Source organism: Coregonus clupeaformis, chromosome 15 (assembly GCF_020615455.1).
Source record: "Coregonus clupeaformis isolate EN_2021a chromosome 15, ASM2061545v1, whole genome shotgun sequence".
NCBI lineage: Eukaryota > Metazoa > Chordata > Actinopteri > Salmoniformes > Salmonidae > Coregonus > Coregonus clupeaformis.
Genome location: NC_059206.1, coordinates 12,728,455 through 12,800,543, shown reverse-complemented (window position 1 = coordinate 12,800,543; position 72,089 = coordinate 12,728,455). Strand labels below are relative to the sequence as shown.

General features: G+C 45.9%; 2 protein-coding genes across 2 annotated transcripts in view; both read right to left on the bottom strand.

Moving 5' to 3' along the window:
• LOC121583631 (dnaJ homolog subfamily C member 25) overlaps positions 1-1,876 on the bottom strand; it is an 8,657-nt gene extending 6,781 nt beyond the window's left edge. The window contains exon 1 of the mRNA XM_041899785.2: positions 1,551-1,876. Coding sequence (XP_041755719.1) covers positions 1,551-1,847 — 297 coding nt within the window. The 5' untranslated portion in view covers positions 1,848-1,876. The remainder of the gene's footprint in view (positions 1-1,550) is intronic.
• Positions 1,877-12,596: 10,720 nt separating this feature from the next.
• Positions 12,597-69,887, bottom strand: LOC121583632 (YTH domain-containing protein 1). The gene is made up of 15 exons (XM_041899786.2): positions 69,494-69,887; positions 61,945-62,046; positions 60,602-60,930; positions 58,700-59,072; positions 50,498-50,646; positions 48,730-48,838; positions 47,147-47,264; positions 46,664-46,748; positions 44,763-44,932; positions 41,678-41,757; positions 38,759-38,795; positions 17,593-17,635; positions 14,268-14,333; positions 13,644-13,802; positions 12,597-13,513 (listed from the first exon to the last, which is right to left on the bottom strand). Exons 1-15 carry the CDS (start codon positions 69,519-69,521, stop codon positions 13,292-13,294), a joined length of 2,070 nt encoding a protein of 689 aa, XP_041755720.2. The 5' UTR covers positions 69,522-69,887; the 3' UTR covers positions 12,597-13,291.
• Between the last annotated feature and the right edge of the window lie 2,202 nt (positions 69,888-72,089).

Here is a 72,089-nt window from a genome sequence, read left to right as displayed (position 1 = left end):
ACAGAAATGGTAGCATTAGGTGAATGTTGAACATTTGTGCCACACATATCCAGATAATGCTGCCTACCATTTTCCACAATAACACTGTGTGTGTGATCGAGGTCAAACACACACACAAAAAAGTCTGCTACTGTTTTTTTTAAAAGCCGAGACTGTGGATCCGACTTTTCTGGACGCCGCTTTTCAGCGCTGCAAAGTAGGCCATAATTTTAAAATACCTACCACTTCTTTCTGAAAGGACCCTCTCCCATTCCTCACTATTATTTGGAGTGGTAAGCATGAACCCTCCAAACTTATCTGACAAAACACACTTCAGTGTATCCTCTCTTATTACCATGTCAACCTCTCCAGTTACACGCTGCTCCTCTGATTCAGAGCTTACCATGTCAACCTCTCCAGTTACACGCTGCTCCTCTGATTCAGAGCTTACCATGTCAACCTCTCCAGTTACACGCTGCTCCTCTGATTCAGAGCTTACCATGTCAACCTCTCCAGTTACACACTGCTCCTCTGATTCAGAGCTTACCATGTCAACCTCTCCAGTTACACGCTGCTCCTCTGATTCAGAGCTTACCATGTCAACCTCTCCAGTTACACGCTGCTCCTCTGATTCAGAGCTTACCATGTCAACCTCTCCAGTTACACGCTGCTCCTCTGATTCAGAGCTTACCATGTCAACCTCTCCAGTTACATACTGCTCCTCTGATTCAGAGCTTACCATGTCAACCTCTCCAGTTACACGCTGCTCCTCTGATTCAGAGCTTACCATGTCAACCTCTCCAGTTACATACTGCTCCTCTGATTCAGAGCTTACCATGTCAACCTCTCCAGTTACACGCTGCTCCTCTGATTCAGAGCTTACCATGTCAACCTCTCCAGTTACACGCTGCTCCTCTGATTCAGAGCTTACCATGTCAACCTCTCCAGTTACACGCTGCTGATCTGATTCAGAGCTTACCATGTCAACCTCTCCAGTTACACGCTGCTCCTCTGATTCAGAGCTTACCATGTCAACCTCTCCAGTTACACGCTGCTCCTCTGATTCAGAGCTTACCATGTCAACCTCTCCAGTTACACGCTGCTCCTCTGATTCAGAGCTTACCATGTCAACCTCTCCAGTTACATGCTGCTCCTCTGATTCAGAGCTTACCATGTCAACCTCTCCAGTTACACGCTGCTCCTCTGATTCAGAGCTTACCATGTCAACCTCTCCAGTTACATGCTGCTCATCTGATTCAGATGTCATAGAGTTTACGATTTCCTCATCTGATAAACCGCTAACACAATTTTTCCCAATATCTTGGGTGTCTGAGATTTGATTGGGCTGCACCTACTGTCTGTGAAAAAACATCACACTGATAACTTTAACCTGTTCAGGTCTATTCATAACGCAGTAATTGACAGTATTGGTACACTGTAAGACAAAACGATCAAATTGACTGAAGGCCTTTGACGGAGTTGAGAAAAGTGCCACATTGGCATTCAACATAAATTGACGTCAGCATATAGGTTTAGCTGAAACGAATCAAATGTGAGGTTTTTCCACTTACCTTCAGAGTTTCATATGCAGTCGCAACGAGAAGAAATTTTTGATGAGCACTTTCACGAGTCTCGCCTGCAAGACTTGAGAATCTATCCGGGTGATACTTTCTGGCTAGCTGTCTGTAAGCACGACCTATGTCCGATTTGGCCGCTTCTCTCGACACTCCGAGTACATCGTAACAAATCTCGGTGCCACAATAAAGTCCCTCGATAAGCGCCGTGGCCCAGGGTACGAAAACCACCACAATGAATATAATGCCTATCCATTGACCAAAGTGTCGCCCATACTCCGTGAGTGGAGACATTTCACCACTTGATGAGTCGCAGAATTTGATCGTCGTCTCGTCAGCAACACTAAGAAAGTACTTCCGGGTTACGGAATTTCGAACATTGCCCCCAAATAAATTCCCCACAAAATTTCACATTTACATTTTCGTCATTTAGCAGACGCTCTTATCCAGAGCGACTTACAAATTGGTGCATTCACCTTATGATAGCCAGTGGGACAACCACTTTACAATATATATATATATATGTATTTATTTTGGGGGGTGGGGGAGGGGGGTAGAAGGATTACTTTATCCTATCCCAGGTATTCCTTAAAGAGGTGGGGTTTCAAGTGTCTCCGGAAGGTGGTCAGGTGACTCCGCTGTCCTGGCGTCGTGGGGGAGCTGGTTGGTAGAAAAGTATAAATAACCTGTATTTATTGATGATATATGACAAATAATTGTCTACACATGAATAATGATTCTTATTTGTTAATATTTAAGTGACATTTGCATTACATTTGGGTTTTAAAACATGTTCCAATGCAAATCATTGTATATGGAATACATATTGGCTTATAGAGCAATAACTATTCTGGTTGCTGCAAAAGTATTGTAGGGAATACTCAGTAGGGTCTGTAGAATGTATCTATGGTGTCATTTCATGGGGCTCTGAATAATCCGGAGTGTTGCTGGCCTTTTACTGTGGTCCAACAGCTCAAACATAACACCGTACAGGAAAAACGATTATTTGTGCCGATGTAAAAGTGGGGTGGGGAGTACCTAGTAGGGTCTGTAGAATATATATATATATATATATATATATATATATATATTATGGTGTTATTTCATGGGGGACTGAGGTCTATCTGCCCAGCAACACTTTCTACTCCACCCACTCCATTGGTCCCAATGCAATACATACGGCCCATACAGTACATTACATATTGGCTTATAGAAAGAAAACGATTCTATGTGCCAAAGTAAAAGTGGGATGGGGGTACTCAGTAGAGTCTGTAGAATCTATATATGGTGTTATTCCATGGAGTACTTTGGTCTAAATATCCAGCAACACGTTTTACTCCACCCATTGGTCCCAATGCAATACACTGTAGGCCTCATATAGACTCATATAGTAATAACGATTCTATGCACAGAGGTTTAAAGTGTGGTTGGGAGTACTCCGTACAGCAGGGTTCTTCAATTCCGGTCCTGGAGGGCCGAAACACCTGTTTTTCATCCTCTCCTTCTAATCAGGGGCTAATTCAGACCTGGGACACCAGGTGAGTGCAATTAACTACCAGGTAGAATAAAAAACAGAAGAGTTTCGGCCCTCCGTACAGTCTGTAGAAACCAGCTTCAAATGACGCGGTGCTATCCATTGGCCTGAAGTCAAAGCCTCTATACACATTCAATTATCAACACTCAAAAAACAAACACAAGACAAACTTTTTAGTCAAAACGAAAATCTCAATTATTTACCATTTAAAAGTAATGAATATCAACCAGGCTATAGGGACACAGGCACTACAGTCACCAATTTTATAAAATAAAAATTCATGGTTTAACACACTTTATGATACATTCATTCATTGCAATCCCTCATCAAATAAATCCATTAAATAAGTGATGGGCACCGATATGGAAAATATATATACATATCAGTTGCATTTTTCGATTCGATATTGATAATATATCGGTTCGTAGAAAATACATTGCAACTGTGTGAATGTTCACTTTTCTGTGACAACGGCTTTTAATACAATGGAAAGCCCATACACAATTGATGTCCCATCAGCAGGCAATTAAATATGCTAAGCAGCCTGTTTTACTGTTAGTTTTTTATAGTATGCTAAGCAGCCTGTATTGGATATTTACAGCTTGATGACAACCAGTGTTGGGTATTTTTTCAGTGGACCATACAGAGCCATGGTACTGAGTGGTACACAAGGTCAGACCATAGGTTAAACATAGTCAATCTGTCTAGACTATAAAGATTAAAACATAGTGAAATAATAAAGACAAGCATTAGGACTAAGTGGATACGGAGTGGATACGGAGTGTGGTACCGAGTGGATACGGAGTGGATACGGAGTGTGGTACCGAGTGGATACGGAGTGTGGTACCGAGTGGATACGGAGTGTGGTACCGAGTGGATACGGAGTGTGGTACCGAGTGGATACGGAGTGTGGTACCGAGTGGATACGGAGTGGAGTGGATACGGAGTGGATACGGAGTGGAGTGGATACGGAGTGGAGTGGATATGGAGTGGATACGGAGTGGAGTGGATACGGAGTGGATACGGAGTGGAGTGGATACGGAGTGGATACGGAGTGGATACGGAGTGGAGTGGATACGGAGTTGAGTGGATACGGAGTTGAGTGGATACGGAGTTGAGTGGATACGGAGTGGAGTGGATACGGAGTGGAGTGGATACGGAGTGGAGTGGATACGGAGTGGAGTGGATACGGAGTGGATACGGAGTGGAGTGGATACGGAGTGGATACGGAGTGGATACGGAGTGGAGTGGATACGGAGTGGATACGGAGTGGATACGGAGTGTGGTACCGAGTGGATACGGAGTGTGGTACCGAGTGGATACGGAGTGTGGTACCGAGTGGATACGGAGTGTGGTACCGAGTGGATACGGAGTGGATACGGAGTGGATACGGAGTGGATACGGAGTGGAGTGGATACGGAGTGGATACGGAGTGGATACGGAGTGGATACGGAGTGGAGTGGATACGGAGTTGAGTGGATACGGAGTGGAGTGGATACGGAGTGGATACGGAGTGTGGTACCGAGTGGAGTGGATACGGAGTTGAGTGGATACGGAGTGGAGTGGATACGGAGTGGATACGGAGTGTGGTACCGAGTGGAGTGGATACGGAGTGGAGTGGATACGGAGTGGATACGGAGTGGATATGGAGTGTGGTACCGAGTGGATACGGAGTGTGGTACCGAGTGGATACGGAGTGGATACGGAGTGGAGTGGATACGGAGTGGAGTGGATACGGAGTGGAGTGGATACGGAGTGGATACGGAGTGGATACGGAGTGGATACGGAGTGGAGTGGATACGGAGTGGAGTGGATACGGAGTGGAGTGGATACGGAGTGGAGTGGATACGGAGTGGAGTGGATACGGAGTGGAGTGGATACGGAGTGGATACGGAGTGGATACGGAGTGGATACGGAGTGTGGTACCGAGTGGATACGGAGTGGATACGGAGTGGATACGGAGTGTGGTACCGAGTGGATACGGAGTGGATACGGAGTGGATACGGAGTGTGGTACCGAGTGGATACGGAGTGGATACGGAGTGTGGTACCGAGTGGATACGGAGTGGATACGGAGTGTGGTACCGAGTGGATACGGAGTGGATACGGAGTGTGGTACCGAGTGGATACGGAGTGTGGTACCGAGTGGATACGGAGTGGAGTGGATACGGAGTGGATACGGAGTGGATACGGAGTGGAGTGGATACGGAGTGGATACGGAGTGGATACGGAGTGGAGTGGATACGGAGTGGAGTGGATACGGAGTGGAGTGGATACGGAGTGGCGTGGATACGGAGTGGAGTGGATACGGAGTGGAGTGGATACGGAGTGGATACGGAGTGGATACGGAGTGGAGTGGATACGGAGTGGAGTGGATACGGAGTGGAGTGGATACGGAGTTGAGTGGATACGGAGTGGAGTGGATACGGAGTGGATACGGAGTGGATACGGAGTGTGGTACCGAGTGGATACGGAGTGGATACGGAGTGGATACGGAGTGTGGTACCGAGTGGATACGGAGTGTGGTACCGAGTGGATACGGAGTGTGGTACCGAGTGGATACGGAGTGTGGTACCGAGTGGATACGGAGTGGATACGGAGTGGATACGGAGTGGATACGGAGTGGAGTGGATACGGAGTGGATACGGAGTGGAGTGGATACGGAGTGGATACGGAGTGGAGTGGATACGGAGTGGAGTGGATACGGAGTGGATACGGAGTGGATACGGAGTTGAGTGGATACGGAGTGGATACGGAGTGGATACGGAGTTGAGTGGATACGGAGTGTGGTACCGAGTGGATACGGAGTGGATACAGAGTGGATACGGAGTGGATACGGAGTGGAGTGGATACGGAGTGGAGTGGATACGGAGTGGATACGGAGTGGAGTGGATACGGAGTGGAGTGGATACGGAGTGGAGTGGATACGGAGTGGATACGGAGTGGATACGGAGTTGAGTGGATACGGAGTGGATACGGAGTGGATACGGAGTTGAGTGGATACGGAGTGTGGTACCGAGTGGATACGGAGTGGATACAGAGTGGATACGGAGTGGATACGGAGTGGAGTGGATACGGAGTGTGGTACCGAGTGGATACGGAGTGTGGTACCGAGCGGAACGAGAGGGCTGCTGGAGGTACTGAGAAAACAGATACAGTTGAAGTCAGAAGTTTACATACACTTAGGTTGGAGTCATTAAAACTGGCTTTTCAACCACTCCACGAATTTCTTGTTAACAAACTACAGTTTTGGCAAGTCGGTTAGGACATCTACTTTGTGCATGACACAAGTAATTTTTCCAACAATTGTTGACAGACAGATTATTTCACTTATAATTCACTGTATCACAATTCCAGTGGGTCAGAAGTGTACATACACTAAGTTGATTGTGCCTTTAAACAGCTTGGAAAATTCCAGAAAATGATGTCATGGCTTTAGAAGCTTCTGATAGGCTAATTGACATAATTTGAATCATTTGGAGGTGTACCTGTGGATGTATTTCAAGGCCTACCTGCAAACTCAGTGCCTCTGTGCTTGACATCATGGGAAAATGAAAAGAAATCAGCCAAGACGTCAGAAAAAAATTGTGGACCTCCACAAGTCTGCTTCATCCTTGGGAGCAATTCCCAAACGCCTGAAGGTACCACGTTCATCTGTACAAACAATAGTACGCAAGTATAAACACCATGGGACCACGCAGCCGTCATACCGCTCAGGAAGGAGACGCGTTCTGTCTCCTAGAGATTAACGTACTTTGGTGCGAAAAGTGCAAATCAATCCCAGAACAACAGCAAAGGACCTTGTGAAGATACTGGAGGAAACAGGTACAAAAGTATCTATATCCACAGTAAAACAAGTCCTATATCGACATAACCTGAAAGGCCGCTCAGCAAGGAAGAAGCCACTGTTCCAAAACCGCCATAAAAAAGCCAGTTTGCAACTGCACATGGGGACAAAGATTGTACTTTTTGGAGAAATGTCCTCTGGTCTGATGAAACAAAAATAGAACTGTTTGGCCATAATGACCATCGGTATGTTTGGAGGAAAAAGGGGATAACTTGCAAGCCGAAGAACACCATCCGAACCGTGAAGCACGGTGGCAGCATCATGCTGTGGGGGTGCTATGCTGCAGGAGGGACTGGTGCACTTCACAAAATAGATGGCATCACGAGGAAGGAAAATTATGTGGATATATTGAAGCAACATCTCAAGACATCAGTCAGGAAGTTAAAGCTTGGTCACAAATGGGTCTTCCAAATGGACAATGACCCCAAGCATACTTCCAAAGTTGTGGCAAGATGGCTTAAGGACAACAAAGTCAAGGTATTGGAGTGGCCATCACAAAGCCCTGACCTCAATCCTATAGAACATTTGTGGGTAGAACTGTAAAAGCATGTGCGAGCAAGGAGGCCTACAAACCTGACTCAGTTACACCAGCTCTGTCAAGAGGAATTGGCCAAAATTCACCCAACTTATTGTGGGAAGCTTGTGGAAGGCTACCCGAAACGTTTGACCCAAGTTAAACAATTAAAAGGCAATGCTACCAAATACTAATTGAGTGTATGTAAACTTCTGACCCACTGGGAATGTGATGAAATAAATAAAAGCTGAAATAAATCATTCTCTCTATTATTCTGACATTTCACATTCTTAAAATAAAGTGGTGATCGTAACTGACCTAAGACAGGGAATTTTTACTAGGATTACATTTCAGGAATTGTGAAAAACTGAGTTTAAATGTATTTGGCTAAGGTGTATGTAAACTTCCGACTTCAACTGTATATGGTTGAGAATGGGTTATGGACCTGCCATGTTTAAACTATATTTAAGTATTGATTGATATGTTTTGGAATAAACAGAGCAGAGCCAGGATATTTATATGATATATACAGATATCTGATATTTATTACATGAGAAAGCTTGGTTTGGCCACTATTGTTTTCAAACTGAATATATAGGAGGAGAAGTCAGATTTCACCACTATCATAAATAAAGAGAGTGGGCGGAGCGGTCAAAAGATACAAGTTTGGAAACAATAGTGGAGTAACTGAACTGGGAGGGTTTAAGCTAAAAAGTATGTAAAACGAGCAGGAATATAATTGTATATAAACTGAGGGCTGAGTGTTGGGAAAGCAGTTGCTCTGCAGATCAGCTTTGTTTTCACTCAAAATCTCACGATACATGGCCCCATTCATTCTTTCCTTTACACGGATCAGTCGTCCTGGTCCCTTTGCAGAAAAACAGCCCCAAAGCATGATGTTTCCACCCCCATGCTTCACAGTAGGTATGGTGTTCTTTGGATGCAACTCAGCATTCTTTGTCCTCCAAACACGACGAGTTGAGTTTTTACCAAAAAGTTCTATTTTGGTTTCATCTGACCATATGACATTCTCCCAATCCTCTTCTGGATCATCCAAATGCACTCTAGCAAACTTCAGACGGGCTTGGACATGTACTGGCTTAAGCAGGGGGACACGTCTGGCACTGCAGGATTTGAGTCCCTGGCGGCGTAGTGTGTTACTGATGGTAGGCTTTGTTACTTTGGTCCCAGCTCTCTGCAGGTCATTCACTAGGTCCCCCCGTGTGGTTCGGGGATTTTTGCTCACCGTTCTTGTGATCATTTTGACCCCACGGGGTGAGATCTTGCGTGGAGCCCCAGATCGAGGGAGATTATCAGTGGTCTTGTATGTCTTCCATTTCCTAATAATTGCTCCCACAGTTGATTTCTTCAAACCAAGCTGCAGATTCAGTCTTCCCAGCCTGGTGCAGGTCTACAATTTTGTTTCTGGTGTCCTTTGACAGCTCTTTGGTCTTGGCCATAGTGGAGTTTGGAGTGTGACTGTTTGAGGTTGTGGACAGGTGTCTTTTATACTGATAACAAGTTCAAACAGGTGCCATTAATACAGGTAACGAGTGGAGGACAGAGGAGCCTCTTAAAGAAGAAGTTACAGGTCTGTGAGAGCCAGAAATCTTGCTTGTTTGTAGCTGACCAAATACTTATTTTCCACCATAATTTGCAAATAAATTCATTAAAAATCCTACAATGTGATTTTCTGGAAAAAAAAATCTCAATTTGTCTGTCATAGTTGACGTGTACCTATGATGCAAATTACAGGCCTCTCTCTCATCTTTTTAAGTAGGAGAACTTGCACAATTGGTGGCTGACTAAATACTTTTTTTCCCCAATGTATGGCCAATATACCACGGCTAAGGGCTGTGTCCAGGTACTCCGCGTTGCGTCGTGCATAAGAACAGCCCTTAGCCGTGGTATATTGGCCATATACCACACCCCCTCAGGCCTTATTGCTTAAGTATAGAGACCAGCCTAAATATAGGAGGGGGGAGGGGCAGCACATCCACAAACATTTTACTTCGGGACCTAGAATAGTTCTCTCAATAAGCCTGTAGTGTACTGCACTGGGACCAACGGTTGTAAACTGTGTATTTGGAAAAGTGTTCCCAAGTAGAATGGAACCCCCTTTTACTGCGACGCAACGTACGGAGGTGTGAGTTTACAAGATGTGTACAGTGGAAAAATACAGCCCGCCTACAGCGGGGTGGGATTTTTCCTCTGACGTGTGTGTATAAAAATATTGTACGACCATTTTGTTGCAGAGTGCTCTCATGAATAAACAGGCTGACCATTGCAAAAAAGGGGTCTTTGTTTAATTTATTTAAACTACAGATTTACACCTCTGGGAATTATTCAAAGATTTAAGAAGTGTTTGATTTCAACCATTGAGATAACAAAATTCTCGTGACAGCTTTACACCACTCCAGCCGACGCTTGGCATTGTGATCTTAGGCTTGTGTGCGGCTGCTTGGCCATGGAAACCCATTTCATGAAGCTCCCGACGAACATTGTGCTGACGTTGCTTCCAGAGGCAGTTTGGAACTCGGTAGTGAGTTTTGCAACCGAGGACAGACGATTGTTACGCGCTTCAGCACTCGGCGGTCCCGTTCTACGAGCTTGTGTGGCCTACCATTTCGCGGCTGAGCCTTTGTTGCTCCTAGATGTTTCCACTTCACAGTAACAGCACTTACCCTTGACCGGGGGCAGCTTTAGCAGGGCAGAAATTTGACGAACTGAATTGTTGGAAAGGTTGGCATCCTATGACGGTGCCACGTTGAAAGTCACTGAGCTCTTCAGTATGGGCCATTCTACTATCAATGTTTGGAGATTGCGTGGCTGTGTTCTCGATTTTATACACCTGCCAGCAACGGGTTTGGCTGAAATAGCTGAATCCACTAATTTGAAGGGCTTTTGACTCGTGGTGTAGCTTTCTGGGGGTTATGTAGGCTTCTAACCTACTGCGTTCTACTTCAATACAAACAACACTAATATGATCAGGCTGTCTCTTTACAATAAAAACCAAGTTTGTCAGATTTCCATTCATTCCAAAAAATTGAATACCCCTTGATCTTCAAGAATATGACTTGTAAATATAGATTAGTATAATTGTTTTAACTGAACATAACCTAAAAACTAAGGACTTATTAGCCTACTCTGTCATGTATGATTTATTTTTGCCATGGAGGACTGATTGGGCCCATTGCTTCAAAACATGGTTGAAACATAAAATGCTGCTCTCATGGAATGGCATGCTTCGAGCACCTCCACGACCGTAAAGGGCGTTTTACATGTGGAAAGCGAAGGCCACATACTGCGTCTGCTATAGGCCTATTGTTTGTGTTTTGTTGGTGGCACTTTGATATCTGGATTATTTGCAGCTGTTAAAGTCAATCAAAAGTGCGCGAGTTTAAGCATGTCTCCGTTAGGCCCATGGATATCGAATCAGCACAACTTAGAAAGAGTAATAAAAGCCCCACTCGTGGTCTTTTTTACAATAGGTCGAGCACAACACCACGGAGGTTAGAAGAAACTCCCTCAACCTGCTATTCCATAGGCTGGGATCAGCACTACGCAGCTGTTGCAAGAGTGTTTTTTTCACTGGCTGTCCACGGGCCCAAAAACAATGGATTGTTAGGCAGCTTAAGCTTCTTCAATTCAACCATTGGGTTAAAATACACCTATACATTTGTTAACAGCCATCCACAACAACCACAAATCGGTAGAGCGAGAATAATTGAGATAGCATGACGTTCACATCACTGAGAGAGCAGCACGACGTTCACATCACTGAGAGAGCAGCACGACGTTCACATCACTGAGAGAGCAGCACGACGTTCACATCACTGAGAGCAGCATGACGTTCACATCACTGAGAGAGCATGACGTTCACATCACTGAGAGCAGCATGACGTTCACATCACTGAGAGCAGCATGACGTTCACATCACAGAGAGCAGCATGACGTTCACATCACTGAGAGCAGCATGACGTTCACATCACTGAGAGAGCAGCACGACGTTCACATCACTGAGAGCAGCATGACGTTCACATCACTGAGAGAGCATGACGTTCACATCACTGAGAGCAGCATGACGTTCACATCACTGAGAGAGCATGACGTTCACATCACTGAGAGCAGCATGACGTTCACATCACTGAGAGAGCATGACGTTCACATCACTGAGAGCAGCATGACGTTCACATCACTGAGAGAGCAGCATGACGTTCACATCATTACGATGTAGATATCAACAATAGGACTAAAATTGCGTGTCGGCCGTGTCATCCATACCGCCAAGCGTCTATTCAAGTTTGTTGTATCATCTTTGGAACGCCGACAGAAGTCGCATAATTGAAATGCATAGCTTGCACTATTGCCTACAAAAGCATTTGTCGTCAGTCACCCGACTTGGGACTCGCTCAGGTGGCACAAATGTAAACTTTGAATGTAGAGAAAGCAAGGTGGTTTTCATCTTTTACATTTACATTTTAGTCATTTAGCAGACGCTCTTATCCAGAGCGACTTACAGGAGCCTTTTCTCAAACATCCATTCTGAATTTAACAGTAATCAAAGTAGTAATCTAGTTGTTCAAAAGTATCTGTAATCCGATTACAATTGTTTGCTGGTACCATAATGGACTACTGTTAGTTTTTTTGTAATCAATTACATGTAATCCGTTAATCCCCAACCCTATTTACAGTACTGGACTCTTATTCTGAATGAGTCCAAAAATCTGTGCTTAGTTATTCTCGCCTCCTTCACAACAGTCAGAGCTTTCTTAAAGGTCTTTGCAACATCTCATTGGGTCACATCTCACAGGTTTGCGGAAACTCTCTTGCCACCCCAACGCAAATATGACAAAGACTGTTTTAGTATCTATTGAACATAGAACCTCTTTCAAATGTACATTATTTGTATTCCCCAGTCAAAGCATGCAGTCAAATGCATTGGAAACAGCTAATAGGATCACTTTTCAACTAACCATAATGCAAAGTCTGTGACTTGCTGTGTATTGCTATTGTTGATCTTACGGTTAAATATTTCTTCTGAAATATTTTCGCTCAGACCAGCAAAAAGTTCAGAGTAAAACCAGTTGTCTATAAAGTGAATCAATCCAGGCATCTTTTACTTCACTCATAAACTGGACGACAGTAGTAAAATACTCACAGTATTTAATTTTTTGTACAAAAAACAGCCATCCAAGACAAGTGATACCTTATTCCCTCGACAACAAACATTGCAGGTTCTCTAAACGTTAAGCCTTACAGCACTGATTGGAGTCTTGGTTTAAACTTCAGAAAGGAAAGAGATCAATCTAGACATGACAACAATATTGCTTTTTGCTTCCGGATCGGTCAAAACACTAGAAAAAATAAATGGCTTGAAACTAAAAAGGCAAAAAGGGGACTTCGCAATAACACTGCCAGATTCAGTACAATTATACCCCTTTTAGTAGACAGATCTTCAATTGAACCATGTACAATTATGAACAGCACAAAGACAATGTGGCAAGTGCAAAGGTCAATCCCTTCTAAAATACACACAAGACGTTATACATTGAAAATCCAGGACAGTCTAAGGAAGAATAAACAAAAAAACAATCTCCAATAGTTAGATGCTCTTAACCACGTCTCCCCCCCAAAATAAGAAACTAAAATGTGGATTTTTGGTTGTTGCCCCCCCCCCCAGTTAGTTCAGTTACACTGCATGCATGATACACATGAGATGCCTTCACAGCACAATGTAAAAACAGAACAGTTCAGCTTCTTTAAAAAAAAAAAAAAAAAAGAAAAAAACTAGGTAAGAGACACTACCACGGGACTTGCTGTTTGATTTGATTTTGTCCCCGATTATCTCCTGTAGCGCCCCCTCTCCTTCTCCCTCTCCCTCTCCCTGATCCTGTCTCTCTCCCGGTCACGCTCGCGTCCACGGTCTCTGTCACGGTCCCGGCGGGCGTCCCGGGGCCGTTCTCGCTCCCTCTGCCGGTCTCGTTCTCGGGGTCGGCTGCGGCGACCGGTCACCACGGCCTGGGTCCGTCTCAGGAAGTCATCCACCCGCATGTCATAGTCATGCTGCAGAGAGGGAGAGAGAGAGGTGGTGTTCAGGTTACACTCCCTCAGACGGACAAAAGGTAGTGTCCCAAATGCCACCCCCGTTCCCTTTATAGTGCACTACTTTAGACCCGGGCCCAAAGGGCTTTACCAGGCTGGAGCTGAAGGAGCGGACGACTCTCTTCTCCCTGAAGCGGGCGTCGTGTGGTACAGGGTGGTGCCCAGCGTACGGGGGGTGCGCCTGGGGAGGAGGAGGGTGGTGTTGGTAGAACGGGTGGTGAGGCGGCTGCTCCATCCCAGGGTAAGGGGCCTAAAGGGAAGGATATTTATTTTATTGACACTATGAATGAAGTCAGTGGAAAAAAGCCCCTAAATGTTTATTTATTTTTATTTCACCTTTATTTAAATAGCAGGTAGGATCAATTAAAAATACACATTCACTTTAACTATGCTATGAAACTATGGTGTACAAACATTCAAGTGCCATGTATGTAAAATGAGTGTATGTAACAAAACAAAAAAAATCAGCTGTCGTCTTCTGAAGAGGAGGATTGGTATGATTAAGATGAACTTAGAGAACCCAAAATATTGACTAATATACAGGCGGGAGCAGATCAGCCTAACATTACAGCAGGTGGCAGCATACTGCAACGTGTTTCGACCAGACAGGTATTTCTCAGGTAGCGTTTATATGCCTTTTGGACTTCTATATGTAGTATTAAACCATATGATTATTTAGCTCTACAGCTCTATGAACCAAACATCTAGAACATACCATTCCTTGCCAAGGAGGCGGCGGCCCAATGGTGTGGTGGAACTCTCTCATGTAATCGTTGTAGGACTGGAGATAACATTAACCAAATCATGTTAATATTTGGATTTATTATGGATCCCCATTAGCTGCTGCCAAGGCAGCAGCTACTCTTCCTGTGGTCCAGCAAAATTAAGGCAGTCATACAATTTTCAAAACATTACAATACACATTCAGGCCCCTACTCCACCACTACCACATATCTACAGGACAAAATCCATGTGTACGTGTGTGTATAGTGCGTATGTTATCGTGTGTGTGCATGTGTCTGTGCCTGTGTGTTTGTGTTGCTTCACAGTCCCCGCTGTTCCATAAAGTGTATTTTAATTTTTATAACTGATTTTACTGCTTGCATGAGTTACTTGATGTGGAATAGAGTTCTATGTAGTCATGGCTCTATGTAGTACTGTGTGCCTCCCATAGTCTGTTCTGGACTCGGGGACTGTGAAGAGACCTCTGGTGGCATGTCTTGTGGGGTATGCATGGGTGTCCGAGCTGTGTGCCAGCAGTTCAAACAGACAGCTCGGTGCATTCAACAGTCAATACCTCTCACAAATACAAGTAGTGATGAAGTCAATCTCTCCTCCACTTTGAGCCAGGAGAGATTGACATGCATTTTATTAATATTAGCTCTCTGTGTACATCCAAGGGCCAGCCGTGCTGCCCTGTTCTGAGCCAATTGCAATTTTCCTTAGTCCTTTTTTGTGGCACCTGACCACACGACTGAACAGTAGTCCAGGTGTGACAAAACTAGGGCCTGTAGGACCTGCCTTGTTGATAGTGCTGTTAAGAAGGCAGAGCAGCGCTTTATTATGGACAGACTTCTCCCCATCTTAGCTACTGTTGTATCAATATGTTTTGACCATGACAGTTTACAAGCCAGGGTTCCTCCAAGCAGTTTAGTTAACTCAACTTGCTCAATTTCCACATTATTCATTACAAGATGTAGTTGAGGTTTAGGGTTTAGTGAATGATTTGTCCCAAATACAATGCTTTTAGTTTTAGAAATATTTAGGACTAACTTATTCCTTGCTACCCATTCTGAAACTAACTGCAGCTCTTTGTTAAGTGTTGCAGTTATTTTAGTTGCTGTAGTAGCTGACGTGTATAGTGTTGAGTCATCCGCATACATAGACACACTGGCTTTACTCAAAGCCAGTGGCATGTCATTAGAAAAGATGGAAAAAAGCAAGGGGCCTAGACAGCTGCCCTGGGGAATTCCTGATTCTACCTGGATTATGTTGGAGAGGCTTCCATTAAAGAACACCCTCTGTGTTCTGTTAGACAAGTAACTCTGTATCCACAATATATTAGGGGATGTAAAGCCATAACACATACGTTTTTCCAGCAGCAGACTATGATTGATAATGTCAAAAGCCGCTCTGAAGTCTAACAAAACAGCCCCCGCAATCTTTTTATCATCAATTCCTCTCAGCCAATCATCAGTCATTTGTGTAAGTGCTGTGCTTGTTGAATGTCCTTCCCTATAAGCATGCTGAAAGTCTTGTCAATTTATTTACTGTGAAATAGCATTGTATCTGGTCAAACACCATTTTTTCCAGAAGTTTATTAAGGGTTGGTAACAGGCTTATTGGTCGCCTATTTAAGCCAGTAAAGGGGGCTTTACTATTCTTAGGTAGCGGAATGACTTTTGCTTCCCTCCAGGCCTGAGGGCACACACATTCTACTAGGCTTAAATTGAAGATATGGCAAATAGGAGTGGCAATATCGTCCGCTATTATCCTCAGTAATTTTCTATCCAAGTTGTCAGACACCGGTGGCTTGTAATTGTTGATAGACAACAATACCTTTTTCACCTCTTCCACACTCACTTTACGGAATTCAAAATTACTATTCTTGTCTTTCGCAATTTTGTCAGATATACTTGGATGTGTAGTGTTGCTGTCATGTCATGCCTAAATTTGCTAATCTTGCCAATGAAAAAATCATTAAAGTAGTTGGCAATAATATCAAAAGGACTGAATCAAATTAACTGTATGTTAATATCAATGACTCATATACACACACATATACACACACATTATATATACACAAATACACACACAAAAGGTATGTGGACACCCCTTCAAATTAGTGGATTCGGCTATTTCAGCCACAACCGGTGCTGACAGGTGTATAAAATCGAGCACACAGCCATGCAATCTCCATAGACAAACATTGGCAGTAGAATGGCCTTACTGAAGAGCTCAGTGACTTTCAACGTGGCACCGTCATAGGATGCCACCTTTCCAACAAGTCAGTTCGTCAAATTTCTGCCCTGCTAAAGCTGCCCCAGTCAACTGTAAGTGCTGTTATTGTGAAGTGGAAACGTATAGGAGCAACAACGGCTCAGTCGTGAAGTGGTAGGCCACACAAGCTCACAGAACGGGACCGCAGAGTGCTGAAGCGCGTAGATATCGTCTGTCCACTATTGAGTTCCAAACTGCCTCTGGAAGCAATGTCAGCACAAGAACTGTTCGTCGGGAGCTTCATTTCCATGGCCGAGCAGCCGCACACAAGCCTAAGATCACCATGCGCAATGCCAAGCGTCGGCTGGAGTGGTGTAAAGCCCGCCGCCATTGGACTCTGGAGCAGTGGAAACGCGTTCTCTGGAGTGATGAATCACGCTTCACCATCTGGCAGTCTGACGGACATATCTGGGTTTGGCGGATGCCAGGAGAACGCTACCTGCCCGGAAACATAGTGCCAACTGTAAAGTTTGGTGGAGGAGGAATAATGTTGCTGTTTTTCATGGTTCGGGCTAGGCCCCTTAGTTCCAGTGAAGGGAAATCTTAACGCTACAGCATACAATGACATTCTAGACGATTCTGTGCTTCCAACTTTGTGGCAACAGTTTGGGATAGGCCCTTTCCTGTTTCAGAATGACAATGCCCCCGGGCACAAAGCGAGGTCGATACAGAAATGGTTTGTCGAGATTGGTGTGGAACTTGACTGGCCTGCACAGAGCCCTGACCTCAATCCCATCGAACACCTTTGGGAACACTTGGAACGCCGACTGCGAGCCAAGGCCTAATCGCCCAACATCAGTGCCCGACCTCACTAATGCTCTTGTGGCTGAATGGAAGCAAGTCCCCGCAGCAATGTTCCAACATCTAGTGGAAAGCCTTCCCAGAAGAGTGGAGGCTGTTATAGCAGCAAAGGGGGGACCAACTCCATATTAATGCCCATGATTTTGGAATGAAATGTTCGACGAGCAGGTGTCCACATACTTTTGGTCATGTAGTGTATATTTGTTGAAATCAACAAAAAATGTAATTCCTGAACTCACCCCATTGAGAAAAACATCTCTTCTTACTCCAGTGGGGAAGCGCCTGTGGGGAAATTAAGTTATTACTGGTTATTGTTTGGGGAGGGCAAGGGGTTGGTGGAGAGAGGAAGGGCCAGGAAAGGATTGGTGAAAAGAGGAGGGGCCAGGAAAGGATTGGTGGAAAGAGGAGGGGCTAGGGAAGGACTGGTGGAGAGAGGAGGGGCTAGGGAAGGATTGGTGGAGAGAGGAGGGGCTAGGGAAGGATTGGTGGAGAGAGGAGGGGCTAGGGAAGGATTGGTGGAGAGAGGAAAGGCTATTGAAGGATTGGTGGAGAGAGGAGGGGCTAGGGAAGGACTGGTGGAGAGAGGAAGGGCTATGGAAGGATTGGTGGAGAGAGGAAGGACTATGGAAGGATTGGTGGAGAGAGGAAGGGCTAGGGAAGGATTGGTGGAGAGAGGAAGGGCTAGGGAAGGATTGGTGGAGAGAGGAAAGGCTAGGGAAGGATTGGTGGAGAGAGGAAAGGCTAGGGAAGGATTGGTGGAGAGAGGAAAGGGAAGGACTGGTGGAGAGAGGAAGGGCTATGGAAGGACTGGTGGAGAGAGGAAAGGCTAGGGAAGGACTGGTGGAGAGAGGAAGGGCTATGGAAGGATTGGTGGAGAGAGGAAAGGGAAGGACTGGTGGAGAGAGGAAGGGCTAGGGAAGGATTGGTGGAGACAGGAAGGGCTATGGAAGGATTGGTGGAGACAGGAAGGGCTATGGAAGGATTGGTGGAGAGAGGAGGGGCTAGGGAAGGATTGGTGGAGAGAGGAAAGGCTAGGGAAGGATTGGTGGAGAGAGGAAGGGCTATGGAAGGACTGGTGGAGAGAGGAAGGGCTATGGAAGGACTGGTGGAGAGAGGAAGGGCTATGGAAGGACTGGTGGAGAGAGGAAGGGCTATGGAAGGACTGGTGGAGAGAGGAAGGGCTATGGAAGGACTGGTGGAGAGAGGAAGGGCTATGGAAGGATTAGTGGAGAGGGGAAGGGCTATGGAAGGACTGGTGGAGAGAGGAAGGGCTAGGGAAGGACTGGTGTAGAGAGGAAGGGCTATGGAAGGATTGGTGGAGAGAGGAAGGGCTATGGAAGTATTGGTGGAGAGGGGAGGGGCTAGGGAAGGACTGGTGGAGAGAGGAAGGGCTGTGGAAGGACTGGTGGAGAGAGGAGGGGCTGTGGAAGGACTGGTGGAGAGAGGAAGGGCTAGGGAAGGACTGGTGGAGAGAGGAGGGGCTATGGAAGGACTGGTGGAGAGAGGAGGGGCTATGGAAGGACTGGTGGAGAGAGGAAGGGCTAGGGAAGGACTGGTGGAGAGAGGAAGGGCTGTGGAAGGACTGGTGGAGAGAGGAAGGGCTAGGGAAGGACTGGTGGAGAGAGGAAGGGCTGTAGAATGACTGGTGGAGAGGGGAGGGGCTAGCGAAGGACTGGTGGAGAGAGGAAGGGCTAGGGAAGGACTGGTGGAGAGAGGAAGGGCTATGGGAGGATTGGTGGAGAGAGGAAGGGCTAGGGAAGGACTGGTGGAGAGAGGAAGGGCTATGGAAGGATTGGTGGAGAGAGGAAGGGCTATGGAAGGATTGGTGGAGAGAGGAAGGGCTATGGAAGTATTGGTGGAGAGGGGAGGGGCTAGGGAAGGACTGGTGGAGAGAGGAAGGGCTGTGGAAGGACTGGTGGAGAGAGGAGGGGCTGTGGAAGGACTGGTGGAGAGAGGAAGGGCTAGGGAAGGACTGGTGGAGAGAGGAGGGGCTATGGAAGGACTGGTGGAGAGAGGAAGGGCTAGGGAAGGACTGGTGGAGAGAGGAAGGGCTAGGGAAGGACTGGTGGAGAGAGGAAGGGCTAGGGAAGGACTGGTGGAGAGAGGAAGGGCTAGGGAAGGACTGGTGGAGAGAGGAAGGGCTGTAGAATGACTGGTGGAGAGGGGAGGGGCTAGGGAAGGACTGGTGGAGAGAGGAAGGGCTGTGGAAGGACTGGTGGAGAGAGGAAGGGCTGTGGAAGGACTGGTGGAGAGAGGAAGGGCTGTGGAAGGACTGGTGGAGAGAGGAAGGGCTGTGGAAGGACTGGTGGAGAGAGGAAGGGCTAGGGAAGGACTGGTGGAGAGAGGAAGGGCTGTAGAATGACTGGTGGAGAGGGGAGGGGCTAGGGAAGGACTGGTGGAGAGAGGAAGGGCTGTGGAAGGACTGGTGGAGAGAGGAAGGGCTGTGGAAGGACTGGTGGAGAGAGGAAGGGCTGTGGAAGGACTGGTGGAGAGAGGAAGGGCTGTGGAAGGATTGGTGGAGAGAGGAAGGGCTAGGGAAGGACTGGTGGAGAGAGGAAAGGGAAGGACTGGTGGAGAGAGGAAGGGCTAGGGAAGGACTGGTGGAGAGAGGAAGGGCTATGGAAGGACTGGTGGAGAGAGGAAAGGGAAGGGCTGGTGGAGAGAGGAAGGGCAAGGGAAGGATTGGTGGAGAGAGGAAGGGCTATGGAAGGATTGGTGGAGAGAGGAAGGGCTAGGGAAGGATTGGTGGAGAGAGGAAGGGCTATGGAAGGACTGGTGGAGAGAGGAAGGGCTAGGGAAGGACTGGTGGAGAGAGGAAGGGCTAGGGAAGGACTGGTGGAGAGAGGAAGGGCTAGGGAAGGACTGGTGGAGAGAGGAAGGGCTAGGGAAGGATTGGTGGAGAGAGGAAGGGCTAGGGAAGGATTGGTGGAGAGAGGAAGGGCTAGGGGAGGGGCTAGGGGAGGGGCTGTGGCGGTCATTACATTTTGTCAGCCGGTTATTTTCATGCAAATAACTGCTGGTCTCGCAGTAATTGACCGTTAATTAACATAAACACATTTAGCATCTCCTGGCTTCCACGCATAGCCACAAGCCACTGATGCAGACCTTTGGAAACATTTACATTTAAAAAAAGTATATTTATTATACACCATCACAATAAATCCATTATTTTAGGCAGGTCTAAAGAAAACTTTGATTTGAAGAAAATGTATTTCAGAAGAACAGAATATGAGTTGGCCTACTGTATGTTATCTGGCTATGCTCCCATTACATTTGACATTTTAGTCATTTAGCAGACACTCTTATCCAGAGCGACTTACAGTTAGTGAGTGATTACATTATTATTAATTTTTCATACTGGAATCGAACCCACAACCCTGGCGTTGCAAACGCCATGCTCTATCAACTGAGCTACATCCCTGCCGGCCATTCCCTCCCCTACCCTGGACGACGCTGGGCCAATTGTGCGCCGCCCCATGGGTCTCCCGGTCGCGGCCGGCTACGACAGAGCCTGGATGCCATAGGCTGTCGGCTTGTTCATTAAGCAGACAATATATGCTCATAAGTCCCATGCCATTATTTTATATTAAGAATATAATTGAATTTAGCCAAATCAAATAGAAAGGATATTTTTCCCATTCCAGAGCGTGTACGCATATGAAGTGACTATGTTGAGCATAAAAGTGATCATTTGAAACAGGTCTTATAAATTAGATTTAGAGTTATTTGGCAAATTTAGTTTTGAACAATACAAATCAAAATATATTTGGGCTGCATGATGCAACTAGTCTAGACTATTTTAAAAAGTTGCAAAAAAAAGCTTGTGCTCGGTTCCTTGCCTCAGGCAGCACACGCTGTTCTCTCATCAAGTGATCATATGTTCACCCAGCAGACTATTCTCAATTTAATCTTGCCTTTACTAAAACGTCAACGTTTGTTTCGATTTAGAAAAAAGGCCCATTATCAACTGGGGAAAAACATGTCATCCGTATGCACTGGAATAGTGAATGGAGGCCACTTCCCCCCCATTTCGTTGTAAAATCATGCTGATTAGGCTACTCCAGTTTATAGCGGAGCAGGCAATAAATAAATCAAATACATCTAGTAGCAGCTGGGATTCTCCTCTTGTTCGTGGCAACCATCAAAACTCTCCTTTCACACAGGATTGCATTTAGAAATGTCTGGGCTTATAAGAACACTTATTTAACTTTACGCATCAACCACTGTTTGAGGAGCATGCAGCCTCTTGCTGCGTGACAGGTGATATTTCCACCGAAACTCTGTGTGCCACGGGCTCTCCAACCCTGTTCCTCCAGCTACCCAGTACTCTGTATGCCATGGGCTCTCCAACCCTGTTCCTCCAGATACCCAGTACTCTGTATGCCATGGGCTCTCCAACCCTGTTCCCTCCAGCTACCCAGTACTCTGTATGCCATGGGCTCTCCAACCCTGTTCCCTCCAGCTACCCAGTACTCTGTATACCATGGGCTCTCCAACCCTGTTCCTCCAGCTACCCAGTACTCTGTATGCCATGGGCTCTCCAACCCTGTTCCTCCAGATACCCAGTACTCTGTGTGCCATGGGCTCTCCAACCCTGTTCCCTCCAGCTACCCAGTACTCTGTATGCCATGGGCTCTCCAACCCTGTTCCTCCAGCTACCCAGTACTCTGTATGCCATGGGCTCTCCAACCCTGCTCCTCCAGCTACCCAGTACTCTGTGTGCCATGGGCTCTCCAACCCTGTTCCTCCAGCTACCCAGTACTCTGTATGCCATGGGCTCTCCAACCCTGTTCCCCCAGCTACCCAGTACTCTGTGTGCCATGGGCTCTCCAACCCTGTTCCTCCAGCTACCCAGTACTCTGTGTGCCATGGGCTCTCCAACCCTGTTCCTCCAGCTACCCAGTACTCTGTATGCCATGGCCTCTCCAACCCTGTTCCTCCAGCTACCCAGTACTCTGTATGCCACGGGCTCTCCAACCCTGTTCCTCCAGCTACCCAGTACTCTGTATGCCATGGGCTCTCCAACCCTGTTCCCCCAGCTACCCAGTACTCTGTGTGCCATGGGCTCTCCAACCCTGTTCCCCCAGCTACCCAGTACTCTGTGTGCCATGGGCTCTCCAACCCTGTTCCTCCAGCTACCCAGTACTCTGTATGCCATGGGCTCTCCAACCCTGTTCCTCCAGCTACCCAGTACTCTGTATGCCATGGGCTCTCCAACCCTGTTCATCCAGCTACCCAGTACTCTGTATGCCACGGGCTCTCCAACCCTGTTCCTCCAGCTACCCAGTACTCTGGATGCCATGGGCTCTCCAACCCTGTCCCTCCAGCTACCCAGTACTCTGTATGCCATGGGCTCTCCAACCCTGTTCCTCCAGCTACCCAGTACTCTGTATGCCATGGGCTCTCCAACCCTGTTCCTCCAGCTACCCAGTACTCTGTATGCCATGGGCTCTCCAACCCTGTTCCTCCAGCTACCCAGTACTCTGTATGCCATGGGCTCTCCAACCCTGTTCCTCCAGCTACCCAGTACTCTGTATGCCATGGGCTCTCCAACCCTGTTCCTGTATCTACCCAGTACTCTGTATGCCATGGGCTCTCCAACCCTGTTCCTCCAGCTACCCAGTACTCTGTATGCCATGGGCTCTCCAACCCTGTTCCTCCAGCTACCCAGTACTCTGGATGCCATGGGCTCTCCAACCCTGTCCCTCCAGCTACCCAGTACTCTGTATGCCATGGGCTCTCCAACCCTGTTCCTCCAGCTACCCAGTACTCTGTATGCCATGGGCTCTCCAACCCTGTTCCCCCAGCTACCCAGTACTCTGTATGCCATGGGCTCTCCAACCCTGTTCCTCCAGCTACCCAGTCCTCTGTATGCCATGGGCTCTCCAACCCTGTTCCTCCAGCTACCCAGTACTCTGTATGCCATGGGCTCTCCAACCCTGTTCCTCCAGCTACCCAGTACTCTGTATGCCATGGGCTCTCCAACCCTGTTCCTGCAGCTACCCAGTGCTTAAATTTGGGAAACCAAGTGAAATTTGTTGTTCGGGAACATCGATAGTAACATGTTATCACAACAAAACATATTTCATTAAACTGTTGACAGCCCCTCGCTCTGTGCGCTCGAGAAAGGAATGAAGGAGAGAGGGGAGACGGAAACGCACGGTGGCGAGATATTCTGCAGCTAAAGGTAACGTGTCAGCCTATTAATTATCAAAATATAAACAATGCTCCATTACTAGGCTATTCAAAATCAAATTCACTATAATTGTAGGATTAGCTATAAACATCCTAAATATATATATTTTTCTCTTTTATCTTCTTCTGCGTAATATGCAGAAGGCCATGTATTGTATAACGAATGGCATAATCATTTTAATTCCGTTTTTATTTTATTTTCGGGCTTGGGCTCATATATAGACCTCATATATAGACATTTACATTACATTTACATTACATTTTAGTCATTTAGCAGACGCTCTTATCCAGAGCGACTTACAGGAGCAATTAGGGTTAAGTGCCTTGCTCAAGGGCACATCGACAGATTTCACCTAGTCGGCTCGGGGATTAGAACCAGCGACCTTTCGGTTACTGGCACAACGCTCTTAACCACTAAGCTACCTGCCGCCCTACTAAGCTACCTAGACCTCATATATGCATAAGCTCTAATAATGTTCTACATGCAATGTCTTAAATGCTTTGAATTAATCACCGCCTTAGAAAGTGCTGTCCATTTCGTTTTGCTTTGAAACAACATCCACAGTGACCATGTTTTCCACTCAGTTTGAACCTGTTGTTGAATTTCTTTCTTCAAATTCATCATGGGGAGTTTTAAAAGCATGATACTGTTTTGATGATAAGTGTGATGTGATTTTTCGATTTCATTTGCGTCGATGTCAGAGTGGTTAGAGGGACAATAGAGCCCTGAGTACCAGGCCATTAGGACCTGATGGTTAGAGGGACAATAGAGCCCTGAGTACCAGGCCATTAGGACCTGATGGTTAGAGGGACAATAGAGCCCTGAGTACCAGGCCATTAGGTCCTGATGGTTAGAGGGACAATAGAGCCCTGAGTACCAGGCCATTAGGACCTGATGGTTAGAGGGACAATAGAGCCCTGAGTACCAGGCCATTAGGACCTGATGGTTAGAGGGACTATAGAGCCCTGAGTACCAGGCCATTAGGACCTGATGGTTAGAGGGACAATAGAGCCCTGAGTACCAGGCCATTAGTGACCTGATGGTGAGAGGGACAATAGTGCCCTGAGTACCAGGCCATTAGGACCTGATGGTTAGAGGGACAATAGAGCCCTGAGTACCAGGCCATTAGGACCTGATGGTTAGAGGGACAATAGAGCCCTGAGTACCAGGCCTTTAGGACCTGATGGTTAGAGGGACTATAGAGCCCTGAGTACCAGGCCATTAGGACCTGATGGTTAGAGGGACAATAGAGCCCTGAGTACCAGGCCATTAGGGACCTGATGGTGAGAGGGACAATAGAGCCCTGAGTACCAGGCCATTAGGGACCTGATGGTGAGAGGGACAATAGAGCCCTGAGTACCAGGCCATTAGGACCTGATGGTGAGAGGGACAATAGAGCCCTGAGTACCAGGCCATTAGGACCTGATGGTTAGAGGGACAATAGAGCCCTGAGTACCAGGCCATTAGGGACCTGATGGTGAGAGGGACAATAGAGCCCTGAGTACCAGGCCATTAGGGACCTGATGGTGAGAGGGACAACAGAGCCCTGAGTACCAGGCCATTAGGACCTGATGGTTAGAGGGACAATAGAGCCCTGAGTACCAGGCCATTAGGGACCTGATGGTGAGAGGGACAATAGAGCCCTGAGTACCAGGCCATTAGAGACCTGATGGTGAGAGGGACAACAGAGCCCTGAGTACCAGGCCATTAGAGACCTGATGGTGAGAGGGACAACAGAGCCCTGAGTACCAGGCCATTAGGACCTGATGGTTAGAGGGACAATAGAGCCCTGAGTACCAGGCCATTAGGACCTGATGGTTAGAGGGACAATAGAGCCCTGAGTACCAGGCCATTAGGACCTGATGGTGAGAGGGACAATAGAGCCCTGAGTACCAGGCCATTAGGACCTGATGGTGAGAGGGACAATAGAGCCCTGAGTACCAGGCCATTAGGACCTGATGGTGAGAGGGACAATAGAGCCCTGAGTACCAGGCCATTAGGGACCTGATGGTGAGAGGGACAACAGAGCCCTGAGTACCAGGCCATTAGGACCTGATGGTTAGAGGGACAATAGAGCCCTGAGTACCAGGCCATTAGGGACCTGATGGTTAGAGGGACAATAGAGCCCTGAGTACCAGGCCATTAGGGACCTGATGGTGAGGGACAATAGAGCCCTGAGTACCAGGCCATTAGGGACCTGATGGTGAGAGGGACAACAGAGCCCTGAGTACCAGGCCATTAGGACCTGATGGTTAGAGGGACAACAGAGCCCTGAGTACCAGGCCATTAGGACCTGATGGTTAGAGGGACAATAGAGCCCTGAGTACCAGGCCATTAGGACCTGATGGTGAGAGGGACAACAGAGCCCTGAGTACCAGGCCATTAGGGACCTGATGGTGAGAGGGACAACAGAGCCCTGAGTACCAGGCCATTAGGACCTGATGGTTAGAGGGACAACAGCGCCCTGAGTACCAGGCCATTAGGACCTGATGGTTAGAGGGACAATAGAGCCCTGAGTACCAGGCCATTAGGACCTGATGGTGAGAGGGACAATAGAGCCCTGAGTACCAGGCCATTAGGACCTGATGGTGAGAGGGACAATAGAGCCCTGAGTACCAGGCCATTAGGACCTGATGGTTAGAGGGACAATAGAGCCCTGAGTACCAGGCCATTAGGACCTGATGGTGAGAGGGAAAATAGAGCCCTGAGTACCAGGCCATTAGGGACCTGATGGTGAGAGGGACAATAGAGCCCTGAGTACCAGGCCATTAGGACCTGATGGTGAGAGGGACAATAGAGCCCTGAGTACCAGGCCATTAGGGACCTGATGGTGAGAGGGACAATAGAGCCCTGAGTACCAGGCCATTAGGACCTGATGGTTAGAGGGACAATAGAGCCCTGAGTACCAGGCCATTAGGGACCTGATGGTTAGAGGGACAATAGAGCCCTGAGTACCAGGCCATTAGGGACCTGATGGTTAGAGGGACAATAGAGCCCTGAGTACCAGGCCATTAGGACCTGATGGTTAGAGGGACAATAGAGCCCTGAGTACCAGGCCATTAGGACCTGATGGTTAGAGGGACAATAGAGCCCTGAGTACCAGGCCATTAGGGACCTGATGGTGAGAGGGACAATAGAGCCCTGAGTACCAGGCCATTAGGACCTGATGGTGAGAGGGACAATAGAGCCCTGAGTACCAGGCCATTAGGACCTGATGGTGAGAGGGACAATAGAGCCCTGAGTACCAGGCCATTAGGGACCTGATGGTGAGAGGGACAATAGAGCCCTGAGTACCAGGCCATTAGGGACCTGATGGTGAGAGGGACAATAGAGCCCTGAGTACCAGGCCATTAGTGACCTGATGATCATTAGCAAATTGGGTATTACCAAAGCATGTCCAGAGTGCATAAGAGGAGATTACCGTGACTCAACAGTCACATGGAATTTTACTGCATCATGACTCGGTCACCGCAACAGCCCAAGTAAGGGAAGACCTGGTGGATAGAGGAAGGGCTAGGGAAGGATTGGTGGAGAGAGAAAGGGAAGGATTGGTGGAGAGAGGAAGGACTAGGGAAGGATTTGAGGATAGAGGAAGGACTAGGGAAGGATTTGTGGATAGAGGAAGGACTAGGGAAGGATTTGTGGATAGAGGAAGGGAAGGATTTGTGGATAGAGGAAGGGAAGGATTTGTGGATAGAGGAAGGGAAGGATTTGTGGATAGAGGAAGGGAAGGATTGGTGGATAGAGGAAGGACTAGGGATGGATTGGTGGAGAGAGGAAGGGAAGGATTGGTGGAGAGAGGAAGGACTAGGGATGGATTGGTGGAGAGAGGAAGGACTAGGGAAGGATTGGTGGAGAGAGGAACCCTAACTCCTAAATCAACCCCTAGTCACTTGTTGAGAACTAAGTTCCGGAAACAATAAGCTGCTAGCAGTCTGACAGGCTAGAGGCCTATGCAGGCTTCATACACATTTTGACAGATGGAATTTCATGACTTAAAATTTCCATGACCAATAATTTGGTAGCGGCTATGTATACATAAAAAAAGTTACCATAAATGTAGACTGATCCCATTTACCAGCTCCTGCCGCTGTGCTCTTGAGCAAGGCACTTAACCCCCCTACAATGTTGAATAACAGCATCGTAATGCCACTGTACAAAACACACGTAGTCAGTATGGGAAAAAATATAAATAAATGTATGCACTCTGGATAAGAGCGTCTGCTAAATGACTAAAATGTAAAATGTAGTCAACCCGCCATCTGGAGTTAATTGGTGTGCAGGCTTTTGACCTAGCCCTGCTCAAACACACTTATCAAAGGGCTGGGTGGTAGCCTAGCAGTTAAGAGGTTGGGCCAGTAACCAAAATGTTGCAGTTTTGAATCCCCGAGCTGACTAGGTGAAATCTGTCGATGTGCCCGTGAACAAGGCACTTAACCCTAATGACTAAAATCTAAAAATGCTGAACAGCTGATTTTAATGTGGTGTGTAATATCAGGACTGGAACAACAGCCTGCACACCCAGTAGCGCTCCCTGGGCAGTTTCCCAACAGTGTTCCCCAACTCCAGTCCTCCAACAGTGTTCCCCAACTCCAGTCCTCCAACAGCCCAACTCCAGTCCTCCAACAGCCCAACTCCAGTCCTCCAACAGCCCAACTCCAGCCCTCCAACAGCCCAACTCCAGTCCTCCAGTACCCCCAACAGTGTTCCCCAACTCCAGTCCTCCAACAGCCCAACTCCAGTCCTCCAACAGCCCAACTCCAGTCCTCCAACAGCCCAACTCCAGCCCTCCAACAGCCCAACTCCAGTCCTCCAGTACCCCCAACAGTGTTCCCCAACTCCAGTCCTCCAACAGCCCAACTCCAGTCCTCCAACAGCCCAACTCCAGCCCCCAACAGCCCAACTCCAGCCCCCCAACAGCCCAACTCCAGTCCTCCAGTCCTCCAACAGCCCAACTCCAGTCCTCCAGTACCCAACAGTGTTCCCCAACTCCAGTCCTCCAACAGCCCAACTAGGGCTGTGGCTGTCATGAAATTGCCAGCCGGTGATTGTCAAGCAAATAACTGCCGGTCTCACGGCAATTGACCTTTAATTAACATAAACACATTTAGCATCTCCTGGCTTCCACGCATAGCCTACAAGCCACTGATGCAGACCTTTGGAACATCTACATTTAAAAAAAGTCTAATAAATCAATTTAATATAGCCTACACCATCACAATAAATCCATTATTTATTTTAGACAGGTCTAAAGAAGCATGATATGAAGAAAATGTAGTCTATTTCAGGAAAACAGAATAGGTCCTGATCTGGCTATGCCAAATGGCTGTGGGCTACACTAGTTCATTTAGCAGACAAGATTCATAGAATTCCGTGGCATTATTTTATAGTATGAAGAATACAATTGAACATAGCTGAATAACATAGAAAGGATATTTTCTCCAAATGATTTCAGAGGGAGTGCCACATGCTATTCAGTGTTGAGCGGTTAACAAAGAAATAGGTCCTCCTATATGCTTAATTTGGAGTTATTCATGTAACTTTAGTTGTTCTACAAATGTTGGGCTATATGTTTAGATTTTTAATACATTGTAAGGCTGCATGATGCGACTAATGATGATTTGAAAAAAAAGTTGCATGAGCTCTGCTTTGTTTTTTGCGCAGGCTGTACACACTTCAGTCTTTCATTCACAATTTGACACGCACTTGATAAATGCCTCAAATTTCCCGCCGACATACCCTTCGTGTAATGCCCCCTAAAGAAATCCATGCCTTTTGCAGCCAGTGGCCGTTGTACCCTTGGGCTGAATATAATAATTATAATTCCCTTCTCCCGGCTGCGTGCGCCAAAGCACCTCTCACTGAAATGGCTCTCCATCACGTGATCGGGTCTTTCTCACAGGCTACAAGTGAAGACAGACACGTCGGGGACGCAACTGTGCATGTCCTTATCCAATTCCGAGGTACATATTGAAGATATTGGCAGAACTGTCCACATTTACTTTTCGTCAGCCAACAAGATGAGTCGGCCTAACGAACAGCAAAAGCACTAGCCCATGTCAATCTACTATCCCCCATAGTACAAGAGTCGACCTGTTCTATTCTATGTGAGAAATAAATATTCCAACATAGTCTGGGACAGTTGTGGGATGCGATAGATCCCAAATGAATACAACCACTAGCATCAAAACACATTTAAGCAATGAGGCTGATAACAGATCAGAACGTTAAGCTTAAAATGTTGATATACTATTAGGTTCTCTCTTCACATAAGCGCAGCAATGCGCACACGGCAGTAGGCTATAAGCGCAAATGTTCCATTAGCAGGAAAACACAATTTCTCAAAAGTGACCGCAAATGCGCTTTTGTATGTAATGCTTTTATTATAAATGTGCATTTTTATGGTAAAAATGATCTTCCCCAAACTTGAAACTCACGCGATGCGTATGTATGCCAGTTAGGCTCTACACCCGTTGTAAAGCGGATTAATGTGCTTCATTTTAAATAATTTATTTGGCCACTTTAGCTGTGATCAAAACATATAGGCCTATGGGCTAGGCTACATGAGGTGTGCCACTATGATTTTAAAAAGTAGCAAAAAAAAAAAAAAAAGGCATTGTTTCTTGCTTTACTGCACATAAACTAGGCATCATTCACAAGTGATAAGCTAATATCGTCACCCATCAGACTATTCTTGATTTAATCTTTTCTTTACATATACTAAATAATATGTGTGAAATTTGTTTTGATTTAGGATGGACCATTATCATGCACCTGTCTCGAAACAGGGGCAGGGGAAAAAAATACATGTAATCTATGCACTTAAATAGCGAATGGAGGACGCTTTTCCCCTGGTTCATTTCCATGCCAGCCAGGTAGGCTATACTCCTGTTGTAAAGAAACAATGTGCTTAATATTAGGAAAGTTGAGAAATATATATAGTAGGCCTAGCCTATAGAAAGCTGATGGGATCCTCCTCTTTTTAATAGAGGCCATCAAAACTCTGTTTTCTCACGCAATTGCATAGCCTATAGAAATGTTGCACAACATGAGCTCATGGGCTCTCATGAAGAGTTTGATTAGATTTTCGATTACATTTGCATTGATGTCAGAGTGATTAGAGGGACAATAGAGTGCTGAGTACCAGGCAGTTAGCAAGTTTGGTAGGATACTAATGACCATCAGCAGCATCAGAGCTCGGAGAAGCCTAGTTACCGTGACTAAATGGTCACATGGAATTTGACTTCCAGTATGACTCGTGACTGCCAGTGTGGCGGTAATACGGTCACCGTAACAGCCCTACCCCCAACAGTGTTTCTCAACTCCAGTCTTCCAGTACCCCAACAGCTCAACTCTTCCAGTACCCCCAACAGTGTTTCTCAACTCCAGTCTTCCAGTACCCCAACAGCTCAACTCTTCCAGTACCCCAACAGCTCAACTCTTCCAGTACCCCAACAGCTCAACTCTTCCAGTACCCCAACAGCTCAACTCTTCCAGTACCCCCAACAGTGTTTCTCAACTCCAGTCTTCCAGTACCCCAACAGCTCAACTCTTCCAGTACCCCAACAGCTCAACTCCTCCAGTACCCCCAACAGTGTTTCTCAACTCCAGTCTTCCAGTACCCCAACAGCTCCAGTCTTCCAGTACCCCAACAGCTCAACTCCTCCAGTACCCCCAACAGTGTTTCTCAACTCCAGTCTTCCAGTACCCCAACTCTTCCAGTACCCCAACAGTGTTTCTCAACTCCAGTCTTCCAGTACCCCAACTCTTCCAGTACCCCCAACAGTGTTTCTCAACTCCAGTCTTCCAGTACCCCAACAGCTCAACTCTTCCAGTACCCCAACAGCTCAACTCTTCCAGTACCCCAACAGCTCAACTCTTCCAGTACCCCCAACAGTGTTTCTCAACTCCAGTCTTCCAGTACCCCCAACAGCTCAACTCCTCCAGTACCCCCAACAGTGTTTCTCAACAGTGTTTTGTTGTGGCCCCGGACAAGGCAAACCTGATTCTACTTGTCAACTAATCATCAAGCCCTTGACAAGTTGAATCAGGTCTTTTGTCCGGGGCAAAAACGTGTGCTGTTGGGGGTACTCAAGGACCAGAGTTGGGAAACACTGTCCTAGGGGATGCTTGGCCACCCTTGACATATTATATTGCAACTTTTACAACCAAATATTTATGTATTTCTAAAATAGTTCCATCTTTCAATGAATCAGGGATCGAATGGCTATAAAAAAGGTAAAATAATAATAAATAATTGGTCATTTAGCAGACGCTCTTATCCAGAGCGACTTACAGGAGCAATTAGGGTTAAGTGCCTTGCTCAAGGGCACATCGACAGATTTTTCACCTAGTCGGCCCGGGGATTAGAACCAGCGACCTTTCGGTTACTGGCACAACGCTCTTACCCACTAAGCTACCTGCCTCCCCGTAGGTAGGCTAACTAAAGCCATGTTCTTCTAACAAAAGTCTCAAATATTCAGGTTACAGGGGAGCTCTATTGAGTCGTTTCTCAATTAGGCTATTCTAAAAAAATATGTATTTAACAATGTCAGAATAAGATGACTACTGTTGAAGAGGGGAAATCCCAGCTTTCCAACAGTGTCAGATTAATTTCTCAACTCCTAATATTCAGTGCTTGAGACATACATTCAGTGGTCAGTTTATTAGGTACTAATGCAGGCAGACAGGCATCGAGGCATTCAGTTACTGTTCAACTGAACGTTAGGCTGGGCAAAACGAGTGACCTAAGCGACTGAGCGTGGTATGATCGTCGGCGCCAGGCGTACCGATTCCAGTATCTCAGAAACGGCCGGCCTCCTGGGCTTTTCACACACAACAGTCCCGTGTAGCTCAGTTGGTAGAGCGTGGCGTTTGCAACGCCAGGGTTGTGGGTTCGATTCCCACGGGGGGCCAGTATGAAAAAAAAAAAAATGTATGCACTCACTAACTGTAAATCGCTCTGGATTAGAGCGTCTGCTAAATGACTAAAATGTAAATCTAAAATGTAACGGTGTGTTTACTGAGAATGGTGCAACAAACAAAAAAACTACCGGTCAGCTCAGTCCTGTGGGCAAAAACAGCTCTTTGATGAGAGGACAAAGGAGAATGGCAAGAATGGTGCAAGCTAACAGGCGGGCCACAAACAGGCAAATAACGGCGCAGTACAACAGTGGTGTGCAGAACGGCATCTTGGAACGCACAACTCGCTGGTCCTTGTCACGGACGGGCTGTCGCAGCAGACGACCACACCGGGTTCCACTCCTATCAGCTAAAAACAAGAAGAAGCGGCTCCAGTGGGCACGCCATCACCACCACTGGACAACTGAGGAGTGGAAAAACATCGCTTGGTCCGACGAATACCAGTTCCTATTGCTTCATGCTGATAGCAGAGTCCATGGCCCCATCCTGCCTGGTGTCAACGGTACAGGCTGGTGGCGGTGGTGTAATGGTGTGGGGAATGTTTTCATGGCACACGTTAGGTCCCTCGATACCAATTGAGCAACGTTTCCATGCCCCGAAGAATTCCGGCTGTTCTGGAGGCAAAAGGGGGGTCCGACCCGGTACTTAATAAACAGGCCACCGAGTGTAGTTTTACAACCCAAGTATGTAGCACCCGTCCCGTTCATCAACTGCACGTCGGCCATTTGCAATTATTAACGAGTGCCGGTGGAAAGACATAACGACAAAATTAACACATGCTAATAATTAGGGGTGGTACACGTATTCGTCCTGAACCGTTCGGTACGGGGTCTGTGCAGCGACGCTCCCCATCCTGAACCGTTCGGTACGGGGTATGTGCAGCGACGCTCCCCATCCTGAACCGTTCGGTACGGGGTCTGTGCAGCGACGCTCCCCATCCAACCTGAGAGAGCTTGAGAGGATCTGCAAAGAAGAACGGGAGAAGCTCCCCAAATACAAGTGTGTCAAGCTTGTAGTGTCATACCCAAGAAGACTTGAGGCTGTAATAGCTGCCAAAAGGTTCTTCAACAAAGTACTGAGTAAAAGGGGTCTGAACACTTTCCGAAGGCACTGTAAGCAAACCAAAGCCGAAGATATCAATACAACCTGTGTTGCGCTTACTTAACAGTGAAAGCCCATTACATTACCCGGAGTGGGAGATGTACAGCGCTACAGACATGCCCACTTTATGAGAGTCACAAGTGCACGTCTGGTACTGAAGGAGGTAGTGTCATGGCGCGTTCGTCTGGTACTGAAGGAGGTAGTGTCATGGCGCGTTCGTCTGGTACTGAAGGAGGTAGTGTCATGGCGCGTTCGTCTGGTACTGAAGGAGGTGGTGTCATGGCGCGTTCGTCTGGTACTGAAGGAGGTGGTGTCATGGCGCGTTCGTCTGGTACTGAAGGAGGTGGTGTCATGGCGCGTTCGTCTGGTACTGAAGGAGGTGGTGTCATGGCGCGTTCGTCTGGTACTGAAGGAGGTGGTGTCATGGCGCGTTCGTCTGGTACTGAAGGAGGTGGTGTCATGGCGCGTTCGTCTGGTACTGAAGGAGGTGGTGTCATGGCGCGTTCGTCTGGTACTGAAGGAGGTGGTGTCATGGCGCGTTCGTCTGGTACTGAAGGGGGTGGTGTCATGGCGCGTTCGTCTGGTACTGAAGGGGGTGGTGTCATGGCGCGTTCGTCTGGTACTGAAGGAGGTGGTGTCATGGCGCGTTCGTCTGGTACTGAAGGAGGTGGTGTCATGGCGCGTTCGTCTGGTACTGAAGGAGGTGGTGTCATGGCGCGTTCGTCTGGTACTGAAGGAGGTGGTGTCATGGCGCGTTCGTCTGGTACTGAAGGAGGTGGTGTCATGGCGCGTTCGTCTGGTACTGAAGGAGGTAGTGTCATGGCGCGTTCGTCTGGTACTGAAGGAGGTGGTGTCATGGCGCGTTCGTCTGGTACTGAAGGAGGTAGTGTCATGGCGCGTTCGTCTGGTACTGAAGGAGGTGGTGTCATGGCGCGTTCGTAACCAAAGAAGTGGGAATTTACCACATGCGACTAGGAAAAACCGACTTCAAATGGCCGTCCAACTGGTAATTACTAGCGGGAAACTGACTATCATCCTGAGCACCCACTTCTCCCACATGGTGACCTCTGCTACTAAGGAGATGGCTTCTATAACAGCATTTTCGGAAGTTAAATGCAACAGAATTTATAAAAAGCTATTTATTAAATGTTTGTTTTTTTACTCCAATTTGTTTACAAGCCTGATAGCTGTACTTTTAGTTTATGGTTGACACAGCCAATTAACATTGTGAATGGCATTTAATTTTCCCGCTGTACCGAAACCAAACCGTGGCCCCAAAACCGCAATAGGTACCAAATGGTGGGTTTGGTGAAAGTTACACTCCTAGTAATAATAGCTAAACAGTTAGCCAATTTAAAAACAAACATTGCAGCCTGGCTAGCTATCTAGTTAGTCTGTTGTATAGGTGGGCGCATCCAATAGACTAGGGGAAGCTAAGCTTCCTTAAAGTAAATTGAACTTGCCAAAATTATATAATTACTCCTGTCTACACAAAAATTAATAAAATCCTTGAAAACACCCACACCAGAGAACATGATTTAGCCAGAGGATCATTAGGTTCTTTAAATATTTTTTGCTGTGGATTGTTTTAAATCACAAAGCCAGAGCATAACCTACAGTCGGGAAGCGCGCAGTTTGGCCAGCGAGCGCAGCACGTCAAATAGCTGATTGTTGATTTGCGGCTGTCAAATGAAAAGCATCTCAAATATGCCTATCGCAATATTTCAAAATCCAAGTCGCTGGAAAAACAGAAAAGAGAGAAAAAAAAACATAGGCTATGAAAATTCTGCAATAGGTTGTTGAGCGAACAGTAGCTTATCTTATTGCCACTATAGCAGAGAGCATCGGCCATATACCCGGTGAATGGGCATATTCACTGTCTATCATTGGTTGAGTCCATGTTCCTGGAAGGTTTTTTTTTAGGACAATTTCCTCCTCCAGGCTAGATGGACATCATAGCCTACAATATGTCTCCCCCTTTTCATAGGCATAGCTCAGATGGTTACATTCAAGGTCGTTTTTTTATTGATCTCAGTTTGTCAGCGTCGGCAGAGTAACCTCCCCTGCCGTTTTATGTGGTATTAACGATTCTGCTACGGTCTCAAGTCATGGAGAGTACAGTGTTGTAGAATTGTGTGAAATATGTTAATAAAAAAAAAAGACAAATTATTTCTGATTCTTCTTGGATCCTCCTAAAAAAATGTCACTAGCTGGGGCTGAGCTCTGGATGTGTGCAAATAAGCAGAATGGTCTTTTTTTGCAAACAATGAGCCAGTTATATTATTAGCCTAACAGTTCAGTTATATTATTAGCCTAACTTATGACTGTCCAATCTACTCATCACTTTTTACATTAGTCTGCAAATGCGATGATGGATGCAATACTTTATAATAAAGGTTTTTTTTCTTCCCCTAACATGAAACTCCGCCCATTGTGCATATCATTATTTTATATGCTGCAGCTACATTTAGTAACGACAGAATGCATTTGCACAGTAAAACTTTTGTATGACTTGTCAAATGAATAGTAAATGGCAAGGAGTGGGGGGAAATAGGTGCAGGTGAATTGATAACCACACCAGAGACGGCATTAATGCTAAGTGATAGGATCAAGACGTCACTTCTAAAAGCATCTTTATCACCATTGCCTGCTGAATTTGCAAGATAACTTTTCATTTTGAAAATGTGTCACCTGACTTCAAATCAAATCTTATTGGTCACATACACGTTTAGCAGATGTTATTGCGGGTGTAGCGAATATGCTTGCCCATGGATTGATGTTTCAGCATTGTCTCAATGAAGAGTTTGGCGTTCGACCCGCAGTTACAAGCCTGCTAGTTATCGGCAGGTGGACAAACAATATCCACCATCATAGTACAGATGAAACCTGAGCTGGAATGTTTAGCTAACTGAAGCTGGCTAGCTTTAGAAAACCCTGAGTAGATCGAGCTTCAATCATAGTACACCCTTAAGGTGGAGGTTTACTGTATCGGTTATACAGTGGGGGGAAAAAAGTATTTAGTCAGCCACCAATTGTGCAAGTTCTCCCACTTAAAAAGATGAGAGAGGCCTGTAATTTTCATCATAGGTACACGTCAACTATGACAGACAAATTGAGGAAAACAATTCTAGAAAATCACATTGTAGGATTTTTAATGAATTTATTTGCATATTATGGTGGAAAATAAGTATTTGGTCACCTACAAACAAGCAAGATTTCTGGCTCTCACAGACCTGTAACAACTTCTTTAAGAGGCTCCTCTGTCCTCCACTCGTTACCTGTATTAATGGCACCTGTTTGAACTTGTTATCAGTATAAAAGACACCTGTCCACAATCTCAAACAGTCACACTCCAAACTCCACTATGGCCAAGACCAAAGAGCTGTCAAAGGACACCAGAAAAAGCACCAGGCTGGGAAGACTGAATCTGCAATAGGTAAGCAGCTTGGTTTGAAGAAATCAACTGTGGGAGCAATTATTAGGAAATGGAAGACATACAAGACCACTGATAATCTCCCTTGATCTGGGGCTCCACGCAAGATCTCACCCCGTGGGGTCAAAATGATCACAAGAACGGTGAGCAAAAATCCCAGAACCACACGGGGGAACCTAGTGAATGACCTGCAGAGAGCTGGGACCAAAGTAACAAAGCCAGCCATCAGTAACACACTACGCCGCCAGGGACTCAAATCCTGCCCCTGCTTAAGCCAGTACATGTCCAGGCCCGTCTGAAGTTTGCTAGAGTGCATTTGGATGATCCAGAGGAGGATTGGGAGAATGTCATATGGTCAGATGAAACCAAAATATAACTTTTTGGTAAAAACTCAACTCGTCGTGTTTGGAGGACAAAGAATGCTGAGTTGCATCCAAAGAACACCATACCTACTGTGAAGCATGGGGGTGGAAACATCATGCTTTGGGGCTGTTTTTCTGCAAAGGGACCAGGACGACTGATCTGTGTAAAGGAAAGAATGAATGGGGCCATGTATCGTGAGATTTTGAGTGAAAACCTCCTTCCATCAGCAAGGGCATTGAAGATGAAACGTGGCTGGGTCTTTCAGCATGACAATGATCCCAAACACACCGCCCGGGCAACAAAGGAGTGGCTTCGTAAGAAGCATTTCAAGGTCCTGGAGTGGCCTAGCCAGTCTCCAGATCTCAACCCCATAGAAAATCTTTGGAGGGAGTTGAAAGTCCGTGTTGCCCAGCGACAGCCCCAAAACATCACTGCTCTAGAGGAGATCTGCATGGAGGAATGGGCCAAAATACCAGCAACAGTGTGTGAAAACCTTGTGAAGACTTACAGAAAATGTTTGACCTGTGTCATTGCCAACAAAGGGTATATAACAAAGTATTGAGAAACTTTTGTTATTGACCAAATACTTATTTTCCACCATAATTTGAGGATTTTAATTTGAGGAAGGCCCTCAAAATTGTCAAAGACTCCAGCCACCCTAGTCATAGACTGTTCTCTCTGCTACCGCACGGCAAGCGGTACCGGAGTGCCAAGTCTAGGTCCAAAAGACTTCTCAACAGCTTCTACCCCCAAACCATAAGACTCCTGAACAGCTAATCATGGCTACCCGGACTATTTGCACTGCCCCCCCACCCCATCCTTTTTACGCTGCTGCTACTCTGTTAATTATTTATGCATAGTCACTTTAACTCTACCCACATGTACATATTACCTCAACTAGCCGGTGCCCCCGCACATTGACTCTGCACCGGTACCCCCCTGTATATATAGCCTCCCTACTGTCACTTTATTTTACTTCTGCTCTTTTTTTTCTCAACACTTTTTTTGTTGTTGTTTTATTTGTACTTTTTTTTGTTAAAAATAAATGCACTGTTGGTTAAGGGCTGTAAGTAAGCATTTCACTGTAATGTCTGCACCTGTTGTATTCGGCGCATGTGACCAATACAATTTGATTTGATTTGAATTTGCAAATAAATTCATTAAAAATCCTACAATGTGATTTTCTGGAAAAAATTCTAATTTTGTCTGTCATAGTTGACGTGTACCTATGATGAAAATTACAGGCCTCTCTCATCTTTTTAAGTGGGAGAACTTGCACAATTGGTGGCTGACTAAATACTTTCCCCCCCCCACTGTACCTACCTAATCCTCTCCAATCTACACTAGGGTTTCCATTTGGGGTCCACGGTGAGTGATGTCAGGTACTTACCGGTCAACTGGTGGGTTACGTTGAACTGGCATAAAGCCTGTATAAAGAGAGAAAGCTGATTTACTCCGACTGGTGAGTTACGTTCTTTCATGTCCCCTATGGAACATCTCTGTTTACAAAGACACACAAGTTGCCCTTTCAAAATGTTTTGTCTAATATTGTAACACATATCTGTAGTCAATAAGAATGTGAATCAGTACTTCACCTATGAGCACCCACTTAAAGAATACATTATATACAGTTGAAGTCGGAAGTTTACAAGTCACTTAGGTTGAAGTCATTCAAACTGGTTTTTTCAACCACTCCACAAATTTCTTGTTAAACTAAAGTTTTGGCAAGTCGGTTAGGACATCTACTTTGTGCATGACACAAGTAATTTTTCCAACAATTGTTTACCGACAGATTATTTCACTTATAAATTCACTGTATCACAATTCCAGTGGGTCAGAAGTTTACATACACTAAGTTGACTGTGCCTTTAAACAGCTTGGAAAATTCCAGAAAATGATGTTATGGCTTTAGAAGCTTCTGATAGGCTAATTGACAACATTTGAGTCATTTGGAGGTGTACCTGTGGATGTATTTCAAAGCCTACCTTCAAACTCAGTGCCCCTTTGCTTGACATCATTGGAAAATCAAAAGAAATCAGCCAAGACATCAGAAAAAAAATTGTAGACCTCCACAAGTCTGGTTCATGGGAGCAATTTCCAAACACCTGAAGGTACCACGTTCATCTGTACAAACAATAGTACGCAAGTATAAACACCATGGGACCACGCAGCCGTCATACCGCTCAGGAAGGAGACGCGTTCTGTCTCCTTAAGATTAACGTACTTTGGTGCGAAAAGTGCAAATCAATCCCAGAACAACAGAAAAGGACCTTGTGAAGATGCTGAAGGAAACAGGTACAAAAGTATCAATATCCACAGTAAAACAAGTCCTATATTGACAAACTGAATGGCCGCTCAGCAAGGAAGAAGCCACCGCTCCAAAACTGCCATAAAAAAGCCAGACTACGGTTTGCAACTGCACATGGGGACAAAGATCGTACTTTTTGGAGAAATGTCCTCTGGTCTGATGAACCAAAAATAGAACTGTTTGGCCATAATGACCATCGTTATGTTTGGAGGAAAAAGGGGGTTGCTTGCAAACCGAAGAACACCATCCCAACCGTGAAGCACGGTGGCAGCATCATGCTTTGGGGGTGCTTTGCTGCAGGAGGGACTGGTGCACTTCACAAAATAGATGGCATCACGAGGAAGGAAAATTATGTGGATATATTGAAGCAACATCTCAAGACATCAGTCAGGAAGTTAAAGCTGGGTCGCAAATGTTTCTTCCAAATGGACAATGACCCCAAGCATACTTCCAAAGTTGTGGCAAAATGGCTTAAGGACAACAATGTCAAGGTATTGGAGTGGCCATCACAAAGCCCTGACCTTAATCCTATAGAAAATTTGTGGGCAGAACTGAAAAAGCGTGTGCGAGCAAGGAGGCCTTTAAACCTGACTCAGTTACACCAGCTCTGTCAGGAGGAATGGGCTAAAATTTACCCAACTTATTGTGGGAAGCTTGTGGAAGGCTACCCGAAACGTTTGACCCAAGTTAAACAATTTAAAGGCAATGCTACCAAATACTAATTGAGTGTTTGTAAACTTCTGACCCACTGGGAATGTGATGAAAGAAATAAAAGCTGAAATAAATCATTGGGCTCCCGAGTGGCGCAGTGGTCTAAGGTACTGCATCTCAGTGCTTGAGGCGTCACTACAGACCCCCTGGTTAGATTCCAGGCTGTATCACAACCGGCCGTGATTGGGAGTCCCATAGGGCGGCGCACAATTGGCCCAGCGTCGTCCGGGTTTGGCCGGTGTAGGCCGTCATTGTAAATAAGAATTTGTTCTTAACTGACTTGCCTAGATAAATAAAGGTAAAATAAAATAAAAAAATTCTCTACTATTATTCTGACATTTCACATTCTTAAAATAAAGCGGTGATCCTAACTGACCTAAGACAGGGAGTTTTTACTAGGATTAAATGCCAGTAATTATGAAAAATTGAGTTTAAATGTACTTGGCTAAGGTGTATGTAAACTTCAGACTTCAACTGTATTACTTGGTGTGACAATCCCTACTCTTGATTCATAACATCCAAAGTGGAAAATATTACACAGAGCTGATCGATGAAATAGGACATTAAAATCTAAACTCCTGCCACTATAGCAAACTGATCGTTGTAACGGTATTAAATCAGCTAGGCTAATCAATGGTCATCTGGATCTGTCTGAAAACTCTGTTCATATGTTGAAGAAATGGATCCAATGAGCTTTACTTTTCAAACTAAAGCAGTTTTCATTAAGCACATTGTATCATTCAGATACCGTACCAATAAAGAGACAAGACCAACACGAATGCCGGCCGTGCTCTTCACCTCTGAACACAACGGGACGTCATTTTCTGTTAATTTCCAGATTATTCTTCATGTTTTATCACAACCGTTCGTCGGCACCCAGAAGGTGATCTACTGCACACGGCTGACGTTCCTGTTGGTCCATCTATATAACTGACATTGACTGGTACCAATACAATTACAAGTTGTGTGCCCAAATGGTACCCTGTTCCATATATAATAATAATATGCCATTTAGCAGACGCTTTTATCTAAAGCGACTTACAGTCATGTGTGCATACATCTTTACGTATGGGTGGTCCCGGGGATCGAACCCACTACCCCGGCGTTACAAGCGCCATGCTCTACCAATTGAGCTACAGAGGACCACCCATATATATATATATATATATCACTGCTTTTGACCAGAGCCTTGTGGACCCTGGTCAAAAGTAGTGCACTATTTAGGTAATAAGAGTCCCATTTGGGGGCCACCATTATTTCCATGCCAATACATATGTTAGTAATAGTAACCTGGTCTCTGTGGGAACTCTGCTGGATAGTCAATCCTCGGGCGTTTCCTGTTGTGAATGTCATATTCCTCGGGCCGACGCCTACATGAATTAGGTAAACAATTGAGACAAAGTGCCACGATACAGCAACATCCTAGTAGGCCTATATCATAAACACACATACTCTGAAACATCTGAAAAGCATATATATATATAAACATTTAAATGAACTAGTAAAATCACCTATTGACAGATTGAGAAACAAAAGTGATTTAAGACAGATCACCATTCTGATTACATTCACCTCCATAAAAAGGGTCAAAACTTAATTTATGCCCAAAATTCTGGATGCATTTCATTGAATCTTGACAGTATTCCCAAATACTGCTTAAAACACTAAACATGTATAGACAGTTATCAATCAACCCTTATATTCTGAATGACATCTTACTGCTTCATCAACCCTTATATTCTGAATGACATCTTACTGCTTGTGGACAGTTACATTAAAAACAGTTAATTCACAAGTTAGCTTTTGCTCAGGTTGGTTCCATGATAGTCCAGCCCATTCTGCAGCTAAAACAAGATGTTTCCAGTACTGTATCTGTTGAAGTGCATCCTTCTTAGATTAGGGGCACCTGTCTGTGGGAGTTGCCCCATATTTCTCCAATAAGGAGCTAGACAGTTACCTCCTCTGCTTCTGACTAGCCATCAATAACAAATGTAAGCACTGACTGGATGATCATTACTCCACAAGACACCTTCCATGTTCAATTAAAATCAACCAGATAGTTTTTTTTTGTACAGCTGGGTTAATGACTGTCTACAGGTAAATGAGAAAGAGCCGGTTAAAATGGTAACATACCGCTTTCTTGTAGTTTTGTGACTGTTACCGTTGACATATATTAAGATAGCAAAAGTTCATATAGACAGTCCATCTTATGGTTTAGGGTCTACAGCCACAAAGACATTACAAGGAGGGGGCCGGGCTGGGAGGGCAAAGGGGGAGATTGATAAGGGTGATTGATGCAGTCCATTGCAATCAAAACGAAAAGACCAGAGGATGAGCTTCACTTCGGCCATTTTATAAACCAAAAGGTGACCGACCCCCTTTGGCTTAGAACTTCCCTTCCTTGTGGTGTCATTCTCAGTCCATTAAAGGCCTTCAAAAGGAAACGAGTGGGTCTCCTCCTACCTTATTCTCAGTCCTTTAGGTTAGGATATGGAAACACTCCTGTCCTTTAAGAAACACTCCTAACCTAGTCCTTTAGGTTAGGATATGGAAACACTCCTGTCCTTTAGGAAACACTCCTAACCTAGTCCTTTAGGTTAGGATATGGAAACACTCCTGTCCTTTAGGAAACACTCCTAACCTAGTCCTTTAGGTTAGGATATGGAAACACTCCTGTCCTTTAGGAAACACTCCTAACCTAGTCCTTTAGGTTAGGATATAGAAACACTCCTGTCCTTTAGGAAACACTCCTAACCTAGTCCTTTAGGTTAGGATATAGAAACACTCCTGTCCTTTAGGAAACACTCCTAACCTAGTCCTTTAGGTTAGGATATGGAAACACTCCTGTCCTTTAGGAAACACTCCTAACCTAGTCCTTTAGGTTAGGATATAGAAACACTCCTGTCCTTTAGGAAACACTCCTAACCTAGTCCTTTAGGTTAGGATATGGAAACACTCCTGTCCTTTAGGAAACACTCCTAACCTAGTCCTTTAGGTTAGGATATGGAAACACTCCTGTCCTTTAGGAAACACTCCTAACCTAGTCCTTTAGGTTTCCCTAACCACCTACCACCAGATGACATTCATTCCGGATGAAGAAACGGTAACAAGGAACGGCTGGCTGGCTCTCTCTCAGCACCACAACATTGGCATCTTCAGTCCTGTTGGGTTGTGGGGGGGTGGGGGGCAGTGACCGACCAACCGTTAGCCAAAATGTTTTCGCGGGCATATGATTTCTTGCGGAGGGGATGTAGGGGGATTTGGATTGCTGGTGTAATGGAGCATTGCAACAGGAGGTAGAGAAAACCACTGATCACACAGCAGAGCCAAGCCCCCTCTCTCAAGGTTGTTGCCAGGTCTCCCAAAGGCCAACGATTCTTTTCCCAACTGGCCTACCGCTTTCCAACGCTTTTTACCCCCTTTCCAGCAGCTTTGTAGATAGACGGACACCCCCCCCCCACCCCCCTTGGACGCTACAGGCATATACACGAGTAGTGTAGACATCACATGTATACGTTATGTATATTCAATAGATGACCCATGGAGGGAGAGAAAAGTCCTCTGGAAGCATTTAAGACAGCATCATCTTTCTCCCCCTCAAATCGATGTGCCATCTTCTGTTTAAATAGAATGGTTCCTTTTTCTAAGCCATATATGACTAGGTTTAACTCCCCCAGGATACTTCTGAAAGAAAAGGCTTTGGGAACAAATTTTTAAAAAAACAACTTATCTAGACAAATTCATTCAAGCAACCTAAAGAATGTATTGCGTATTAAACTCAACTACAACTTTGGTGGTTTTAAGAATCATGATGGTTCAAATTAAATTGCATTCCTTATTTTGAGAGATCAAACTCAACCCGTTTCTTTACATTGAATTAACCACCATCACCTGCAGAGAGAGACAAGCCACACTCAGCCTACTAGCACTGTGGTTAGCACTGGCCCGGCCCATAGATACTGTGGTTAGCACTGGCCCGGCCCATAGATACTGTGGTTAGCACTGGCCCGGCCCATAGATACTGTGGTTAGCACTGGCCCGGCCCATAGATACTGTGGTTAGCACTGGCCCGGCCCATAGATACTGTGGTTAGCACTGGCCCGGCCCATAGATACTGTGGTTAGCACTGGCCCGGCCCATAGATACTGTGGTTAGCACTGGCCCGGCCCATAGATATCTATCCTCCTCAGTGGAACTGCTGTATGGGGTCCTTAGCAACAGCCCAGAGGATTTCAGCAGGTTTCCCTCTTCGCTGGGATGTGATGAGAGCAGAGCATTCTGGGAGGGACGGTTAGACCATCGGATCAGAACAATGCTCCGGCATCACGTCACGCCGACACAAGAGCGCACTAGCAGTCCAAAGAACATTTCTAACCTTCCCAGGTCGCCTCGGGCGGGCTCTCTGTGCGGCGGGCGTCCTCGAGAACGCGGCTCCGAAGGCATCCTCCTCTTGTGTCGCATTTTATGAATAACTTGATACAAGTCAATGCTCTCGTCCTGGGGGAACAGCATGCACAGCTGCATCCCACACTCGGTCTCGATCTCCTGATGGTCCCGAGGAGGAGGAGGAGGAGAGAGGGGGGGGACAGATTAGTAGATAAAACTAAATTAGAATTAGTAGCTTGAAAATATATATAATACAGTGCGTTCTGAAAGTATTCAGACCCCTTCCCTTTTTCCACATTGTTACGTTACAGCCTTACTCTAAAATTGATTTAAAACATGTTTTTCTTCAATCCACACACACACACACACACACACACACACACACACACACACACACACACACACACCCCCATAATGACAACAAAAAAAAGGTTTAGAAAGTATTCAGACCCTTTGCTATGAGACTCGAAATTGAGCTCAGGTGCATCCTGTTTCCATTGATCATCCTTGAGATGTTTCTACAACTTGATTGGAGTCCACCTGTGGGACATTCAATTGATTGGACATGATTTGGAAAGGTCCCCAAGAACACAGTGGCCTCCATTCTTGAATGGAAGAAGTTTGGAACCACCCAGACTCTTCCTAGAGCTGGCTGCCCGGCCAAACTGAGCAATCGGGGGAGAGGAGCCTTGGTCAGGGAGGTGACCAAGAACCTGATGGTCACTCTGACAGAGATCAAGAGTTCCTCTGTGGAGATGGGAGAACCTTCCAGAAGGACAACCATCTCTGCAGCACTCCACCAATCTGGCCTTTATGGTAGAGTGGCCAGACGGAAGCCACTCCTCAGTAAAAGGCACATGACAGCCCGCTTGGAGTTTGCCAAGAGGCACCTAAAGACTCTCAGACCATGAGAAACAAGATTCTCTGGTCTGATGAAACCAAGATTGAACTCTTTGGCCTGAATACCAAGCGTCACGTCTGGAGGAAACCTGGCACCATCCCTACGGTGAAGCATGGTGGTGGCAGCATCATGTTGTGGGGATGTTTTTCAGCGGCAGGGACTGGGAGACTATTCAGGATCGAGGCAAAGGAACAGAGCAAAGTACAGAGAGATCCGTGATGAAAACCTGCTCCAGAGCGCTCAGGACCTCAGACTGGGGTGAAGGTTCACCTTCCAACAGGACAACAACCCTAACCACACAGCCAAGACAACGCAGGAGTGGCTTCGGGACAAGTCTCTGAATGTCCTTGAGTGGCCCAGCCAGAGCCCGGACTTGAACCCAATCTAACATCTCTGGAGAGACCTGAAAATAGCTGTGCAGCGATGCTCCCCATCCAACCTGACAGAGCTTGAGAGGATCTGCAGAGAAGAATGGGAGAAACTCCCCAAATACAGGTGTGCCAAGCTTGTAGCATCACACCCAAGAAGACTCGAGGCTGTAATCGCTGCCAAAGGTGCTTCAACAAAGTACTGAGTAAAGGGTCTGAATACTTATGTAAATGTGATATTTCCGTTTCTTTCTTAGTTTTTTCGCATACATTTCTCAGAACCTGTTTTTACTTTGTATTGTGTGTAGATTGATGAGGGGAAACAATATTTAACCTGTTTTTACTTTGTATTGTGTGTAGATTGACGAGGGGAAACAATATTTAATCCATTCTTTGAAAAACGCTGGAACGTAACAAATTGTGGAAAAAGTCGAGGGGTCTGAATACTTTCCGAAGGCACTGTATATGCCATTTAGCAGATGCTTTTATCCAAAGCAACTTAAAATCATGCTTGCATACATTTTCGTATGAGTTACCCCAGCGGGAATCAAACCCACAATGCTGTAGTTACAAGCTCTAGAAAGTGAGCCACACAGAACCAAAAGACATGGATAGCTTTACCTGTCCATCCCGGCCGATCTTTACAGGCTTGTGTTCATTCCATGGGTTGGAGAGGTGAGCTGTTTTAGTGAATGGCAACTCCCGTCTGAAAACAAGTGATTTAGATCATTAATTTACACAGGATCATGGATGCATAAGTCTTACAACAGATCTGAGATGACAAAACACTGAATTGGCTGAAAATGCATCATATTTATATTCCAAAACCCTATGGGCCTGGGTCCAAAGTAGTGCACCATATAGGGAATAGGGTGCCATTCTCTGGTCTAAAGTAGTGCACTATATAGGGAATAGGGTGTCATTCTCTGGTCTAAAGTAGTGCACCATATAGGGAATAGGGTGCCATTCTCTGGTCTAAAGTAGTGCACCATATAGGGAATAGGGTGCCATTCTCTGGTCTAAAGTAGTGCACCATATAGGGAATAGGGTGCCATTTGGGACGCATCTATGGCTTTGAGGATAAGCCAGAGCCAGTGTGTTTACCTGCAGATCCAGTGGATCTTGAACACCCCACCCAGCATCTTGGCGTTCATCCCAGCAGGCAGGACCCAGTGGATGGGAGACCCTCCATGATGGGACTCAGACGACAGCCTGGCAAAACCTGCACACACAGGAGAACAGACCATATTCAGTTCACTACACTTTAAAACCTGCCCACCGGACGATAACACGTTGACCTGCCCACCGGATGATAACACGTTGACCTGCCCACCGGACGATAACGCGTTGACCTGCCCACCGGATGATAACACGTTGACCTGCCCACCGGATGATAACGCGTTGACCTGCCCACCGGACGATACCACGTTGACCTGCCCACCGGATGATAACACGTTGACCTGCCCACCGGACGATACCACGTTGACCTGCCCACCGGATGATAACACGTTGACCTGCCCACCGGATGATAACACGTTGCCCTGCCCACCGGATGATAACACGTTGCCCTGCCCACCGGATGATAACGCGTTGACCTGCCCACCGGACGATAACACGTTGACCTGCCCACCGGATGATAACACGTTGCCCTGCCCACCGGATGATAACACGTTGCCCTGCCCACCGGATGATAACACGTTGACCTGCCCACCGGATGATAACACGTTGCCCTGCCCACCGGATGATAACACGTTGCCCTGCCCACCGGATGATAACACGTTGCCCTGCCCACTGGATGATAACGCGTTGACCTGCCCACTGGATGATAACGCGTTGACCTGCCCACTGGATGATAACGCGTTGACCTGCCCACCGGATGATAACACGTTGACCTGCCCACTGGATGATAACACGTTGACCTGCCCACTGGATGATAACGCGTTGACCTGCCCACTGGATGATAACGCGTTGACCTGCCCACCGGATGATAACGCGTTGACCTGCCCACCGGATGATAACATCAGGGATGTGATCAGGACAAGATAGAAAATCTAAGGTAGGGGTGTCAATTCCTGGAGGACCCAGTGTCTTCAGGGTTTCGCGCCTCCCGTGTACTTGCTTGATTAGTAAAGGTTATTGATTAGTTAGGAAATGCAATAGAGCTCTGGGGCCTCGTCAACCGTGCTAAATATCATTAGGCCTACGTTATATATTGATTTTATAATTACTGTGCATTCAACACCTCCATTTCCCTCAAAATAACAATATTAATAATATTTGGTTGCAATACAACTGATCAACAACAACAAGTTGTGCGTTCGCTTGATCTGAGATTCGTGTGGAGATATGCACACTTTCAGAATGGATAAATACCAACCTTTGCGGGAAAACTGGCTCACACAAGGTTTAAACTCTTATTTGTGCCTACTCCCCTTTGCCAAACGAGTCCCCTGGTCTAAAGTAGTGCACTATATAGGGAATAGGGTGCCATTCTCTGGTCTAAAGTAGTGCACTATATAGGGAATAGGGTGCCATTCTCTGGTCTAAAGTAGTGCACTATATAGGGAATAGGGTGCCATTCTCTGGTCTAAAGTAGTGCACTATATAGGGAATAGGGTGCCATTCTCTGGTCTAAAGTAGTGCACTATGTAGGGAATAAGACGCCATTTGAGATGCAGCCTGTTTACCTTGGAACTTTCCGCTCTCCCTGACGGAGAAGACCAGGACGACGCTGCGGGCGGAACGGAAGGCAGCGTTCAGCTTCTTCTCATTAACGGGCAGAGTGGACCACACCCCCTGCAAATAACAACCAACAACAACACACTGTTTGGACCACACCCCCTGGAAATAACAACCAACAACATCACACTGTTTGGACCACACCCCCTGGAAATAACAACCAACAACATCACACTGTTTGGACCACACCCCCTGGAAATAACAACCAACAACAACATCACACTGTTTGGACCACACCCCCTGGAAATAACAACCAACAACATCACACTGTTTGGACCACACCCCCTGGAAATAACAACCAACAACATCACACTGTTTGGACCACACCCCCTGGAAATAACAACCAACAACATCACACTGTTTGGACCACACCCCCTGGAAATAACAACCAACAACATCACACTGTTTGGACCACACCCCCTGGAAATAACAACCAACAACATCACACTGTTTGCTTGTATTCAGCGTCGGTCAACATTTTCATACAGAAAAAAAAACAAAAAAAGTACATGTAACAGATATTATTTGCTGTAATTTTTGTGTTTTGTACATTCTAAATCAAATATTTTACAAAGCCCTTTTTACATCAGCAGTTATCACAACATGCTTAACAGCCTAGACCCAAACAGCAGGCAAAGCAGAGGCCAAAGCACAGTGGCTAGGACAAACTCCTCAGAAGGAAGAAACCTAGAGAGGAACCAGGCTCTGAGGGGTGGCCAGTCCTCTATTGGCTGTACTGGCTAGACCAGAGGAACCAGGCTCTGAGGGGTGGCCAGTCCTCTACTGGCTGTACTGGGTAGACCAGAGGAACCAGGCTCTGAGGGGTGGCCAGTCCTCTACTGGCTGTACTGGGTAGACCAGAGGAACCAGGCTCTGAGGGGTGGCCAGTCCTCTATTGGCTGTACTGGGTAGACCAGAGGAACCAGGCTCTGAGGGGTGGCCAGTCTATTGGCTGTACTGGCTAGACCAGAGGAACCAGGCTCTGAGGGGTGGCCAGTCCTCTACTGGCTGTACTGGGTAGACCAGAGGAACCAGGCTCTGAGGGGTGGCCAGTCCTCTATTGGCTGTACTGGGTAGAGAGGAACCAGGCTCTGAGGGGTGGCCAGTCCTCTACTGGCTGTACTGGGTAGAGAGGAACCAGGCTCTGAGGGGTGGCCAGTCCTCTACTGGCTGTACTGGGTAGACCAGAGGAACCAGGCTCTGAGGGGTGGCCAGTCCTCTACTGGCTGTACTGGGTAGAGAGGAACCTGGCTCTGAGGGGTGGCCAGTCCTCTATTGGCTGTACTGGGTAGACCAGAGGAACCAGGCTCTGAGGGGTGGCCAGTCCTCTATTGGCTGTACTGGGTAGACCAGAGGAACCAGGCTCTGAGGGGTGGCCAGTCCTCTACTGGCTGTACTGGGTAGACCAGAGGAACCAGGCTCTGAGGGGTGGCCAGTCCTCTACTGGCTGTACTGGGTAGACCAGAGGAACCAGGCTCTGAGGGGTGACCAGTCCTCTATTGGCTGTACTGGCTAGACCAGAGGAACCAGGCTCTGAGGGGTGACCAGTCCTCTACTGGCTGTACTGGGTAGACCAGAGGAACCAGGCTCTGAGGGGTGACCAGTCCTCTATTGGCTGTACTGGGTAGAGAGGAACCAGGCTCTGAGGGGTGGCCAGTCCTCTATTGGCTGTACTGGGTAGAGATTGAGAGACTGAGTTAAGAGAGAGTAGTGCACCTTAGCCTTGGCCAGGGAGACGTTCTCATGGTTGTTGCTCTTGATCAGGAAGAAGCGTGCGTCTCGTAGGACGTACTTCAGCTTGCTGGTCTGGTCCTTACGGACGGCGCGGACAGACGACGACAGCTTCTCACGCTTCTTCTCAGAACCTGGAGAAGAAGAATTAACAAAAACGTGTTAAACTTCAAAATTACATCAAATCTAACAATTTACAGCAGCACATTGCCATGGCTGCAAAAACCCAGGGGGGAAAATATCGATACACCGATTCTTCAGGAATCTGCATTTTCAAAACGTAGGCCATACATTTTTTTTTTTTTTTTATGCTGTGATCAGGGGTGCGCAACTATAGTTTTCCTTCACACAAAAATACATCAGTTGGCAGAAAGTTGCTTCATTTTCTTAAGCTGACAGAAGTTGGCTAGCAGCCAACAAGTAAATTAGCTTATAATGAAAAAGCAAGGTATTGTTTTGCAAAATGTATGCCTGGCCATCATATTTCTAATGTTTTATCATAGCCAGCTACATTTCTTAACGTTTTGCTTGAAGTTAATCTCGCATTTTACCGGAGAAAAGTAGCTACATCAGTCAGAACGCAATCTGCTGACAGAATACCTGTTCGAGAACACGGGAATTTGATTGGCCTGATGAAAGCAAAAAAAATTAAGCATTTAGCTCCTTTTCTGTAAATCATTTAAACAGGCTAAAGTAGAAGAAGTCTCCCTGGGATTTCAGCACTGTAGTTTTCAGGGCCTAAAATGAAATCTACCAGCCACTCCGATATCTTACCAGCCAAAATATTTGTTTTGCCACTCAAATTCCACCAACACAAAAAAACTGATTAGCATGCATTGTAATGTTTCTAAAACAAATGTATTACTAGTAAGAAGTAATGTGGTATATTGCTTCATTTAATTTTTTTGTGACCCGAGTCTTTTAACCAAAATATCACAGATTAGACAAAAATGTTCACCTGCCCCTTTAAGGGCGGGTTGTTACCGTGGTAACACGACTCGAGTCAGGCTTCTAAAAATGAATCTTTCACTCAGCTCTTCACAGCCCCCAGCGCTGCAGCGCAGCCTACAGTGCTCGGTTTAAAGTAACGCACTATATAGGGAATAGGGTGCCATTTGGTTCCTGTTGTGATGGAGAAGCACCCGAACGCTCACACAGTAGTCATTCATGTTGGTACAAACGACATCAAGTTGCATAAATCTGAGCAATTAAAAAAGATGACTTCAGACTTCTCACAGGCAGGCTAAAGGAGACAGACAAGCGGGTTCTCATTTCCAGGCCTCTACCAACCATATCACTTTAGTCCTCTCCTCTGGTGCACAACTGGCTTAAATCCTACTGTTCCTCAACGGATTTGGAGTTCATTGACAATTTTGACCACTTTTGGGAGAGGCCCCAGTTTTACAAGAGGGATGGCTATGAAAGGGGCAAAGGTTTTTGGCCAACATCAAGGAGGCTCTTCTAAAACGGACTCAACAGCCCAACCCCTGCTTGGGTCATTATTCCCATCCAACCATTTCACAGCGTTATCATTGTACGGTCAGCCCAACTGGGGAAGCCCACTGTGGTCAGCTGGTCCTGTGGCTACTGTTGGGAAGCCCACTGTGGTCAGCTGGTCCTGTGGCTACTGTTGGGAAGCCCACTGTGGTCAGCTGGTCCTGTGGCTACTGTTGGGAAGCCCATTGTGGTCAGCTGGTCCTGTGGCTACTGTTGGGAAGCCCACTGTGGTCAGCTGGTCCTGTGGCTACTGTTGGGAAGCCCACTGTGGTCAGCTGGTCCTGTGGCTACTGTTGGGAAGCCCACTGTGGCCAGCTGGTCCTGTGGCTACTGTTGGGAAGCCCACTGTGGTCAGCTGGTCCTGTGGCTACTGTTGGGAAGCCCACTGTGGTCAGCTGGTCCTGTGGCTACTGTTGGGAAGCCCACTGTGGTCAGCTGGTCCTGTGGCTACTGTTGGGAAGCCCACTGTGGTCAGCTGGTCCTGTTGGGAAGCCCACTGTGGTCAGCTGGTCCTGTGGCTCCTGTTGGGAAGCCCACTGTGGTCAGCTGGTCCTGTGGCTACTGTTGGGAAGCCCACTGTGGTCAGCTGGTCCTGTGGCTACTGTTGGGAAGCCCACTGTGGTCAGCTGGTCCTGTGGTTACTGTTGGGAAGCCCACTGTGGTCAGCTGGTCCTGTTGGGAAGCCCACTGTGGACAGCTGGTCCTGTGGCTCCTGTTGGGAAGCCCACTGTGGTCAGCTGGTCCTGTGGCTACTGTTGGGAAGCCCACTGTGGTCAGCTGGTCCTGTGGCTACTGTTGGGAAGCCCACTGTGGTCAGCTGGTCCTGTGGCTACTGTTGGGAAGCCCACTGTGGTCAGCTGGTCCTGTGGCTCCTGTTGGGAAGCCCACTGTGGTCAGCTGGTCCTGTGGTTACTGTTGGGAAGCCCACTGTGGTCAGCTGGTCCTGTGGCTACTGTTGGGAAGCCCACTGTGGTCAGCTGGTCCTGTGGCTACTGTTGGGAAGCCCACTGTGGTCAGCTGGTCCTGTGCTATTATATCAAATACAATAAATATGGATACCCCCGCTGTCAATATGGATACCCCCGCTCTCAATATGGATACCCCCGCTGTCAATATGGATACCCCCGCTGTCAATATGGATACCCCCGCTGTCAATATGGATACCTCCGCTGTCAATATGGATACCCCCGCTGTCAATATGGATACCTCCGCTGTCAATATGGATACCCCCGCTGTCAATATGGATACCCCCGCTGTCAATATGGATACCCCCGCTGTCAATATGGATACCCCCGCTGTCATTATGGATACCCCGCTGTCAATATGGATACCCCCGCTGTCAATATGGATACCCCCCGCTGTCAATATGGATACCCCCGCTGTCAATATGGATACCCCCCGCTGTCAATATGGATACCCCCGCTGTCAATATGGATACCCCGCTGTCAATATGGATACCCCCGCTGTCAATATGGATACCCCCGCTGTCAATATGGATACCCCGCTGTCATTATGGATACCCCGCTGTCATTATGGATACCCCCGCTGTCAATATGGATACCCCCGCTGTCAATATGGATACCCCCGCTGTCAATATGGATACCCCCGCTGTCAATATGGATACCCCCGCTGTCATTATGGATACCCCCGCTGTCAATATGGATACCCCCGCTGTCAATATGGATACCCCCGCTGTCATTATGGATACCCCCGCTGTCAATATGGATACCCCCGCTGTCAATATGGATACCCCTACAGACGTCGCTCTTAACCAACCCTGTAGTTTTGTAGTTAGCAGAAACAGATTAGTAATGATGCCATAAATATGGAGGCTGTTTTGAAATCACATAGAGGGCTTGGGCTGTTACATATCAACGTACGAAGGTTGATGTCAAAGATGGACCCCCTTGATATCTGGGAGCATGACACGAGCGCGGATATGTTGGTTCTCAGAGAGACTTTGGTAAATGACTCAATCCCGGATAAGGACATCGCTGATTACAACATCTTCAGGTGTGACAGACTAATAAGGTGAGGGGTGGCTCTAAACCTGTTTTCACTTTGTCATTATGGGGTATTGTGTGTAAATTGATGAGGGGATTTTTTAAATTTTGGCCGAGAATCTGTCTCCGCACCACGTGCGCTCACCACTGGTGTCCCCCAGGGCTCAGTTCTAGGCCCTCTCCTATTCTCTCTATACACCAAGTCACTTGGCTCTGTCATACCCTCACATGGTCTCTCCTATCATTGCTACGCAGACGACACACAATTAACTTTCTCCTTTCCCACTTCTGATAACCAGGTGGCGAATCGCATCTCTGCATGTCTGGCAGACATATCAGCGTGGATGTCGGATCACCACCTCAAGCTGAACCTCGGCATGACGGAGCTGCTCTTCCTCCCGGGGAAGGACTGCCTGCTCCATGATTTCGCCATCACGGTTGACATCTCCCTTGTGTCCTCCTCCCAGAGTGCAAAGAACCTTGGCGTGACCCTGGACAAAACCCTGTCGTTCTCCGCTAACATCAAAGCGGTGACCCGAACCTGCAGGTTCATGCTCTACAACATTCGCAGAGTACGACCCTACCTTACACAGAAAGCGGCACAGGTCCAAATCCACGGAAGCACAGTACACGCTCAGCCCAGTCAAAGCTATTCGCTGCTCTGGCACCCCAATGGTGGAACAAGCTCCCTCACGACGCCAGGACAGCGGAGTCGCTCAACACCTTCTGGAGACACTTGAAACCCTACCTCTTTAAGGAATACCTGGAATAGTATAAAAGTAATCCTTCTTCCCCGCATAAAAAATAAATAAAGTGGTTGTCCCACTGGCTATCATAAGTTGAATGCACCAATTTGTAAGTCGCTCTGGATAAGAGCGTCTGCTAAATGACGTAAATGTAAAGTGTTCCACTCCGTATCCACACTCCGTATCCACACTCCGTATCCACACTCCGTATCCACACTCCGTATCCACACTCCGTATCCACACTCCGTATCCACACTCCGTATCCACACTCCGTATCCACACTCCGTATCCACACGGTACCACACTCCGTATCCACTTAGTGAAATTATAAAGACAAGCAGTAGGACTAGGTTTTAATCTTCATAGTCTAGACAGATTGACTATGTTTAACCTATGGTCTGACCTTGTGTACCACTCAGTAACATGGCTCTGTATGGTCCACTGAAAAAATACCCAACACTGGTTGTCATCAAGCTGTCCCGTCAAAAATAAGCTTCAAACTGTAACCAGTGCCTGCAACCTGGTTCAGGTTATCAGTCAACCTACCAGGGTAGTTACAAACAGCACAGGAATGAAATCCACATGTATTGATCACATCTTCACTAATGCTGCAGAAATTAGCTCTAAAGCAGTATCCATCGGATGTAGTGATCATAATGTAGTAGCCATATCTAGGAAAACCAAAGCTCCAAAGACTGGACCTAAAATAGTGTGTAAGCGATCATACAAGAGGTTTTGCAATGATTACTATGTCGAAGATGTGAAGAATGTGTGTTGGTGTGATGTGTGTAATTAGGAACAACCTGAAGCCGCACTTGAAGCATTTATTAAAACTGCTTCTTCCGGTTACTGATGGGCATGCGCCCATTAAGAAACTGACTGTTAGAACTGTCGAATCTCCGTGGATAGATGATGAATTGAAAAACTATGGCTGAGAGGGATGAGGCAATGGGAATAGCAAATAAGTCTGACAACACAACACACCGGCAAACATCCAGTAAATCGAGAAATCACGTAACTAAACAAAATAAGCTGCTCTATGGAACAAAGATGAAAGGTAAAGAGAGATAGTAAAATGTTCTGGAGTTTTTTCCCAAATGAAATTCCAGGCAAAAAACACAAACTCTGCACCATCCTTCACTGAGGCAGATGGCTTGTTCATAACAAAACCCTTTGATATTGCCAACCACTTTAATCACTTTTCTGTTGACAAGGTTAAGGGACAGAGTGTGCCATCAGGCCTGGAGGGAGGCAAAGGTCAGTCTGCTGCCCAAGAATAGCAGAGCACCCTTTAAAAATGGTTCAAACAGCCCGTTACCAGTGCTTAGCAAACTTTGGGAAAACAAATTGTGTTTGACCAAATAAAGTTATTTGACAGAAAACTAAGTAACAGACTTGCAGCATGATTATGGAGAAGGGCACTCAACATGCTCGGCACTGACACAAATGACTGATGATTGAAAGAAATTGATAGTAAGAAGACTGTGGGAGCTGTTTTGTTCGACTTCAGTGCAGCTTTTGATATCATTGATCATAACCTATTGCTGAAAAAAACTTGTGTTCTATTAGATGGGTTTCGTTAAATGGAAGCCTCTTACTGCAAATTCAGTTAAGTGTGATGTACTGCAGAGCAGCTGGCTGTCATCGTTTTCTGTGTTTACTAATGACCTTCCACTGACCTTGAATAAAGCCTGTGTGTCTATGTACTCAACAGTATACCGGTCGGCTACGACAGTCAAATAACTAACTGATAGAGAGCGCAGAGCGCCAGTCAGTACCTTTGGTCATGTAGTGTATCTAGGCATCTGGATTAACGAGAAGCTATGTTTCAGAAAGCATGTTGATGAGTTAGTTAAGAATTAAAATGGGCTTCCTTTATAGGAATAGTCCATGCCTTTCATTAAATAACAGAAAACAAAATCATTCAGTTGACATTCATACCGGTTATAGATAATGGGGATATCGTCTATATGAATACAGCTGCCACTGTATTGAAGCCAATGGGGATATCGTCTATATGAATACAGCTGCCACTGTATTGAAGCCACTGGGGATATCGTCTATATGAATGCAGCTGCTACTGTATTGAAGCCACTGGGGATATCGTCTATATGAATACAGCTGCCACTGTATTGAAGCCACTGGGGATATCGTCTATATGAATACAGCTGCCACTGTATTGAAGCCACTGGGGGATATCGTCTATATGAATACAGCTGCCACTGTATTGAAGCCAATGGGGATATCGTCTATATGAATACAGCTGCCACTGTATTGAAGCCACTGGGGATATCGTCTATATGAATACAGCTGCCACTGTATTGAAGCCACTGGGGATATCGTCTATATGAATACAGCTGCCACTGTATTGAAGCCACTGGGGATATCGTCTATATGAATACAGCTGCCACTGTATTGAAGCCACTGGGGATATCGTCTATATGAATGCAGCTGCCACTGTATTGAAGCCACTGGGGATATCGTCTATATGAATACAGCTGCCACTGTATTGAAGCCACTGGGGATATCGTCTATATGAATACAGCTGCCACTGTATTGAAGCCACTGGGGATATCGTCTATATGAATGCAGCTGCCACTGTATTGAAGCCACTGGACCCAGCTTATAACCCTACGCTTTATTACGGGCAACAGGCTTAGTACACATCATAGCTTTCTGTATCAGAAAGTAGCCTGGCCCTCTTTGAAATCTCCTAGATCGATGTTTATAAAGCCCTCCTGCATAAACTTCCGCTGTACCTTACTCCATTGTTAACTTACAGACGTACCCGGGCTGAGAGATCCCTTCGATCTCCAACGAAAATCTGCTTTTAGATTTTTTTCCACCTTACTTGTGGAATAATCTCCAAGGCTCTCTAAATTGGTGCCTCAAAAGGCTGATTGAGGACCTTTTTTACTTTTTCTATGATTGTGTTTTGCTTTTAGTGTATTGATGTGTTTATAATGATGTGTTTATAATGATGTGTTTATAATGATGTATATTGTTTGATACAGGGTCATCTGTGAAAGAGACCTTGGTCTCCGTCAAAATAAAGGTTACATAAATAAATACAGGCGCCTCCCGAGAGGCGCAGCGTCTAAGGCACTACATCGCAGGGTAGCGGCGTCACTACAGCCCGGGGTTACCGGCCGTGACTGGGAGTCCCATAGGGCGACGCACGATTGGCCCAGCGTCGACCGGGTTAGGGGAGGGTTTGGCCTGGGGGGACTCCTTGTGGCGGGCCGGGCGCCTGCAGGCTGACTTCGGTCGTCAGTTGAACGGTGTTTCCTCCGACACATTGGTGCGGCTGGCTTCCTGGTTAAGCAGGCGGGTGTTAAGAAGTGCAGCTTGGCGGGTCATGTTTGGGAGGACGCACGACTCGACCTTCGCCTCTCCCGAGCACGTTGGGGGAGTTGCAGCGATGAGACAAGATCGTAATCACGAAATTGGGGAGAAAAGGGGGTAAAAAGAATTTAAAGAATTATAAAGTAAATTTGGGACGCATTTCAAGCTCACTTCACTTCTCTCAACGTGCTTCTTATTTTCACATCCAGGCTGCAACTCATGGTGAACATTTTAACAACATATTATCAGTACAAATCGGACGGAACATGTGAAGTGTGTGTTTGAACTGGTATCCTGCTGCTGGTATTACTAACAGTGAATTAGGAAGGGGGCGGAGTCTATAGAAATAGAATCTCACCCTAGTACTGAGCTGCGTCCCAATAATCTCTCCTTGCTCCAGAAGTGTGCACTCATTCATTCACTGCTTCCCACATATGTATAAACATTGGATTGGTGTAGGCTAGAGAGCGCGTTTCCCCCATTTCATTATACCAGTAATTTCCTTCTTAATCCATGAAGGGAAGTGAACAGATGTCGGGGAATGGGATGCAACTGGGATAGTGAAAATAAATGGTGTTGAGCAGGTGTTCGTTTACCTGAGGCGTCAGACCCGGAGCCAGAGTGAACCGACTCCCCCTCAGAGAAGGACACTGACTCAGACTGGGAGTCGCTGGCTTCGCTGCGAGTGTCGTAGCCATGCGGTTCATTCACGGCTCTCTGATCCCCTTCCTCCTGCTCATACTCCTCCTCCTCCTCCTCGTCTTCCTCGTCTTCCTCTGGGCCCTTCTCTCCCTCCTCCTCTTCCTCCTCCATCCCCTCTTCTCCCTCCATGTTGGATCTGTCTCCATCGGAGGACTCGGCCGTGCTGCCTGTCTCCTGGTCCGACGCCTCCTCTTCCTCCTCCTCTTCCTCTTCCTTGGAGGAGGCGCTGACCCTGCCAACACTCTCCTCACTGGGACGCATCAGCTTCTAGACAAGACAGAACAGAAAGGCATCAGGTTCTGTAAATGGCACCCTATTCCCTATGTAGTGCACTACTTTTGGCACCCTATTCCCTATGTAGCGCACTACTTTTGGCACCCTATTCCCTATGTAGCTCACTACTTTTGGCACCCTATTCCCTATGTAGCGCACTACTTTTGGCAAAGGCCATAAGGCAGGGTTCTTCAATTCCGGTCCTGGAGGGCCGAGACACCTCTGTTTTTCATCCTCTCCTTCTAATCAGGGGCTAATTCAGACCTGGGACACCAGGTGAGTGCAATTAACTACCAGGTAGAAATGAAAAACAGAAGTGTTTCGGCCCTCCAGGACCGGAATTGAAGAACCCTGCCATAAGGCTTTGGTGAAAAGTGGACCATAGGGTTCTGGTCAAAACCAGTGTCCTATAGCAGTGTCAGCCAAATAGAAAAAGTGGCACGCCAGGGAGTTCCCACACACACCAGATGTATTTTTGCAGAACGAGCTCCATTTGTGGCGGCCTCTGGTATTCTAATGCCTTGATTCCAGCCGTAATACGCAGCTAAATGATTACTTTCACGACTTCACCTCCCAGATCGGCAAAATTAGTTGTGGTATTAAGTAGAAAGACATGACTTTACAATTAAAATGACAGAAAATGTATGAATTCAGTGTGTTAGTTGTTTTGGATATCGACTAGGCCTATATGATCACTAAGTAAGATTTAACATTAAACCGGCCTTCTCTTGAGATTAAAGTTATATTTACAGTTCCATATGAATTGCCACAATTTGTGTTGTGTTCTTCAACTGATGTATTTGATTGGCTCTGCTGCTGTGGACACCTGGGGGTGTGTCATTTTGTCATTTTGATGAACTATCCCTTTAACAGTTTGGCCTGTCAATCAAACACTGTGGGTGGGATTGTCAGGGAAGGGGGCAGGATGTTTAAGGTCACAGGGCTGGTAGGGTTTCAGACCTGTCAATCAAACACTGTGAGTGGGCCTGTCAGGGAAGGGGGCAGGATGTTTAAGGTCACAGAGCTGGTAGGGTTTCAGACCTGTCAATCAAACACTGTGGGTGGGACTGTCAGGGAAGGCAGTAGATTAGTAATTACATTTGACATTTTAGTCATTTAGCAGATGCTCTTATCCAGAGCGACTTACAGTTAGTGAGTGCATACCTTCTTTTTTTGTATTTTTCTTACTGGCCCTCTATCAACTGAGCTAGCTCCCTGCTGGCCATTCCCTCCCCTACCCTGGACGACGCTGGGCCAATTATGCGCCGCCCCATGGGTCTCCCGGTCGCGGCCGGCTACGACAGAGCCTGGATTCCAACCAGGATCTCTAGTGGCACAGCTAGCACTGCGATGCAGTGCCTTAGACCACTGCGCCACTCGGGAGGTGATCTAGTCAGAAACGAGTCGTCTACTCCTTCAATTTAGTTTATTGTGGCAAAAAACAGGTTGGTGTCCTATCAAGTAAACATGTATTCCCTGCTGAGAAACAAAATAGTAACTTGACTTAGTAAAGCTGCTCCTACCTCTGTGGTGAGCTCTGGCATGAGGGGCTTGATCCTCTGTCTGTCTGGCTCTCTCCTGCGGCCCAGGGGCTTGTCAGGCTGGGCTGCTTTGAGAGGGTCCCCCCTCTGCGCCCCACCAGCTCTCATGGAATGGGTCTTCCTGTCCTCGTAGTAATCTTCAGTCTTGTATTCGGAGGGGTGCCGTCCTCCCCTGGGGTTGACCAGCTTCTTCCCGCTGGCCCCAGCCGAGGGGGCAGATCTCTTGGTGGCCTGTCTGGTGGTGGTGTGAGCCGAGGGCCGCAGACGCTTCAGCTCGTGGTTATCCCCTCGGTCGTTCTTCCTCTTAGACCCTGGAGGAGAAAAGGTCATTTTAAATCTTCAATATTACATTTTGAAAGTGTGTCCCATGTTCCTAAACCCCTCTGGCTTGTTGTTGGACCGTCTGTCAGTCTCCCTTTGACTCCTCCCGCTGGAGCAGCATCTGTTCTGACTTTGACTCCTCCCGCTGGAGAAGCATCTGTTCTGACTTTGTGGCTGTGTTATCTAGTGGAAATCGCTCAATACCCGGTTGATCAAATTCTACACTGTTCGCTCAATTTCAGTTTGTGAGAAACAAGCGCTGAATACTGTAGGGAATAACTGTACCATCTAAAAATCGCATTTTTACAGCTGATTGAAGCTGGTGGACAAAAGCAACTGAAAATATATTTCACAGCGATTTAGATGGTACAATGAGCAAGTCAGAATAGCTTTCTCAGTTTGACACCAGACGCCGCTCCGGCAGGAGAAACCAATAGGCCAATATCACAGCCAATCACAACACTGGCGGGTAAGTTAATACTGTCAAACACCATCTTTCCACTATTAGCGCCAGATATGGACATTTTCTGAAATTACAATGCAAAAATATCCTTTGTGATCTGTGCTCCTGTTCTGTTTGGGGCTTAAATATTGAATTCGATAAAAAAAATATATATATATAAAAATAAACTTGTTTTTTTTAACATGCACCCTTATTCAGGGTGAGTTTGTGTTCTTGCAAACTATACTGAACAAAAATTTTAACAACATGTAAAGCATTAGTCCCCTGTTTCATGAGCTGACATAAAAGATCCCAGAAATGTTCCATACGCACAAAAAGCTTACTTCTCTCAAATTGTTGCCACAAATTTGTTTACATCCCTGTTAGTGAGCATTTCCCCATTGCCAAAGAAAATTCCAGCCACCTGACAGGTGTTGCAGTTATATTTTTATTCAGTGTACATCGCAAACAGGGATGACAAAGACTGGACTGCCAATGACTGGGCACTCAGGCTAGCTAATATAGGCTTTTCATCTTTTAATTACTACGCGGTTATAGGTACCTTTTTTCTGGTTGACGTGGTGTTCACTCTCCGGGTTGTAGAGCTCATCGTCCTGATCAGGGGCCTCGGTGAGGATATCGTCCAGTACGTTGAGCTCTCCCTCTGGAGGACAGAGATAGGTACAACCACAGTTAGACATAGTAGATTTCAACTAACAGAATGCAGAGTCCATTTAGGGGAAGCTACCTTTGATCAAGGCCCTTAGGGCTCTGGTCAAAACAAGTGCACTATGTAGGGAATAAGATGCCATTAGGGACGTAGCTAGCATAAGTGTTTCTAAACTCAACACTACCGTGAGAATCAGAGTTGACTGGCTGACTAGATAGAACTGACTAAACTTTATGATGGAGTTGAGCGGCGAATAGTGTGTTCGGACTGGAGCGCCGACCAGAGCCGGATTATCAAAACATAGTTCCACGGGGCTTTGGATAATGAAATCAGCATTTAAAAAAAAAATTGTGACGTCGGAGCACCAGTCCACACACACACACACTAGACAGCGCTCAACTCCATTGTAAATAGTGAAGTTGAGTTTAGTCGGCTAGTTCGAGGCATGATTCTAGTAGACAAAACAACGCCAGAAGGCTCGTTAACCCCCTGCATCCATGCCGCTAGTCTCGGATAGCTGTAGGCAGGGTGAATGAACGAGCTGCTGCAGTCACTATGGAAGCTTTCTAGAGCACACGGTTCAATTGTGCATAAGAGCATTTTTAAAACTCTGTAAAATGGTTAAACTAGTGAGAGAAATGTGATCGTGGCAAGAACGTGTGAGTGGGTAACACTATCAACCCAAATTGAAATGTTGATTTATTTGTACATATTATATTGTGCCAACAGGGACAGTATGTCTTACTACATTACACAACCTCATGCTTTGACCACATCCAATATAGGGGAATTACCCTTTGACCTCAGACTGGTGACATCACGATGGCATGAAAAACGATTGCTTAAAACAGATATCTTTGGTTTTGGTATACGCGCTGGAGTTCGCAGGCCTTAAAACCTTTTTATTTATTTATTGATTGAACGAAAAATTATGGGAGCTCTGCACAATAAAATTAAAAATATGCTGGCCATTGATTTGAGAGTCAACCTATGACTTAAATAACAGCCAACGGCGACCAAATTGAAACCAAATGCAACAATCCAAGCTGTAGCTGGCGGTCTTCTACAAGTTGTCCTCTAACCAGTGTTGTACAGTGCATTCGGAAAGTTCTCTAACCCCTTGACTTTTTCCACATTTTGTTACGTTACCGCCTTATTCTAAAATGGATTAAATTGGGTTTTTTCTCCCCTCAATCTACACACAATAACACAAAGGAAAAACAGAGAAATTTTAGCAAATATATATTATTTAAAAAAATTAAATATCCAATTTTAATAAGTATTCAGACCCTTTACTCAGTACTTTGTTGAAGCACCTTTGGCAGCGATTACAGCCTCGAGTCTCCTTGGGTATGACGCTACAAGCTTGGCACACCTGTATTTGGGGAGTTTCTCCCATTCTTCTCTGCAGATCCTCTCAAGCTCTGTCAGGTTGGATGGGGAGCGTCACTACACAGCTATTTCCAGGTCTCTCCAGAGATGTTCGATTGGTTTTCAAGTCCGGGCTCTGGCTGGGCCACTGAAGGACATTCAGAGACTTGTCCCGAAGCCACTCCTGCGTGTTGTCCTGTTGGAAGGTGAACCGTCACCCCAGTCTGAGGTCCTGAACGCTCTGGAGCAGGCTTTCATCAAGGATCTCTCTGTACTTTGCTCCGTTCATCTTTCCCTCGATCCTGACTAGTATCCCAGTCCTTGTCCATGCTTCACCGTAGGGATGGTGCCAGGTTTCCTCCAGACGTGACGATTGGCATTCAGGCCAAACAATTCAATTATGGTTTCATCAGACCAGAGAATCTTGTTTCTTATGGTCAGAGTCCTTTAGGAGCCTTTTGGCAAACTCCAAGAGGGCTATCATGTGCCTTTTACTGAGGAGTGGCTTCCTTCTTGGCCACTCTACCATAAAGGCCTGATTGGTGGAGTGCTGCAGAGATGGTTGTCCTTCTGGAAGATTCTCTCATCTCCACAGAAGAACTCTGTTGCTCTGTCAGAGTCACAATCGAGTTCTTGGTCACCTCCCTGACCAAGGCCCTTCTCCCCTGATTGCTCAGTTTGGCCGGGCGGCCAGCTCTAGGAAGAGTCTTGGTGGTTCCAAACTTCTTCCATTTAAGAATTATGGAGGCCACTGTGTTCTTGAGGACCTTTAATGCTGCAGAAATGTTTTGGTACCCTTCCCCAGATCTGTGCCTCGACACAATCCTGTCTCGGAGCTCTACGGACAATTCCTTCGACCTCATGGCTTGGGTTTGCTATGACATGCACTGTCAACTGTGGGACCTTATATAGATAGGTGTGTGCTTTTCCAAATCATGTCCAATCAATTGAATTTACCACAGGATGACTTCAATCAGGTTGTAGAAACATCTGAAGAATGATCAATGGAAACAGGATGCACCGGAGCTCAATTGAGTCTCATAGCAAAGGGTCTGAATACTTATGTAAATAATGTATCTATTTTATATCAATTGCCTGGCAAAAATATCTAAAAGCCTGTTTTCGCTTTGTTATTATGGGGTGATGTGTAGATTGATGAGGGAAAAAAGTACTTTAATCCATTTTAGAATAAGGCTGTAACGTAACAATGTGGAAAAAGTCAAGGGGTCTGAATACTTTCCGAAATGCACAGCATGTGAAATCAACTTGTGGCATCGTGTTCTCTAAATATCACTATCCCCCAATTTTTTTGTGTGCTTTTGGTTATAGATGTGGCCATAAGCAGGGTTGGAGTGTAACGGATTACATGTATAGCGCCTTCAGAAAGTATTCATACCCCTCTACTTTTCCCACGTTTTGTTTTGTTACAGCCTGACTTTAAAATGGATTACATTGATGAGACTAAAATTGAGCTTTTTGGCCATCAAGGTAAACGCTATGTCTGGCGCAAATCCAACACCTCTCATCACCCCGAGAACACCATCCCCACAGTGAAGCATGGTGGTGGCAGCATCATGCTGTGGGGATGTTTTTCCATCGGCAAGGGACTGGTCAGAATTGAAGGAATGATGGATGGTGCTAAATACAGGGAAATTCTTGAGGGAAACCTGTTTCAGTCTTCCAGAGATTTGAGACTGGGACGGAGGTTCCCCTTCCAGCAGGACAATGACCCTAAACATACATTTACATTTCTTGGAATTCCAATTGAGAATCTGTGGTATGACTTAAAGATTTCTGCTGGTGTACAGCACCCATCCAACTTGAAGGAGCTGGAGCAGTTTTGCCTTGAAGAATGGGCAAAAATCCCAGTGGCTAGATGTGCCAAGCTGCAAAAGGTGAATAGCTATGCAAGTTCTGTTGTCTTATTTCTTGTTTGTTTCACACACAAAAAAAATATTTGGCATCTTCAAAGTGGTAGGCATGTTGTGGAAATCAAATGCCAAGGGGTTGAAAACTTTCGCGAGCCACCTAATTATTCGCGGATTCCATGTTTTCTTTTGTACTGTTAGTTTGAACAGGACGGCCCGAAACCCCCCACTCGTTCTATTGATTTCAACACAATATCGATATGAGTGATTGACAAATAAGTGTTGCGCTTCTTACTCTGTTTTGGCGACCCCCATATCAAAACGTATCATTTGAAAATGTAGCCAATTGTAGGGCGATATGGCCAAAAAAAAATCCCCTTGATTTTTCAGGAGATTCCATGTTTTTATTTTATTTTTTATGTTCTCTCTAAATAAGCTTTGTTGTACAATTAAAAAGGTCAAATACACTTAATTCCAAACAGTCACCAATAATCTAATGAATTCAGGGCTTGTGATATTATACTTAGGCTAAATATAAGCCTTCCACAACCATAAGACCCACTTATAATTTAATTAAAATAGTTCAACCTTTTTTTTGCAATAATCACAGGCTGTCAAGTCATTCTATGAAAATTCCCCTTTTGTTACAAATTTACCCAGAACCATGCACAATGCACATTCACTAAATGACTAACTTCTTGTAGCAGCAAATTAACACAGGTCTCATAAACTATCTCTAAAGGACAAGCCCACATGCTAGTGATTAGCCAGCTAATCTTTATACACTATATATACACACAAAGGTATGTGGACACCCCTTCAAATTAATGGATTCGCCCATTTAAGCTACAACCGTTGCTGACGGGTGTATAAAATCAAAAACACAGCCATGCAATCTCCATAGACAAACGTTGGCCTTTACGAAGAGCTCAGTGACTTTCAACGTGGCGCCGTCATAGGATGCCACCTTTCCAATAAGTCAGTCCGACAGATTTATGCCCTGCTAGAGCTGCCCCCGGTCAACTGGAAGTGCTGTTATCGTGTGGAAACATCTAGGAGCAACCAGAGGCTCAGCTTCACCATCTGTCAGTCCGACGGACGAATCTGGGGTTTGGCGGATGCCTGGAGAACGCTACCTGCCCGAATGCATAGTGCCAACTGTAGAGTTGTGGAGGACGGATAATGCTCTGGGGCTGTTTTTCATGGTTCGGGCTAGGCCCCTTAGTTCCAGTGAAGGGAAATAACGCTACAGCATACAAATGACATTCTAGACGATTCTGTTCTTCCAACTATGTGGCAACAGTTTGGGGAAGGCTCCTTCCTGTTTCAGCATGGCAATGACCCCGTGCACAAAGCGAGGTCCACACAAAAATGGTTTGTCGAGATCGGTGTGGAAGAACTTGACTGGCCTGCACAGAGCCCTGACCTCAACCCCACCGAACACCTTTGGGATTAAATGGAACGCCCGACTGCGAGCCAAGGCCTAATCGCCCAACATCAGTGCACGACCTCACTAATGCTCTTGTGGCTGAATGGAAGCAAGTCCCTGCAGCAATGATCCAACATCTAGTGGAAAGCCTTCCCAGAAGAGTGGAGGCTGTTATAGCAGCAAAGGGGGGACCAACTCCATATGAATGCCCATGATTTTGGAATGAGATGTTGGACGATCAGGTGTCCACATACCTTTAATCATGTAGTGTAGGTCCATGATCTTTTCTACATACTTTATATCTGGTTTTAGTCATTTAAGTTAAAGCATTTTTCCATTCCGGAAATGTATATATATTTTTTTAAAACATTGGACTTAGGTGTCTTGACAGGCGTTAGCCTAGTTTGAGGACCCGAATAGCGCATGTTTGCTGTGAGTGTGATACACGACGACTAACGAAAACACGTGCCAATTTAATTCCACTAAATTATGCAAATTACCCTAAATGGATTTTCGGTGCCCAACCGTTAACATCCACAATGTGTAGGTAGCCAATTTTATGTTTTCAATACATCATGAACTGTTTCTGCATATTGATTAAGAGACTTCAAAACAGCGTTTAGACATTCCTAAAACAGTCCTAATGTTGGGGGAAAAACTGCGTTGCGTTGTCACCCAGTCACATGTTTATTTTTCAAGCTATAGCGCTCAATATTGTACTGCAAATTATAGCACACAATATTTTAAACGAGTAGGATTTAAAGGACCATAGAGTTTAGTCTGCTTTGTGTTCTTTTTTGCTAATCTGGTACGCAGCAGCATGGAGCGATTCTTAAATAAAAACAATACTCCATTCAAAAGGTGCAAAGGAGTCAATATCCTCCTAAACTAAACGCAACATGTAAAGTGTTGATCCCATGTTTCATGAGCTGAAATAGAAGATCCCAGAAAATGACCATATGCACAAAAAGCATATCTCTCATTTTGTGCAAAAATGTGTTTAGATCCCTGTTAGTGAGCATTTCTCTGATTAAAAACGGCATGATCATGACACAGGTGCACCTTGTGCTGGGGACAATAAAAGGCCACTAAAATATGGTTTTTTTTCTCACACAATGCCACAGATGTCTCATGTTTTGAGGGAGCGTGCAATTGGCATGCTGACTGCAGGAATCTCCACCAGAGCTGTTGCCAGATAATTTAATGTTCATTTCTCTACCATAAGCCGCCTCCAACGTCGTTTTAGAGAATTTGGCAGTAAGTCCAACAGGCCTCACAACCACAGACCACGTTTAACCACAACAGCCCAGGACCTCCACATCCGGCTTCTTCATCATCAGTGACCAGCTACCCGGACAGCTGATGAAACTGTGGAGTATTTCTGTCTGTAATAAGCCCTTTTGTGGGGGGAAACTCACTCCGATTGGCTCGGCCTGGCTCACCAGTGGGTGGACCTAGCTCCCAAATGGATGGGCCTTTGCCCTCCCACGCCCATCCATGGCTGAGCCTCTGCCCAGTCATGTGAAATCCATAGATTAGGGCCTAATTAATGTATTTCAATTGACTGATTTCCTTATATGAACTGTAACTAAGTAAAATCATTGAAATTGTTCCATGTTGCGTTTATATTTTTGTTCAGTATAGATTTAATGGTGGAAAATCCTTACTTTCTTTGCGAAACATCTGTTTCCACCACTAAAGCTACTTCCTGATGTTGCACCCTGCGTTCTGCCAGTGGTTAACAGACTGCTGAAACATGATTGGTTGAACGCGATACGCCACATCCGGGACTAGCATTCCTAGGCATTAGCCATTTTAGCATTGCGGTAGAAAATGGTTTCTTAAAGAAAGCACACATTTTCCCAGTTTTTGCCCGCCCTCTCGCCATAAAATATTGTTAAGGAGGAACTCGACGCCTTTGCAGCCTGAATGGATAATGTACGTACCGGTACACGGGGGATAACAGTAGAATTTCGCATCACACGCAATAACATCTGCTCAATATGTGTATGCGACCAATAACATTTTTATTTATTTATTGCCAGCTGCATACAATGCGTGTGGATAGTAAGATGAAAACGACTCAATATTGCCATCTGCCGGAATATTAATATAAATTAATCTTTCATCACATTTCCAATAGTATTCTACTTAATTGGGTTGTAGTAATCTACTACAAAACTGCTGAATGAGTCGAATAACGTGATGTGATTTATTTTTGGTGATCTACCAGAAATCATGAAAAGGGGTTTGATTTGCCTACTAGAGCCAGGGAAGGGGTGCACCACTCGGGTACTCGAGTTCAGTTGCACAATTCTGCTTGATTTCGTTAGCTAGCTAATGCGACATGATACTAGCTGTTAACCGTCGCTGTAGATAACGTTAGTTGACTAACTAAACGTTAACTAATACCTGAATAGTTAACTACCTATGGATGGCCAGAGAGGGTATTAATTTGGCTGTACTTTTAGAAATCGTTACTAGCTAGTTAGCTACCTAGCTAGATAACTTAGCGAGTAGCCAACAATTATGACGATGTCGTTAGCTACTGTAACTAACTAGCAAGACGTGGTAACGTTAACCTAGCTAATGAGTTAACTAACTGGCTGTGTCCAAATTAGTTTGATCAAGTTTAAATTAACCATTCTGAAAGTAAATTGTGAGTAACTGGACTATTATCAACGATGGCGTGTTAGCTGAATTGACAAAGGAATAGGGACAATGGTTAGCAAGTTGCTAGCTAGCCAACGTTACTGCGACGAACGCTTCGTACCTTTCTCGTCTCGTCTGTCGACCGCCATCTTCCGCCCCTTTCCGCAAACCTTTAGAGGACTCGTTTTGCCTCCTCTCACGGTTGCCCTATACCTAACTACGCAAAAATGTGGTAAATTGATGGTCCCCCCTCAATGTTTACTGGAAGTAGGTCTCATCGTAGCTGCTGAAATGGCGGATCAACTGCATCCCTCCTGCTGCAAAGGGTCGTTACCACAGCCACAAAGTCTTCAACCCCGCCTATTTCTACACTTTATCATCTTTCAAATGTGATTTGAAACCTAACATTAACCACAGCGTTAACCACACTGCTAACCTTAATTCAAGACAAAAAAAAGCAGATTTTTGTGTTCATTAATTTTTACGATGTCGTCAACTTTGAAGCTGTGCTATCTAGTGGACCGCTGCAAAGCATTTACCCACAATTCCGCGGGCTGGGTGGTCAGCAAACTGCTTCCACAGATTACCCATTAGATCAGAGAGGAAGAGAGGCCCAACTCGGCGGAAAGTCGGTCTCCCTCCATCAGGTGGCGTTTTTTCGCCCACCAAGCAAGGAAGGAGTTTTTGAATGGAGATCAATGTGTGTCGATATGGGATTATATGGGAGTGGTCTCGAGATGGTTTATGCATATTCATGAAATGAGGCTAGTCGCATACGTCTCTCTCCATTGAATACAGGTACAACCCTCATCGAATATTCAAAAATGATTACAATAATGAGATGGCATCTGCCATCAGATTTGCCACCAATGCTCCTTATAGGACACATCACTGCACTCTATACTCCTCTGTAAACTGGTCATCTCTGTATACCCGTTGCAAGACCCACTGGTTGATGCTTATTTATAAAACCCTCTTAGGCCTCACTCCCCCCATCTGAGATACCTACTGCAGCCCTCATCCTCCACATACAACACCCGTTCTGCCAGTCACATTCTGTTACAGGTCCCCAAAGCACACACATCCCTGGGTCGCTCCTCTTTTCAGTTCACTGCAGCTAGTGACTGGAACAAGCTGCAAAAAACACTCAAACTGGACAGTTTTATCTCCATCTCTTCATTCAAAGACTCAATCATGGACACTCTTACTGACAGTTGTGGCTGCTTCGCATGACGTATTGTTGTATCTACCTTTGTGCTGTTGTCTGTGCCCAATCATGTTTGTACCATGTTGTGCTGCTGCCATGCTATGTTGTTGTCTTAGGTCTCTCTTTATGTAGTGTTGTGGTGTCTCTCTTGTCGTGATGTGTGTTTTGTCCTACATTTTTTTTAAATTTTTAATCCCAGCCCCCGTCCCCGCAGGAGGCCTTTTGCCTTTTGGTAAGGTGTCATTGTAAATAAGAATTTGTTCTTAACTGACTTGCCTAGTTAAATAAATGTTAAATAAAAAATAAAATAAATGTATCCAATAATCCAAAGAAAGGATAGCCAGGAGCTAGTCAGCCCACAGTGGCGCTTTGTGGACAACGACTTCCTGATGCTTCCAAAACCTTACCTCAAGCGATGCATGCTAATGTTCAGACCGAGCGTCAGCACTCTTAACAAAACTCTCCCGTACAGAAGACGCCTTCGTCCAATGACTGTTATGTGTAATGTAATGGAACTGAGAGTCATGATCAAGGGCTAGAACTCCCTCTGTATGTTCAATATCAAATTAAAGGCAGAGTTATTTACTTTATTACAACGTACACAACATTCAATTGTTCTGAAGTAATGACAAAAATAACCACTGAATCAAATTTGGTAAAAGGTCAACGCCAGCCCACCCATCTTAGAAAAAAGGGTTCCAAAAGGGTTCTTCGGCTGCTCCCATAGGAGAACCCTTTTGGGTTCCAGGAAGAACCCTTTTGGGTTCCAGGAAGAACCCTTTTGGGTTCCAGGAAGAACCCTTTTGGGTTCCATGTAGAACCCTCTGTGAAAAGGGTTCTACATGGAACTCAAAAGGGTTCTCCGTGGAACCAAAAAGGGTTCTTCAAAGAGTTCTCCACTTTTCCTTTCTATGTCTCAATTACCATTATACACAATAAGACCCCTACAGGAGTGACAGATCTTGTCAGAAATCAACTTGGTTGACCAAATCTACCCGATCAGGATCCATTGCAACCAATGTTTTAATCTAATTTTTTCCTCTTTCAATTGAATTGTTCATTCTCTCCTTCAAATTAATACGTTAAACTGCTATCTCTATTATTTTGGTCCACAAAACACTGATTATGGAATACAAAAATTGACCTTTGTCACTGATGCTGTTTTTAGAAATGTAATCATAAAATTATACATGTATACAACTTCATTATTTATATATAGTTTTTTTTTTTTTTAAGTACACTCCAGATACAAACTTAAACATACGTACAACAACTTACAGACACACACAAACAATGACTACATCTCATCTGCCCAGACCTGCATGCTCACACCCCCATTCCTAGTGCCCTAACCCTCCATCCCTAGTGCCCTAACCCTCCATCCCTAGTGCCCTAACCCTCCATCCCTAGTGCCCTAACCCTCCATCCCTAGTACCCTAACCCTCCATCCCTAGTACCCTAACCCTCCATCCCTAGTACCCTAACCCTCCATCCCTAGTGCCCTAACCCT

Excerpts from the sequence above, each read along its gene's own strand:
- LOC121583632 (XM_041899786.2), bottom strand. The coding sequence starts at position 69,521 with ATGGCGGTCGACAGACGAGACGAGAAAG. Across the intron at positions 46,749-47,146 it reads AAGATCCACTGGATCTGCAG|ACGGGAGTTGCCATTCACTA; the intron begins GTAAACACACTG and ends ACTTGTTTTCAG. Across the intron at positions 38,796-41,677 it reads AGAGTTCCCACAGAGACCAG|GCTTTATGCCAGTTCAACGT; the intron begins GTTACTATTACT and ends CTCTTTATACAG.